The sequence below is a fragment of the Culex quinquefasciatus genome, chromosome 2 (genome assembly GCF_015732765.1).
Source record: "Culex quinquefasciatus strain JHB chromosome 2, VPISU_Cqui_1.0_pri_paternal, whole genome shotgun sequence".
Lineage (NCBI taxonomy): Eukaryota > Metazoa > Arthropoda > Insecta > Diptera > Culicidae > Culex > Culex quinquefasciatus.
In genome coordinates this window covers 43068541-43139642 of record NC_051862.1, presented here as the reverse complement: position 1 = coordinate 43139642, position 71102 = coordinate 43068541, and the positions used below count along the sequence as shown (strand labels likewise).

At 36.5% G+C, this 71102-nt stretch overlaps 10 protein-coding genes and 1 pseudogene across 11 annotated transcripts; 9 read left to right on the top strand and 2 right to left on the bottom strand.

The window, feature by feature from the left end:
- The first annotated feature begins 12672 nt into the window (after nt 1-12672).
- LOC6049650 (elongator complex protein 4) lies at nt 12673-14057 on the top strand. Its single transcript, XM_038257743.1, has 3 exons — nt 12673-12930; nt 12997-13112; nt 13171-14057. Exons 1-3 carry the CDS (start codon nt 12780-12782, stop codon nt 14017-14019), a joined length of 1116 nt encoding a protein of 371 aa, XP_038113671.1. The 5' UTR covers nt 12673-12779; the 3' UTR covers nt 14020-14057.
- Nucleotides 14058-16036: 1979 nt separating this feature from the next.
- On the top strand, nt 16037-16991 carry LOC119767210. The gene has a single exon (XM_038255264.1). The coding sequence runs from the start codon at nt 16229-16231 to the stop codon at nt 16748-16750; it is 522 nt and encodes a 173-aa protein (XP_038111192.1). The 5' UTR covers nt 16037-16228; the 3' UTR covers nt 16751-16991.
- A 3978-nt stretch (nt 16992-20969) lies between these two features.
- LOC119767189 lies at nt 20970-21561 on the top strand. Its single transcript, XM_038255158.1, has one exon. It carries the CDS (start codon nt 21007-21009, stop codon nt 21475-21477), a length of 471 nt encoding a protein of 156 aa, XP_038111086.1. The 5' UTR covers nt 20970-21006; the 3' UTR covers nt 21478-21561.
- Nucleotides 21562-26377: 4816 nt separating this feature from the next.
- LOC119767556 lies at nt 26378-26916 on the top strand (annotated as a pseudogene). The gene has a single exon (XR_005277590.1). The product of XR_005277590.1 is annotated as an uncharacterized LOC119767556 (transcript).
- Nucleotides 26917-32241: 5325 nt separating this feature from the next.
- On the top strand, nt 32242-32821 carry LOC119767429. The gene has a single exon (XM_038256016.1). The coding sequence runs from the start codon at nt 32256-32258 to the stop codon at nt 32733-32735; it is 480 nt and encodes a 159-aa protein (XP_038111944.1). The 5' UTR covers nt 32242-32255; the 3' UTR covers nt 32736-32821.
- Nucleotides 32822-35130: 2309 nt separating this feature from the next.
- LOC6053300 (serine-aspartate repeat-containing protein D) lies at nt 35131-36111 on the top strand. The gene is made up of 2 exons (XM_001869373.2): nt 35131-35610; nt 35665-36111. The coding sequence occupies exons 1-2, from the start codon at nt 35131-35133 to the stop codon at nt 36109-36111; spliced, it is 927 nt and encodes a 308-aa protein (XP_001869408.2).
- A 134-nt stretch (nt 36112-36245) lies between these two features.
- Nucleotides 36246-36833, top strand: LOC6053294. Its single transcript, XM_001869374.2, has one exon. It carries the CDS (start codon nt 36279-36281, stop codon nt 36741-36743), a length of 465 nt encoding a protein of 154 aa, XP_001869409.2. The 5' UTR covers nt 36246-36278; the 3' UTR covers nt 36744-36833.
- Nucleotides 36834-44482: 7649 nt separating this feature from the next.
- Nucleotides 44483-45103, bottom strand: LOC119767581. Its single transcript, XM_038256486.1, has one exon. The coding sequence runs from the start codon at nt 45082-45084 to the stop codon at nt 44578-44580; it is 507 nt and encodes a 168-aa protein (XP_038112414.1). The 5' UTR covers nt 45085-45103; the 3' UTR covers nt 44483-44577.
- Nucleotides 45104-47968: 2865 nt separating this feature from the next.
- Nucleotides 47969-48566, top strand: LOC119767669. Its single transcript, XM_038256783.1, has one exon. The coding sequence runs from the start codon at nt 47993-47995 to the stop codon at nt 48470-48472; it is 480 nt and encodes a 159-aa protein (XP_038112711.1). The 5' UTR covers nt 47969-47992; the 3' UTR covers nt 48473-48566.
- Nucleotides 48567-48643: 77 nt separating this feature from the next.
- Nucleotides 48644-49124, top strand: LOC119767710. The gene has a single exon (XM_038256983.1). It carries the CDS (start codon nt 48644-48646, stop codon nt 49112-49114), a length of 471 nt encoding a protein of 156 aa, XP_038112911.1. The 3' UTR covers nt 49115-49124.
- A 21335-nt stretch (nt 49125-70459) lies between these two features.
- LOC119765975 lies at nt 70460-70998 on the bottom strand. Its single transcript, XM_038250282.1, has one exon. The coding sequence runs from the start codon at nt 70996-70998 to the stop codon at nt 70480-70482; it is 519 nt and encodes a 172-aa protein (XP_038106210.1). The 3' UTR covers nt 70460-70479.
- Between the last annotated feature and the right edge of the window lie 104 nt (nt 70999-71102).

Genomic DNA, 71102 nt, shown 5'->3' with positions numbered 1-71102 from the left:
CAATAAATAACTCGAATAAAGTGAAAAGCAAACACAATTTTGCTTTGTTTGGTATCCATATTGCAAATGATGAAAATTTGGGTACTCTCGAAAAAATACATTTTTTGTGAACAATTTTTAGTATTTATACTTTAAAACTTACCTACTACATTTTCAAAACATATATTCTTAGTGAAAGCATTGAAAATTTAACATGATAGGTATGATTGAATTAATCGATTTAAAAAAGATTTAAAAATTTAGCTATCGTTCGTTAAGAATCATTTTTAGCTTGTTTTGGTTGTTTTGAAAATCTTTTGAATTTTCGAAGTTTATTATCGCAAAAACAAATTTTCGTCAAAATTATTGTTTTCGACATCTTTTTTTTTTTTTGAAAACGACTGAACTATGTATTGCGCGTATTCCCGAAAAAGAAACGCGGCATACCAGCCTCAAAACGACGCGTCGCTCTTTCGGCAAATGCGCGCTGTCAAATCTTACACTGCGCGTTTTGTTTTTGTTTATTTTCTTCTTGAAATCGGTTGCCATTGTTGCCAGGTATGTTTTTTATTGCACTAAGAGTGCAGAAAATTGCTGGCAACAATGTTTAAGGCACATTCTGAAATGCCGCGCGGCGTGTATCTTTGAAAGAAACGGATAATAAAATGCATTTTAAAACACTTTTTCCATGGAAATGTTAAAACTATGGCTTGTTTGTTCAATATTCATATATTTTTTTAAATTAGATGATTTGATTAGATAATCCACGTGAAAACTGAAAATTTAAAATCATTAAGCAAAGATGCTTAAATTTACGGTGAGATACGTTTTATTTCAAAACCACTGATAATATCAGGGCAGTAGATGACCATACTGCTAGCAATAAATGAATTAACAACAACAACTAAGAATAACATAATGTTATTGAACATGTTTGACAACAATTCGCCATTATGGCGAACTGTCACAAGTTTTATAGCGACATGACAGATCCACAACCACCGACGCCACCCTAGCGGGTTGTGCCCGCCGTGGTTCTGTTTCACACGTTGCTGTCGCCAAAGAACGTGCGTGGCCTGGAATCATACCGCACAAAACCAACACCGTAGTAGGCGCTGGAATTACGCACACACCAACCCATCGGTTCTTAAGAAGGAAAGTATTAAGCTTGCGGGACATGTGTATTATTTTTGCTTGCTCGCCGCACAATGCGGCCTACTTTGTGAGGTGTTAGCTAGGACACCTCGGGGCTCAAGAACCTCCATGTTTTCTTTTGAAAGGATTCATCTGTTTACACCTAATGCAATAGGGATCAGTTATAAAGAGCTTACCGGCTCTCCTTTTTTCGTGTGCGGCTCCCTTGAAGGACCGATCCCCCCGTTTTAATCCTTTTCCCAGCTCCTTGGACCGAAATCGGGATAAGACTACTCCGAGTTTGCGGACCGCTTTGTTTGACAGCTTCAATCGCAGCAACCTGAGAAGGTATTTGTTTTAAAAATTGCTCGCAAAACATTGTTACTGCTGTGTTTACCTTACCAATCTAGCTCATCTTGGGCCGTAATCGGCTCCCGGACAATAGGTGTGAGATGTCACACGTTCCGACCAGTCGATAATCCCCTGCGAAAAAAATGGTTCGGTCCAGTGATCCAGGAGGTATCACTTTTGACACGTGTTTATCCTGCCGACGTCGTCCGGCCATCGCCCGGTCTGATCTATATCGGAGATTTATTTTTGCGCACCAGCCTTCGACCCTCATTAGCCAACTGAGGCGAATTTTTTGCATAGAATCTTCCAGCTTCTCCGAGTCTAAATGGGGACAGTTTTCTGGTTTTCCGGGAAGCCAAGCTTCCAGATTAGCGTCCATGCGTAACGGTTTTGTCTCAACCTTCTTGTAGATTCTCTTGTTGTTGTTGTTGTACTCCGCAATCCAGCCGCTTCCTGCCATCTGCCGCGCGCAATTCCAACCTCATTTGTTTTTTAGTGTCTTTTTACCCCCGGCCTAAAGTATCCTTTTCCAGGGACTTATCCCACCTCTTTTTTTTTGTGCCGCGACACTTTGGTTTACGATCCTTTTCCTTCCCAAGTGTTCAAGCCGGCAGCAAAAACGCGTAACCGTTAAGAGTTTTTTCCGTCCCTCTTGTAAGCAAATAACTGTAGAGTCCCGACAAAAAAGGATAGTTCAAAAGGCGGAAACCATACGCGCGAAGGTCAACCCTAAGGTTACCCGCTAATGTGACACATGTGTTACCTTATCGTAGCGCGCCTTGCGCACGTTTGACACGAACGCCATAATGGCGTTTGCTATAATCGTTTGATTCAACGCACGTGATTATTCCAAAATGGCGTCCCCCCTTTCTCAACCCTTTTCCCCCTTTTCGATTGACGAAATCAATAAAAGGGTTGCGTCGAAAGCCCTGCCCCTTCTCAGCGTTTGCCATAAAAACAAAATGGCGCCCAGTAACCTTGAGTTACGAAACCCCGTCCGAAACGGCCCAACTACCTAACTAGATCGATGTCCCCGTCTTCCAAGAAACGATACACTTTTGCATCACTTCAGAAGCCATAAAGTGCGAGCAAAGCCAAGCGGTTGACAATCGCCTTTTTATGGTTCTTGGGAAAGGTCGAGAACGCAAAAAAAGTGCGCACTCTCTTGGAGACAAAAAGCCAACGTGCGAATTTTAAAACTAGACTGAAAAGATGCGCTCTAATTGGTTAATTGCAAAGGGACACACACGGCTCAAGTTACGTGACCTGAATGTCATAAATTTTGTATGGATGAGTGACGAAAAATGCAAAAATGGTTGTGTAAAAAATGACCATAAAACCGTAGGCCGAAGGTCAGTGCCGATTTTTTATGGTTGTCAGCAGGGTCAAAAAGAATGGGAGCAACGATTGGAGAAAGCGATTACCTTTTTGAAGCAAGGTAGAGCCAGGATGTTTTAATTTGAATTGACGAAAGAAATTTTGTCCATGCAATCCGTATGTAAAAAGGAGCCATTTTGCATAATAAGTTTTTTTTTTCATTCATGGTTCCATACAATATTAAGAGATCATACAAAATGGTCATAAGAATATTCGAAAATATTTATTTTCGATTTTTTTAGGAACTTAAACAGGCATCTTCTGTGCTATAATAAAGGTTGGTCCCAAATCTCGTACCGGAGATCAGGGCTGCGGAGTCGGGTCATATTTCAAGCAACTCCGACTCCGACTCCGGCTTTCTGGGATTAGCCGACTCCGACTCCGACTCCGGCTCCGGCTTTCAGATCCAACCGACTCCGACTCCGACTCCAACTCCGGCCCACCAACTCTAGCCGACTCCGACTCCGACTCCGACTCAAGCTTTCAAAAAATGCTTGACTCCGACTCCGACTCCAACTCCACATATTTTAAAATATTTCAAAAGTTAGTTTACTATTACTTCGAAAACATTGATGAATAGAATTATTTAAAAATTCTTTAAGTGAAAAAACCGGGAAAAAGTTTCTAGTTTTACAAGTTTTAGACGTTATTGAAACAGAAATAAAAATAACGCCAGTTTTGAAGGCATTTTCAGGAAAACAGTTTGGTAAGTAAATTTGGATTTATTTACTTAACCTCAAATTTTCATTAAATTGTTTAGAGCTAAAATATTAAATTGTTATTTTTTAATGATCCTTAATGATTGATTTAACAAATAAATTCAATTTGCTCACTTTAAAGTTGACATTTATAAGAAGCACAGTGACTATCACAGTCACCTTGTATTTGTAAATAACAATTTTAAACGAAACTATTTTTTAAAGCACAATTGAAATTTTTAAGACGTCAAGGCTGAAGAAGTTTATTATTACAAATCAATGTATCTAAAAAAAATCTTCGTGTTAAGAACGCTTAAGGGGTCCTTTTCAAATATCCGTGACCTAGAAAATATTTTACCTCGGAATTTAGGATTTATTTGAATTTTTATTTTTTTTTATATATTTAAAGGAAGCGTGCAATACTTCTTGCATCTTCACCTTAAACGAAGCTTTATGAATGGTCGTGCGCCTCCATGAAAATTTATGAACAAACTTAGAATTAAATAAAAAACAAAAATCCACAGGATAAATATTTTCTAGGTCACGGATATTTTTTTATCTTGAAATCCTGTCCTATCCTGAAATCTTGAGATTTGTTCAACGATAATTTGCAACAATATCAAAATAGTTTTCCTAAGGATCAACATTCTCAGACACTTTTATTTTTTTGTACAAAAACATAAACAAAATGCGCATGTTGAGTTCCAAGTAATAGATTGTTATAATCATTGAATATTTGTTGGAAGAGTCATCCTGTCAGTGATTTTTTTTTCGATTTCCAAAAATAGTGATTATTATTAATATTTTTTGATGAACCTCGTAACATTTTTCCTGAACATTGATTTACTTAAAACCACCAAGACATTCGTTATCGGGGTATAAGATGACTGTGTGTGTACTTTTTTCAGAAAGAACTTGATTAAATTTGGTCAAATTTGAGTTTAAAGGGTACATAAATATTGGCAAAAGGATGCAGTCACTTATCAATTAAATATTTCTCACTACAAAACCAATATTGTTTTTTTTTTTGAGTTATGATGAAACTACATACTTGAGTACCGTAAACTGGGGTCAATCGGGACACATGGGGCGAATTGGGACAGCAGTTTTAACCATGTTGGAGCACAATGTTTTGATTTTTCTGGTTGGTTTCGGTTAGAACAGACTCAGGCCAACAAAATGTGTACATCAATTTCCAAATTTAAATGCTTTAAGTGCTCTAAAAACTGCTGTCCCTATTCAGACTGTAGTCCCGATTCACCCCAGATTACGGTAAGAGCTGATTAACAGGTTATCATTTAGTGACCTCTTAAAAAAAATAAAAATGGCAACGCAGTGCATGCAACTTGAATAAAAAAATCAAAATATAAGAAGTTTTGTAAATTATCTGTTTTATAGCAAATACTAAAAAATAAGCATCATTTTTGTAGAATTTAAGATAACTCCGACTCCAACTCCAGGTAATCAGATTTTTTCGGCTCCGACTCCGACTCCGACTCCAGCTAATAAAACCAGCTGCTCGAGATTTTACGACTCCGACTCCGACTCCGACTCCAGGCTTCTCAAAAAGACCCGACTCCACCGACTCCGGCTCCGACTTCGACTCCACAGCCCTGCCGGAGATAAAAACTATTGAAAAAATAATATTTTTGAAAAAGTGAAAGCCCCCCCCCAAAAAAAAAAGATTTTCAAAGAGCTGAGAAAATTTTCTACATTTTTTCTATTAAACTTGTTTGATTATACTGCTGGTTAATTAGATAAACTTATTTTTTTTGCGAAATTAATTTTTCTCAGTGTCATCCAACTAGCCTTCATTTTCATCCTGCGATGTCTCGAAAACTATTGATTCGAAGTTCAGTGATAAAATGTTACATTTTTGGGAATCTTACAGTTATTTTCATTAAAAATTACACTAAAATATTAAAAATCCAGCCCATTATGTAAGTGTATCTACCGAAATATTGTACTTGATTATAAAATTAATTAAATTGAGCAAACAATTTGAAATAAGTTAAATTTGTAAACATTGAAAAGTGAACCGATAGTTTCCGAGATATCGCAAAAAAATATTTAAACAAAATATTTACGAGACTGAAAAATCAAGTATGTTTTATAGAAATTGACCAAAACCACCAAAACGTTTAGCACTTTTCAAAAACACAGTTTTAGTATATGATTTTTGATTTTTTTTTTTTTTTTTTTGAGAGACGTACCATCCTTCATTTTTTGTGAGTCTTTTTGTATCACATAAGGTTATTTCCTCAAAAAATCTGAACGAAAAAAAATCGTGACATCATCTTAAAATATAACTTTCAAACTAAAAAATTGAAAAATCTCATAGAAGCGGCGTGTTTTTTTCTTGCAGTGTATGTTTTTCAGAACGCAGGTCTAATTTCCTTCCAGTTTGTCCTCGACTATTTTTTGATACGATGCAACGGCTTCGAGGTACAGAAATTTTTCAATTACCAAATTAAAAAAAAATGTACTTACGCCCTTCTCAAATGTTACTCTCGAGTACAATAAGCTTCATATACACAAAAATGGCTTATATATGCCTAGGATAACATGTCTACAATGTTTCAAAGGGTAAAAAAGTACCAGAAAAATTGAGCCGATTTGAGCTAGAATTGCTCCATAGCAATTTTAATGAAAAAATTTCTTTTTTCCGTTACCTTAAATGTTTTTTATTTGTTATGTAAAATTTTTCGTGGGATTCGATAAAAATATTTTGAGATACAGATATTGATATCGAGAAGATCGACAGCCAGAGAGTCAACTGTAACAATTTTTTTTTAAATACTCAAAATTTTCTCAAAACTACGTATTTTTGAAAAAATTACCCAAAATTTCAGTTTTTACAATAAGGGTATTAAACGATCAGAATTTTTGCATACATTTCAAATGTAATAAATTTTTTTTAAATACTCAAAATTTTCACAAAACTACGTATTTTCGAAAAAATTGTCAAAATTTCAGTTTTTACAATATGGGTATCAAAAGATCAGCATTTTTTCAAACATTTCGAATGTAATAACATCATTTTCTGAAAATACTTAAAATTTTCACAAAACTACGTATTTTTGAAAAAATACTCAGAATTTCAGTTTTAACAATATGGGCATCAAACGATCGGGATTTTTTTCATATATTTGTAAGTAGTTTTGTGAAAATTTTGAGTATAAAAATGTTGTTATTACATTCGAAATGCATGAAAAATTCCCGATCGTTTAATACCCACTCTGTAAAAACTTCAATTTTGAGCATTTTTTCGAAAAAACGTAGTTTTGTGAAATTTTTTAGTGTTTTCAATAACGATGTCATTACATTCGAAATGTAGGAAAAAATCCTGATCATTTGATACCCATATTGTAAAATCTGAAATTTTGAGTATTTTTTTGAGAAACATTGCATTTTCAAAATACAGGAAAAATACGTATTTTTGTGAAAATTTTCATGAAATTATAATTTTAATGGATAGCTGACATCATCCCGACTCCAAAACACTATAATTTTTTGATGTTTGCATGATTTTTCATACGTTTAAAGCTAATGTTTCCCATATAGCCAAAATCCCATAAGCTCTGTGCTTCAGTTAAGCAGCCAGTTGCTTAACCGAGGCAGCTGCACGAATCAAAACCGGGGCAGTGCAAAACCGAGGCGTGCAAAACCGGGGCATGGCTGTATAGGTTTTTTGAACAACACACGGTCGCCATTTTTAGTTTTCATACGACTGTTACTAATGTTAGGCAAAATTTTCGAGAATCTTTACTATTTTAGTATAACTTTTCGGCATTTGTTTTGAATAGTGATTCCAATGGATTCGGTTACTTTTAGAATCGATCGTTCGATCGTTAATGAAAAGAAAAGTAAGTAGTGTCACGAAGGAATTGCAAAAGTATTCATTTTGTTTGGTAACATTTTTCAAAAAATCAGAACTCCGCACCATTTTATCCGATTTTAGCTGTTTTGGACTCAAAAGAAAGGTGTTGGTTTGGCTATTTGGGAAAAATAGTAAGAAGTTTCAAATATCTAACCCTAACATTTGAAAAGGTCAAATTAAAACTTGAAATGCTGTTTTGAAGGTCTTGGGACCAAAGAGTCTATGTCTGAAAATATTTTTACCTGATTGGCAAAAAATCAACTTTTATCACTAAACCTGCGATAACTTAAAAATTTCAGCGGTGACCTATGTTGTAGTTGAACTGTTGTAATTTGTAATTGATATACGCATATTTTTTTGTACCTAAACATGTCTAGGTCATCGCTAAAATTTTCATGTTATCGCAGTTTTTGTGAAAAAAGTCGATTTTTTGCCGTTTTCGTCATTTTTCCATTTATGCGCGCGACGCGTTTTTATTTTCAAAAAAACTTATCTCGGAGTTTTGAAAACATAACTTCACCATTTTTGAAATACTTTGTAAAATTTTCCGAGGAATCAGGTTAAAAATATTTTCAGACATTGGCTCTTTGGTCCCATGACCTTCAAAACAGCATTTTAAGTTTTAATTTAACCTTTTCAAATGTAAGGCTAGATATTTGAAACTTCTTACTATTTTTTTCAAAATAGCCTAACTAATCACCTTTCTTTTGCGTCTGAACAGCTATAATCGGATTGAATGGCGCGGAGATAAGATTTTTTGAAAAAAGTGGTTTTTGCGAAAAATTACGAAAATGGCCATTTTTTGGACCAACCTAACATGGTGTAGGTGTCACGCTAATGGTCAAACAAAAAAATACGGGTCTAATTATTTTGGCCAAGGGACCCCCAGAAAACTTTTGAGCCCGATCGGAGAACTTTTTTTTCAAATCCCGCTGTTTTCGTGGGGAATTGATGAGGGTTAGTAAATAGTTTTACATAGCTTACCTACTTTATTGATTTATCACTTTCTAATTTCAACAACAAGCCACAGCCACAATTAAACCAATTTCCATCAACAACTTTCCCGAACAAGGTGTCACTTTAAACCCACTTTACCAAACCATTACTCTCTGAGCCGAGTCTTCCCCCTTGCGCCAAACGAACCAAATAATTAGATTTACTACTCGACTCAACTTCCCCCTTTTTCCCCCGTTCAAAAGTTCAAAAGGAAAAATCTTTCCACTCGGCGCACGAAACCGGAAAATTTCCTTCCTCCTTCAAATTAGAAAAAAAAACCCCTCAAAATCAAACCAATCGATGACACTCACTCACCGCCAAGATACGTTTTCTTGAAACTGCGCGAGGGCCGTAAATTAACAATCCTTCTTGGCGACGCTTCCGGCCTCGGGCGAGAAACTGCACTGCACGTGTTGCACGTGTGGTGACCTCCAATTTCCGGAGGACAAACCCGACAAGACGCGCCTGAGGGCAAGCCGTTAGGGGAACATTTTCTGGGGATTTTCTTTACAATTTTCAATTTTAAAAATATGAATTTTTAATTATTATTTTTCAAATGATTTCAAATTTTCAATTTATCACTTATTGAAAAGATCTTCTTTTCCAAAAAAACCTCAATTTTCTCTCAAGACATTTTCCCAAACAGCAGTCAGTGCGCGGTGGCGACACCGTGACGTTTCGCTTGGTTGGAAAACTCTATTACTATAGGGTATGTTTTTCTCACACATCGTCGTCGTCGTCATAGCCTGCTGCATCCGAAAATGACACCATCCGTAATCGCGGGCAGGCCGGCAACCAGCAACCAACACTTTACACCTCGTTGGCTTCCCGTTGGTCCTCTTCCAGGAGACGACCCCGTTGGGACAACCCCGGATTTCAAGGAAGTTGTTTACTTGTGAAATTAAGGATAGGACAGGAAGGAGGTAAAAATGTACTTGCTGCTTTGCGGGTTCGGCCAAAATTGGTCATGGGAACTTTTGGTTTCAGGAGGACATGTGCAAAGCAACTTTGATCACATGCTTTTAAATCTTTGTTCCAGCAAACAGTTTTTAGTATGTGTAGTGTGAATAGAAATCGAGTAAAAACATTAACCCATTAAAAATACAAGTTTAATTCAAAGTTAGAAATAAATTGTTTTTATTTAACCTACCAAATTTGTTAAAACAAATCACTCAGAAACACAAAACGCAAAAATATAATTTGTCCAATTTAATTATTGTCATCTACTTCAAATGAAAAATTCAACAAAAAATAAGTCTTGCACAAAACCCCAACTTTCATTTCCTGTTGTCACTAAGGTAAAAACAAAACTTCAAAAATTCAAACAATTAAAAAGTTAATTAAAACAAAGTACATCTTCCCCTCCGACGACGACGTTCGCAGTAGGCGCCAGCTTGGTGGCAAGTTGACACCAGCTTCCTTTGATTTGGCTGCGGCCTCCGCTCATAAGGCGACTTCCTTTTGAGGGGGTTGAATTGTCAAGTTTTGGGTTGAAAAATGTTCAAAAGTAATCAATCATGTTCAGTAGACCAAAGTCGGAAAAAGGGAGCTGACGTCAGAAAAAGTGTGTTTGTTTTTGTGAAAGTTTTGTTTTGATTGAAAATTTGAATAAGATGACATATGATGCTCTTTTGGTATTAATATTATGTATTTTTCATTTCTTTTTTGTAACCACTCCGCTCTCAAAATCAAGGCAAAAATCATGTTCATGTCATTCAGTTTGCGTTTCCCTTTTTTCAATTGGATTGTTATTACATTTTATATACTTTATGAACTTTTTTCAAATTTAGAATAAGATAAGCAAAAAAAAAGGATTTCGAAATGTTTAAGACAAAATGCACGAATTTCATGTTTTACTCCAGATTTGATTAACCGCGAGTCCTTGATTATTTAAAATTTGATTTTTATTTTTGTTACGTATTTTGATTTTTTTTATTTTTTTATTTTTCAAACCTTTTTCTCTTATTCACCTTTTCAGTGATAAGTCACATATTAAGATTTTTATAATTGCCTGTTTTAAAACTTTGTATAACACTGTAAATTATAACTCAACAAGATTACAAAAAAAATAACACGAAATATTAAAATGAACAAATTTGATATAAGTGAGAAAAATACCCAAATTTCCCATACAATATGTAAAAACCTTTTTTTGATTTTTTTTCGATGTAAAATAGTTTTTCAGGAATTTTGAGTACGACGAGCGTCCAATTTTACATAAAAGACCCTAAATTTTCAAACCATTACCATTTCAGGCTGAAAATTATTGAAAACACGTCTTTTTTTCGAATGTTCAAAAATGGAAGAGGTCGTACCGCCTCTCCGTAACAAAATATCGGAAAGTGGAGCTCGAATTCGTGATCAAGGGCAAAATTTGTCTCTAAGGACAAAGTTTAACGTATATCGAAGAGGGGTCGGAGCAACCTTTCAGATTTCGTGTGAGTAAGCAGATAATTACCCGAGTAAAGAGTAAAGAGTAAAGAGTAAAGAGTAAAGAGTAAAGAGTAAAGAGTAAAGAGTAAAGAGTAAAGAGTAAAGAGTAAAGAGTAAAGAGTAAAGAGTAAAGAGTAAAGTAAGAGTAAGAGTAAAGAGTAAAGAGTAAAGTAAAGAGTAAAGAGTAAAGAGTAAAGAGTAAAGAGTAAAGAGTAAAGAGTAAAGAGTAAAGAGTAAAGAGTAAAGAGTAAAGAGTAAAGAGTAAAGAGTAAAGAGTAAAGAGTAAAGAGTAAAGAGTAAAGAGTAAAGTAAAGTAAAGAGTAAGTAAAGTAAAGTAAGAGTAAAGAGTAAAGAGTAAAGAATAAAGTAAAGAGTAAAGAGTAAAGAGTAAAGTAAAGTAAAGAGTAAAGAGTAAAGAGTAAAGAGTAAAGAGTAAAGAGTAAAGTAAAGAGTAAAGAGTAAAGAGTAAAGAGTAAAGTAAAGAGTAAAGAGTAAAGAGTAAGAGTAAAGTAAAGAGTAAAGAGGAGTAAAGAGTAAAGAGTAAAAGTAAAGAGTAAAGAGTAAAGAGTAAAGAGTAAGAGTAAAGAGTAAAGAGTAAAGAGTAAAGAGTAAAGAGTAAAGAGTAAAGAGTAAAGAGTAAAGAGTAAAGAGTAAAGAGTAAAGAGTAAAGAGTAAAGAGTTAAATGTTAAATGTTAAATGTTAAATGTTAAATGTTAAATGTTAAATGTTAAATGTTAAATGTTAAATGTTGCAATTATAAGTTTCCAGGTTACAAATTGCGAGTTGCAAGTTGAAAGTAACAAGTAACAATTAGTCAAGTTACAAGTTGATAGCCGGTAGACCTCGTTAGACCAATTTACGACTTGAGCTGGAAAAGTGTTCTTTTTTGTAATTTGTTTCATAAGTTATTATTTTCGTGAAGTCTACGATGTTCCGAACATGGCCTCTAAAACCAATAAAACAACAAATTACAAATTACAAAAACAAAATTTCTGGAGTTTTTTTTTTGAAAAGGTCCAATAAACCAAATTTTCAATTTTTGCTTTTTGGGTGTTTTTAGAACCGCCTTGAGTCAGGAGTATTCAAAAACACCCAAAAAGCAAAAAATGAAAATTTGGTTTATAGGACCTTTTCAAAAAAAAAACTCCAGATTTGTAAAAATACTAAAAGTGCTCAATTTTTGATAGAACAAAAATGTGATAAAAAACAACTTCACTCGTACTCTAGAAATCTAATTTGAAAACAGTTTTCCAATATAATCCAATTAGAAAAATAGTTCACAGTACATGACGAACCATACCTAGGTTTGTGTCCATGCTGTATGGGTTCAAGTATTTGATGTCGATTTCAGTCACTTCACAGTTTACTGCTGTCTTTTTATGTTGATGCCTTCACATCTTAATTCACACTCAAGTTCTCAACGATTTAGTGAGAAAAGAATGAGAAAGGGGCTGTTTACATATAACGCAACTAAATTTTTAATGAAATTTGACTGAATTCATTTGTAATGATTTTTTTAATGTTTGGACAAATTTGTTACAAAATATCTGGAGTTTTTTTTGAAAAGGTCCAATAAACCAAATTTCCAGTTTTTGCTTTTTGGGTGTTTTTAGAACCGCCTTGAGTCAGGGGTATTGAAAAACACCCAAAAATCAAAAACTGAAAATTTGGTTTATTGGTCCTTTTTAAAAAAAACTCCAGATATGTATTTTTCACTTACTCGAAGTGCGTCACGTATTTTCTAAACATTCTTTAGTTGAATTATTTAAGAACAAAACATTGAGAACTGTCAAACTCTTGCGCTAGTGTCATTATGAACATTATGATTTGTTTTTGTTTTCATTTAAAACGTTGTGTTTTTTGTTGGATTTAGCTATTTTGTCAAAGGGTTTATTTCAGTTAAATAAATTTCCTTATTCAGAAATTCGAAATGTCCAGCTTCGTGAAGCGCCGTGGCGCAATTTCCATCAAGGGGACGCGAGCGTCGCTGCACAGCGGTCAGACGATTCTGTCCTCGGGAAACCCTTCGTTGGACCACGTTTTCGGTGGAGGTTTCCCAATCGGGTCGGTTATTGCTATTGGTAAGTTTGTAATAAATGAGGGCGAGCAAGATGCACTGAATGTTTACAAATCTTAATCACCTTTAGAGGAAGACAAATATGCCAACTATTCTCGAGTTCTTACTAAGTACTTTCTGGCTGAAGGCTTAGTAAATAACCATTCGATCTTTACGGCAAGTTTAGAGGAAGATCCTGTTCAACTAGTAAGAATCAATCTAGTTACAAAACATTATCATAGCCCAAAAAATTGATTATTTTTAGATGAAGAAACTTCCAACCCCGGTTAACGACACCGAACAGGACAAACCTCAAAAAGCACAAACTCCTGACGAGATGCGGATTGCCTTTCGGTACAACAACCTGTCGGTAGTCGATCTGGAGCAGAAGCCAAGCACCCAAATTGGCCACTTTTTCGATCTTTCCAAGCAGATTGACGAGCCCGAACTGTCCAAGCACGACATTACCTATTGGGACGGTTCTGAGGTCCTATCAGAACCATCAAAAACCTTCACAAATCCTTGCTATCAAACGTTGCTCAGTGCAATTCACACCAAATCCCGCAAACCTCAGTTCGACCCCGCCAACACCGACGTCAAGGAGAAGAACCTGCTCCGAATCTGTCTCAACTCCATCGGCTCTCCCCTCTGGTACGACCAGAACTTCCCCCAAGACCTCATCCGCTTCCTGACCATCCTCAAAGCGATCGTCCGCAACACCCTGTCCTGCTGTCTCGTCACCCTGCCGACGCACCTCTTCCAACATCTGGCCGCCACTCCATCCCGCCTGTACGAGCGCCTCCTCGACCAGACCGACTTCTGCGTCCGGCTGGAGTCGTTTGCCGGGTCGGACCGCGAGACGAACCCCGCCTTCAAGGAGTACCACGGCCTGCTGGACATTGGCAAGATTTCCGCGCTCAATTCGCTGGCCGCGTTCGTGCCGGAAACGCGCGATCTGGCGTTCAAACTGCGCCGCCGGAAGTTTGTCATCGAGAAGCTGCACCTGCCGCCGGAACTGGGCGAGGAGCGGGATGAGCGGGGAGCGGGCGGGAAGGCGGCCACGATGAGTTGTTCCAGTGGGGGAGGAGGGGGGATGGGAAAGTTGGATTTTTAAAGGTTTAGTTGGAATAAATGGATGTTAATTGATGAAAAGGATTTTTTTCGGTCCGTTTACAGTACATTTAATTCAATGTGAAGGAGAGCAATTCTATGAGATTTCGCTCATTCGACTTTTTTGGTGCCTTCGGTTTAACCGGGACCTTGGGTCGGTCGGCTTGGGTTTGATCCCAGACGGTGGCATCCCAGTCCCGGTAAAAATTTTCGAGACGAGATTTGTCTGACCACGCCTTCCGTCGGATGGGGAAGTAAATGTTGGCCCCGGTCTAACCTAGAGGGTTAGGTCGATTGCTCAGTCCAGGTGTAGGAGTCGTCTCCCTGGGTCCTGCTTCGGTGGAGTCGCTGGTAGGCAGTTGGACTCACAATCCAAAGGTCATCAGTTCGAATCCCGGGGTGGATGGAAGCTTAGTCTAATCTAATCTAATCAGACCCTAGCGCAGCCAATCTTTCGAAGGGATCCTGGAGAGTGCCTTAGGTTAGATGACGCCTAGCACCCTTCTTGTCATTTATTAACATTTGTAGTGCGCCATTGCATTGAAAATGCATTGAAACATCACAAGCGTTAAAGCGGCCAGGCCTACTGCGTAAAGCCGTATCGCAGAGATGACTCGTAATTGGGTTGAGTTTGAGCACCGAGTGTTCGAACAACAACACAATTCTGAATCGACAGGGGAGGAAGAAGCGTGGGGACACACCACCATACGCTCCGAGATTTGGTTGTATTCGTTGGGAGCACCATGCTAAGAAGGTTTTGGTACCTGGGACCTTCTGGGATGGGACATTGTATTTCCACGAATGCCCTGGACACTATTTGCCGTGGTTATAGCGCCACAACTCGCTCAAAATCCCGGGGTGGATGGAAGCTTAGGTGTAAAAAGAGGTTTCATGGTTAAAGTTGATAAATTTTTGCGACCAATACTTAGACTTTTTGCCTTCCTCACCTCACTGAGGCAAGGATATAAAATCACTCGAAAAATGAACTTCTTAAATATGACTCCTAGATATACCTTCACGTATACCTATCGACTCAAAATTCTGAACAAATGTCTGTGGGCATGTGTGTAAAAAATGATTTTTTTTCCACGCGAATATCTCAGAACTGGCTGTACTGATTTTGACCGGATCCACCTTATTCTGTTCGTTTTGGGGTCCCCTAAGACCCTATTAAATTTTATTCTGTTTAGTGAAGTAATTTTAAAGTTCTGCCAAGAAAAAGTTTTTTTTAGCTACAAAAAAGGGTGATTTTTGCATAACCTCAAAGGCCGGGTCTTTTTGCTTTTTTGACTTTTTGACCACGCGGGGGATTGGCAGCCACACCCCCTTGCATGCGTATCGCCCGGTTGCCGCATCGCAGTGTCTGCGTCTCTTCTGGAAAAAATCTGTATTAATTATGTTGCTGCATTATTTTGTCTCGACAAAGATTTACACGAACTTTTTACTGAAATATATAACTCATGAGATTTTTCACCTTTATTTTGAAGAGTTGGTAAAAAAAAGAATTGAAAATTGCTGTTCAAGTAAAATCAATAATTAAAAAAAAACAAATGAAAAAAAATTAAGAAAAAAAATAAACTATTAAATTAATTTGTAAAAACCACCTAAAATACAACATGAATGCGAGGAAGGCCTACCTTAAGGTGGATTAAGTAACGTTTTTTTGAAAAAATCAGTATCTATTGATTCAAAAAATCATAACTCGGTTAAAGATTTTTTTATCCGTTTTTATCCGAAATGTCTGAAAAGATGGCTTTTGATGTCCCCTAAAACATATCAGAAAATGAAAAAAATAAAGTGACAAAAAGTGAAATTAAAAATCACATTTTTTTTTACCGTGTATAATTTTTTCAGTGTCGTCCATATCCATACCTACAACTTCAACTTTGTCGAAGACACCAAATCGATCAAAAAATTCCTTCAAAAGATACAGATTTTTGAATTTTCAGGTATCATTTTTGTATGTTCACCTGCCAAATTTGTATGGAAAAGTATATGGTATGGACAAACTAATGATGCAAAATGGCTTCTTTGGGCATACTGAAGGCACTTAAAAAGTTTGAGCCCGATTAAATAACACAAAAAAAATATTTTTTTTATCGGTTCCAAGAATTTATTACTTCATGACATATGGTACCAAAGGCTCTGACAATATTTATGAACATTTCTCAACAATGTAAATGGCAAATATCCAAGAGAAGAGTATAAAATAAATGCTGCAACAACTAAAGATCCATTCTAACATCAAGTGTAATCAATCAATAACAATGAAAGCCGTTCTTGCTTTATTTCTGGCGCTTGCCCCCTTCGTCCTGGCAGACGTCCCCACCGGCTGTGTAACTCTTTGGCACAGGCGCTTTGGAAATTACCTGGCCTCGTCAACGCAGTACGACCCAAAACACCGACACGTCACTGACAGGGAGAGCCCGGAGCGGTGGAAAATCTTCCGAAGTGATTACAACTACCGGATCATGCACGTGGACCACAACGAGTACCTGTTCGCTTCGGATTGGATGACCTATTCGGGGAATAACAATTACGTGTACACCTGGATTCCCCGAACGAATGAGGAATCCGACAAGTGGCAAATCGAACGGGTGGATGGCAAGTATTATTCGATTCGCAATGTCAAACACGGGAGCTGCCTGTTTGTAGGTTCTATAAGATGGATTTATGCGAAAAAAGCAACGATGTGTACGAACGAATTGTTTCATTGGAACATTGAACGTTGTTAGATCCATGTGAAAAGTGAAAAAGGTGACAAATTTTGAAATAAACGTTGCATTGTGCTTTACATGGAAAGTAATAGTCATGGGTAATTCCACCCATGTGTATTAGACCTCGAAATCAACTTTTTATGATCAACAAAAAAATAGACAAAAATATTACTTTATTTACAAAATTGCACTAACATGCAGTCAAAATGTTACAAGAAGTAATTGGAGAATAAATCGGAAATAAATTGTGGCTCTATTCCATTCTTCAGAATTCCATTTCACAGAATCCCACTTCCCAGGATGGCCCATTCTCCAGAATGACACCCTTTACAGAAATACCTTGAAGAACATGTTTTATTTCCCGTTTGTCATAATGCCAGTTAGTGTAACGCCGTTTGGCATAATTGCTTATAATTCAAGCAAAACAATGTAAAAGGACAAATCCGCAGTGTAAACAAACAGTATGTCCTGCTTACGTCAGTGGATGTTAGGAACAAAAGGAACGAGCAGGACATACTCTTTGTTTACACTTCGACTTTCGCCCAGTTACATTGTTTTGTTTGAATTTGCTCAATGATATTAAATTTTCTACATTAAATCAATATTGGAATCGCTTAAAAAACTTGTGATAACTGCTGACACTAATTGATTTTTTCCTCCTTTGACTTTTTGGAAGTTATCACAGTAAAACCGAAATCTAAACACTTCACACTTTAAAACTGATCAATTTAGGATTTAAAGTACATTACGAGTTCAAGAAAGAACTTTTCTGGGGAATGGCCAAACCGTCTTTTTTTTATTATAGACATTTTACCACTTTTGAGGCATTCATGTCTTAGAAAAATGGTTCAAATTTTGTTGTACAAACCCGAGCAGACGGAAATAACTTGGGAAGGTCAGTTTTTGATATTGTGAGAAGATCGAAATTGTTATTGGGATGATCGGATTAGTTGTTAAAATAACAAAAATCAAAAACAAAGATTTGTTCGAAGAACAACTTAAACTGTTATTATGTTGTTATTGCAATAACAAACCAATAACACAGAAGGAATCATGAAGGAATAACAAGATTTGTTATTTTGTGCGGAGAGGTGGAGCAGCATAATAACAAAAAATGTTTTTGAACTGGTATGTCTCCATAACAAAAAAAGTTATTGTTGTGGTTTATTTGTAATTTGCAAATAACCCTGCAGTTGCCATAACTCCTCTGAACTAGTCAGGGCTGCAGAGTCAAGTACCTCCAAGCAACTTTGAATCCATACTTTGAAGACAACTCCGACTCTGGATGCAGGATATGACGTTAACGACGACTTCAGCTCTCCAAAAATACCCGACTTCAGAGATTCCGACTCCAAGTAAAAGTTGCTGAAAATTTGCTGAATCCGATGCAGTCTCCGAGGTCTCACTCCAGTTCGAACTTCAACGTCAGCTCCGACTTCCTGGCTCTGTGAAAATAATAACAGATTTTTCTATTCACACTTCAAAAATTCTCAATAGATAAATCAATTCCGTTAGGGAATATAACAAAATTTTAAAAATGAACTCTCCAAGTTAATTTTATTGGATTAATTTTAGCTTGAAACCCCATTTCATGGTGAAATAAATGACCCCGATGAAATTGGTCAAAATTATTTCATAGTTCTAGCCAATTTTAGTTAAATCCCTTAGGGGGTATATCAAAAAATTTAAAAAAATCAACTTTCAAAATTTCAACTTTTCAGAATAATTTTAGCTTAAGGACCCCATTTCATGGCCAAAATAATGATCCCGACGAAATTGGTCAAAATTATCCCATAGTTCTAGCCAATTTTAGCAAAGTCCCTTAGGGGGTATATCAAATAATTAAAAAAATCAACTTTCAAAATTTCAACTTTTCAGAATAATTTTAGTTTAAGGACCCCATTTCATTGCCAAATAATGACCCCGACGAAATCAGACAAAATTATCCCACAGTTCTAACCATTTAAAAAAAAAGTCCTTTAGCCAATTTTAGCAAAGTCCCTTAGGGGGCATATCAAATAATTAAAAAAAATCAACTTCCAAAATTTCAACTTTTTAAAATCATTTTAGCTTAAGGACCCCATTTCATGGCCAAAATAATGACCCCGACGAAATTAGACAAAATTATCCCAAAGATCTAAACATATTTAACAAAAGAAAAATTAATAACAGATTGTGTTATGGACACTTAGAATTTTTTTCCATTTGTGCGATTTGTGGTATTTTTTTTCTTAGTCAGTATAACGAACGAATAACAAATTTTGTTATTAGGAGAGTTTTTGAAATGTATAACATTCATGGATTTATGCGAAAAAAGCAACGATATGTACATCCGATATGTTTCAATGGAAAATTGAACGTTGTTGAAGCCATATCGTCACCGTCGTGCTAACTTGACGTACGTGCATTTTGGGCCAAAGTGAGTGAAGAACGCCATTGTATGCCCAAGTAACATTTTTTCCAGGAGTTCTACAAGAGCTCTTCAAGACAGCTACAGCATAGCAGTTTGGACCGCGGTAGGATAAAATTCTCTTCAAAACTTCTTCAGGAGTTTGGAAGAGTTCTTGAAGAGAGTTTTATCTTACTGCGGTTCGAACTGCTATGCTGCAGCTATCTTGAAGAGCTCTTCTAGAACTCCAGGAAAAAATGTTACTTGGGTGCAGCTCACTATGCCTCCCCCTTTGACCTTCACAGATCCCCAAAATTCGATTTCTATCCTGATCACTTTACATATGAAAGTTGTTTCAATCTTGTCGTGCTATCTTGTCACTCCCTGAAAATTGATGTTGGTGCGACAACTGGCCAAAGGGATTTCAGTTCAGAACACGTTTGACGCACGTACAAGTTAGACTACCGTAATCATTTGTAATTATAACTCGGGACTCCAGCAACCAACTTCAACCAAACTTCGGGACAATGCACAGAATGGTCAGCCAATCAAAACGTGTTTGTTATTGTTTTCATTGCGTGCTTTCGTGTTTGCTTATTCAAGGTCAAACATTAAAACCCGTTTATCTCGGAACGTCAAAATGGCGGTTGCGACAAGATAGCACGACGTCGTCGATATGTAGAAGACAAAATAAGTGTCAAATTTTGAAATAAAGGACTTTTGTTTTCGTGTTTATTTATTTATTTTCTTGCTTATAGCATCAAATTCTGCTACCCCAAAACAAATCATCCACTTTAACAACCCCCAGTTTTTTTTTCAACCCCCAGACCACCCCGAACAGACGGTAATAACTAAATTCATGTCATTTCAATAACAAATACTGTTAAAATAACAGAAAGTGTTATGGAATATTCTTGCAAAATCCATTTTTGCATAAGAGTTGTCATAACAAAATTTGTTATCGGTCTGATATTGATTGAAAGCCAGAAAAACTTGGGAATAACATTTTTTGTTATGGAAGAATACCTAAAACTGTTATTGGGATGATCGGATTAGTTGTTAAAATAACAAAAAATAATAACAAAGATTTGTTCGAAAAATATTTTTTTTTTTTGAATGTTATTAGTCTGTTATTACAATAACAATCTATTAACAAAAAAATCATAACGGCGAATAACAAATCTTGTTATAAATAACATAAAGTGTTGTTGGCCTAGTATTTTCAAATATCAAAAAATGTTATTCCCAAGTTATTTCCGTCTGCTCGGGAAATTGCAAGTTTCTGCTTGAACCTACATTTAAAAAAAGATGGTAATAAAATAAGATTTTTTTATTAGATTTTGGTGAATTTTCATCATGATCGCCTATATGACATATATAATATTCAACCCCAACAACAATTAAATCCCCATCCGACGGAAGGCTCGAGCAGATGGGGATTGAACCCATGATCATTCGCTTACAAAGCGGACAGCGTAACCATTCGGCCACGCCTGTCACGAACCCATCACTTTCCGCTAACAAGGTGAAACCCTTAACCTCACGGCCTCAGTAGCTAAACTTGGTATAAGAGTATTAAAATTTAATTTTATTTAAATGAAAAAAATCAGCGATGGGTCCATTTTCTAGACTAGTCTCATTAAATACCAAAGTGTTCTAACTAAACTTTGTAACAACATTGCCTTTTGAAGTCACAATAAGTAAGTTTGCTCAATGAACAAATAGAATCTTGATTGCGGTAGTCAAGTTGAATTGACAGTCATGTCATCAAATCTGTTCACATCTAGAAGTAAACATCGTTCGATAGTTTCCGTTGGAGGTGGTATAAATGTTTCTAACGGGCTAAGCTATCGTCAATTGTAATTTATTATCACTTGAAGGCACCATGAAGGTACTACTTATTGTGTGCTTAGTGCTCGTTCCAGCCATTTTCGGCCAATCGAAGACCGGCTGTGTAACTCTTAAACACCTTAACTTCGGCGGCTACCTGACATCTTCCACGAAGAATGACGACAAAACGCGAAACGTCGCGGCCAAGGAGGACGACCCGGAAAAGTGGGACATCCAGGACGCTGGCGATGGCACGTACACCATTATGAACAAAGAGTTTGACGAATACCTGGTCGCATCGAGCTCAAAGATGGCCCACAACCATTACGTGTACCTGTGGATTCCGGGAAAGAGTGGACTTTCGGGACATAAGTGGAAAATCACCAAGGATGGAAAGTACAGCGTTATAGAAAATGTCCAACGGCCGAGTTGCCTGATTCAGGGCTCTGGCACCTGGGTTTATTCGCAGGTAGTTACTCGGTGTGATGTAGCAAAAATTTTCAAATGGCGCATCGAGAGCTGTTAAAAATAAGCTAGGGTAATAGCAGAATAATTGTATAGAATTAACAACTGGTGAAGGATTAATGAATATTTGGGAGCATTAGAGAGATTTTTTTGTTTTATTCAAGTCAATCCGAATATCATAGAATCACATATGTGGAACTTTAGGTTCAAAAACAGGGACAGTACAGGTGCTGCCTCTCGCGGTGGAGAGCTGCAACTTTTCTACCAGTTTTTATGGCAGTTTTGCACCGATGGGTCGTCCATAGTGCGTGTAGAAATAATATTTTGAATTTCAGTAAATTATTTAAAGTAGCAAATTATGTATTATATGTTTTGGATAACAGCATGTATTTCCATCCAGCACATAATGTTGACTTAACGGCACTTCGGCGTGCAATTTAACTTCATCATTTTTGGCTGAACTCTTGTAATAAAACTCGGAAACTTTTGAAGGGCCAAAAATGACCGCATAAAATCACGCTAAAATTGGCAAAAAATAACCCCCCTCCCTCCTACGTCACACTTTGTCACGCTGGCTCCAACGTACGTCAGATTTTGTTGATTTTTTGAACAATTTTGGCATGATATATAAAAAGGTTCATTAGCTAGTTTTAAATTGTTACAGGTTGTATATGGATTTTTATTTTTATTTTGTTGAGTGATAGAAATCAGATTATTTTTTAAAAGAAAATCTGATGATTTAAGCATATTAAATCTATCATCAAAAACTCTGTTTCTTAAAGCCTTGTGTCGTGTTTGATTTGTGAGTGAAGTTTAACAAACATTAAACTTTTTCTAGATATATTCTTAGACTGAATTTTCAGTATTCAAGAAATAGTCTAGCGTGCCGTCACGGTCTTACAGACCCCCCTCCCCCTCTTGTCATACTTTGTCACGCTTGTGACAACCCCCCTCCCCACTATAGCGTGATGTAGTTTATGGATGACGCCTTGCCGTGATTGCAAACAAGGTTTCCAGGCAGTAATTTCAGAGCGACGTTCCGCCAAACCTGGTTATGTTTTTCTTGTACTGATAACCGATTACAATGGTGGATTTTAATGTGCCTTTTGTGCCTTGGACAATCTGTTACAAGGTATCATTGTCAAGTAGATTCTAATAATTGCCAGTAGATGTAACTAATTAGTAAGCCTTATTTTAATTGGAACCGTTCTCACTTGTTGATCATAATTTTGCTGTAATGAAATCTCATAATAACACTCATATACTGCTAAACATATTTGTTTCTAACTTAAGATGTTTTTAATAATGATACTGTAACAATATGTAACCTATGTGTTTTTTCTTTTACTACTTACTTACTTAAAACAATATTTTAGTTTTCTAGTAAGTTTCCCTATATTCAACATTTTCAACATCCTATTTTTCGTTCAATTTTTAAAATAATATTTTTTTACAAAATTTTAATTGATTTCCGGAGTTTTTTTTTTTGAAAAGGACCAATAAACCAAATTTCCAGTTTTTTGCTTTTTGGGTGTTTTTTAATACCCCTGACTCAAGGCGGTTTCAAAAACACCCAAAAAGCAAAAACTGGAAATTTGGTTTATTGGACCTTTTAAAACAAAACTCCAGATTTGTATAATGTCATTTAATCGTAAACAGATACCGGCTACATGAAATATGCATTGACCCCTCATCCGATCAAAACTGGTATACTGAGAAGATGCCTCAAGTAAACAAAATCGTAGCATGCCATGATTTGAATTTTCATTTTTCTTCTCGCGCGCCTCCCGTGTCAGCCGTTTGTTTTTGCAATTTATCTACTTTTCATGGTCCAAAATGCCGGAAAAATCTGTGCAGTTAAAAATTTCATGTTCAATAATCATTCTATTCCTTTGGGAACAGGTATTTAGCTAGTGCTGATAAAATGGCTTGAATTCTGTGACATCGAACAAAAATAAGGGAGGCGTCTTCCTCCAATCACCCATTCGCAACATCAAAATCTGCTCCTTTTTGAAACCACGATTTTATCAACCCATCAGTGAAATAACGAGGGTGAGCAAGCTTTAACTGTTGAGACGAGCATGCAAAATGAAGGGTTGGCAAAGAAATCGCGCAGAATTGGTAGATAAAACAAAAACAAGGTCTGTCTGTCAATCTGCGAGTGGTATAAGAGATTCAAATTTTTTTTCTGAGTAGGCTGTGACTAGGTTGGACAAATTTACACTATACCAGCGACAGAGCTCAACAATCGTCCCACTTTTTGGGCTAAAAGGATGTATGGAGTTCCAACCATGTGATAGAATGCTTTTGAGTACATAGTGTGATTTTTTTATTTGGGTAATTTTCTCGATTTACATGAAACTGTGTCCAAAGGCATAACTTTTGTTCCTGATCACGAATCCGAGGTCCGTTTTTTGATATCACGTGACGGAGGGGTGGTCCAACCCCTTCCATGTTTGACCATGCGAAAAAAGAGGTGTTTTACAATAATTTGCTGGCTTAAACGGTGATGAGATAGAAATTTGGTATCAAAGGGACTTTATGTAAAATTAGACGCCCGATTTGATGGCGTACTTAGAATTCCGAAAAAAACGTGCTTTTCATCGAAAAAAACATTAACATTTTTTTTAGAACCCTGCCATTGTCTGACACTTAACCGTAAATTTTTTTGGAACATCTACATTGACCCAGAAGTGTAATTTATTCATTTGGAATAAAAAATTTCATTTAAAAATGTTGTGTTTTTTTCTATTTTTAAGAGTGTAACAATTTTCTACAAAATTGTAGACCAGACAATTACAAAAATTTTGATAGATAAGGGGTTTGCTTGTATCAATCATGAGTTATCGCGATTTTACGAAAAAAAAGGTTTGAAAAAGTTGGTCTTCGTTGATCTTTGGAAATCTTATGGGAAATTGAACGATCTTTCCGGTAAAAAAATAGGAGACAAAGAAATCAATTCTGTCATATAGGAATTGCCAAAAAAACACAAAAAACCTTTTTTCACATTTTTATTTTTAAATCCGCTGCAGCGCGCTGTATCTTCACAAGGTTTGGACATGGTCACTTTGGAGACTTTTATGTAAAACTGTCTTAGAATTCGATTCACTCTACCGGTTTTTAAAAACTTTGACGTTTAGACCACTTTTCAAAAGAACAGTTTTAGTAAATGATTTTGGTATTCTTGAGTCTTTTTGTAACATTTTAGACTATTTCCTCAAAAATATTGAAGAAAAAAATCGTGACATCACCTTCAAATTTAACTTTTAAATTTTAAACGTAAAAATCAAAATCATCACATTGTGGTGGTTTTTTATTTGAATTTATTTTCTCCTGGAAGCCCATCAAATTTCCTACAAGTTTGTTTTGACCACTTTTTGATACGATGCAACGGCTTCGAGATACAGTGATTTTTAAATTACAAAATTCAAAAATATTTATATAACTTATACGTCCTTCTCAAATGTTATTTTCGAGTACAATTGGCTTAAATAGGTCTAGGATAACATGTCTACAAAGTTTCACTGAAATTGGAGAGGGTCGGGTGCAAAAGTACCAGAAACATTCACGATTTGAGCTGGAATTGCTCTATTGTAATACTACGTTTTTCAATTTTAAACATATGAATTTTACATTTCCAACCTTCGTTGAAGCAATATATTTTTAAATATGATATTTATATGCGAAAATTTAATGTGTGAATTCCTCAGGATTTCGCGAAAATTGTGCAATTTCACAAATCTTACACCCAAAGGAAAAATATATCTCAAAATCTGCAACATTGGATTTGCTGCAGAAAATGTCACATTTTATAACATTTTTTGCAGCAAGCCCGTAGATCATTTTTGCCCGCTTGTAAAAAATTCAGCGATCTGCAGTTCTCACCAACACATATAATGCTGGCCCGTCCCCGAGCAACACTCCAAAGAGAAGCATATGTTGGTGCTCTTCCACTCTCTTTTCATCCAGCGTCCATGGCGCGGTGGCAGCGTGTCGGATCAATAATCTAGAAGTTGGTGGTTCAATCCTCGTTCTACTGAGTGTTTTTTTTTGTGAAATACAACCAAAAAGCCGTCGGTAATGTCGATAATTGTCGGTAACGGGCAAAAATGTCATACTCCTATATTGCAAAAAATGCATGAGGACAGATTTCATGCAGATTCTGATATACTTTCATGCCGCCATGCATCACAATCATGCGACTGCCAGTTGGGTGTACGCTGTCCGCGACATCATGAAATTTCACCAACCTTAATCATGACATCTGAATTAGATTTTGCACCATCACAAATCAAAGTACAAATTTTGACTTTTGTTCGCTAAATCATCTCGAAAATAAAAAAAAAAGTATTTTCTTGAATTTAACTTCAAGTGATAGAAAAATCCACTAGCTCCAAATTTTCCAGAGACACCAAATCGAAAAGAAATACGTTTCTCAAGATAATTTAATCTAATCTCATCTAACACAGAAGCAGCCAGTCCGATGGAAGCATGCTGGAAAGTCTTGTGATTTCACAGAATCTACAGGGGAGGAAGGATGCGTGGACATACCGTGCCAAACGCTCTGGAAAAAAAAGTTTGTTTTTAAAACACTTGCATACCCATTATGAACTTCCAGCTCTCTTTGAAAAAGAAACTTTTTCTTCATAATTTAGGCCGGCAAAGTTGTAAAACTAAAACGTTGAGAATAACTCGAATCTTTAGGAAAAGATATCAATTATAAAAAATGCAAACAATACAGGTTCAAGCGTGGTAGATAAGGTGTTTAAACAAGCAGCAAACGCTCTGTTGTTAAAACAAATGAATGTTTCGCAATCCTGCAATCCCGCAATTGTGCTGTTTATCACCACAAGTGCACGACCATTTTGCAATCAGATATGATAATAAAAAATGACTGGTTTGAAGAAAATCTATAAAAGTGAGATCAATAAGAAACTGTGCAAACTTGAACAGCCAGTGCGATGAAAATCTTCATTTATCTCAGTCTGGTGATCATCCCATCTATTCTGGCAGACGTTCCAACAGGTTGTGCCACGATCAAGAGTGTAGAATCTGGAAAATACCTTGCTGCTGACACCAAAACGCAAGGAGAGAAACTTAAATTTATCGTTGGCAAAAATGATGGCCAGGAACAGTGGGAAATTGGTAAAGGTGACGAGGGTTACACTGTGATGCATAAAAAGAGTGGCGAATTCATGATGGCATTTGGAGCCGATTTTGATTCTTTAAGGTCTGTGTTTTCCGTTAAACCTGAGACAACGGTTCATACGAAAAATTGGAAGATTGAGCCAGTGGGAGAGCATTACAGTATAAGCAACGTTAAACATCCAGGATGTCTGCACATTGGAGAGTACGATAATGCTTACACCAAGGATAAGGGAAACTGTTCAGAGGATCAGTACCAAGTGGGAAATAAAGTCGTGCTGATTGCTTTTTATTTAAACTTGTTAGATTCTGCAGCTATCCATTGATAATTATGATGAATACGAAATAAATTCATCTGTGGAATCAAGAAAATTAAATTAAAAACTTTTTTATTTTGACTTCGGAAAAAAACGAATCCATTCATCAATTAAAGAAATGTAATATTTATTTCTCCTCAACACTTTTCAATGGTCCACTGATAAAGTTCACCTGTACAATTCTGACCCTCCCTGGAATGTGCATTTCCAAACGACCCAAAGAACAAACAACCTGGATGCTTCTCGTTGCTGATAGTAAAACCCTGGTCACCCTTTTTCTCGATTTTCCACTTGTCCACATTGTTGACCTCCGCAGATCCTGGCTTTGCTGTATAAACTGAGCGTTCCGAGTGCAAGGGTCGTTTCGCGACCACCAAATATTCCTTAAACTGACTGTTTTGTATTTTGTAATTTTCGTCAAATTTCTCGATACTCCAGCGGTCTTTGGTTTCATTGCCACGAGCCATTCGAAGGTTTGCTTGTGAAATATTGGTTGAGGTTAGGAATTTTCCTGTGTTCACATTTTTAAATGTAACACATCCTGTGGGAACTTGCGCCAAAATAGCTGGTACGAGCACTAGATAAAGAATTGTAAACATTTTGGAATGGAATGAAAATATACATACAGCTCTGTTGGGTTTTTATATCACATTAAGTTTACATAAAAGGAACATACTTGGCTTATGGCAACGACGGTTTTGTGCAATGTTTGAGTAATTCATTTTCAAACAGAATAGTCAAGTGCTATAAGTACAGCAGATTCATCGTAACAGCCTTTATTCAAAATTCAAAGCTGAACCATGCTACTCCTTCTGTTACTAGCCCTTATTTCAACTATCCTGGCTCAGATTCCCACCGGATGTGTTTATTTCTTGAGCGTCAAACCGGTGGTCTACCTCGTGCCAGCCAAGAACTCCCAATCAAAGCTTCGTTTTGTCCGATTGGGACTGCCGGAAATGTGGACTGTTGAAAAAAGTGGACCGTATTATAGAATTCTCAATCAAGCATGGAACGAATACATGATGATTTTGGACGCGCCAATGGATCCGGATCATACCGTGTTTACCGTCAAACAAGGGACCACAGCTAGGACTGATGAGTGGAAGATTGAAAAGGAGGGAAAGTATTACATCATTGAAAATGTTAAATATCCTGAATGTCTGTACATTTCAAAGGAAAAGTATGTCCATTCTAAGGTGCCTAAGAATGCAAAAGATTGTGCGAAATGGGAAATAAGGCCATGTAAATAAAACTCATAATACCCAGAATGGGACAACTAGTGTTTTCCCTCTACTTAGCAATTGTTTTAGCACACTCAAAAAAATCCACACGTAGATGCTACGTGAAAAATCACGTAGCTCCGAAATTTTTCAAAGAGTGCTGCAGACAGTTAGTAAAAATGGGTTTAAATAGTTTTATTAGAATTACCGTTTTTTCTTTTTTTTTTTTTGCAAATCTTTAGAAGCCTCATCTTCTTTCCCGGTGGCCTTTGTAATTCTGGCCGATGCGATCATTAGCGATGACCACAAGAATCCCTCGAAGGCAATTCCAGGCGCAATCCCGATCCAAGTAATTTTGATGTATTGTTTGAGGTCAATCACTTAAATAGTTTGCCAAAACAAAACAATACACTCAACCCCCGGTTGTTGGTCACTTTTTCGTTTGACACTTTTTTAGTTTGTACCCCGTTGGTTGGTCAAAGTCAAACTAAAAAGTGACGAACTGTCACTTTTTACACGGCGCTCACGCACCCTATCAAAACAAACGTTTGGTAGTATGTGTGAACTCCGTGTAAAAGGGGTGTCAAACTAAAAAGTGACCCCGTTCGTTTGACAACAGTTGTTGTCAAACCAACGGGGTTTGAGTGTAGATGTGTTTGAACTTGCTGATAAAAACATGTATTTTCATCTCCAAATTTTTGCCTTCCTCACCTTACTGAGGAAAGGCTATAAAATCACTCGAAAACTGAACTTCTCAATTAGACCTCCTAGACCCACCTTCATGTATACCTATCGACTCAGAATCGAATTCTGAGCAAATGTCTGTGTGTGTGTGTGTAGGGATGTGGGTCTGTGCAGCAAAAAATATGCACTCGATTATCTCAGCACTGGCTTAACCGATTTGGACCGTTTTGGTCTCATTCGATTCGTCTTGGGGTCCCATAAGTCCCTATTGAAAATTATGAAGTTTAGTAAAGTACTTCAAAAGTTATGCTAAAAAAACAATTTCGACTAAAGTCCGGAAGATTGTAAAAAGGGTGGTTTTTGTAAGAAACCCCAGCATGTTATACATTTTTAGAAAGGTATTTAAAAGACCTTTCCAACGCGACCAATATATTGAAGTTCTGACAACCCTATCAAAAGTTATTAGCAATTAAGTGTTATTTATGCACTTTTTGGAAGCCGGATCTCAGATATCACGATGAAAACGTTGTCCGGATCTATCATGCAACCCGTCGTTGAACAGGTAATCAAAAGACCTTTCCAACGCGTCCAAAACATTGATGATCTGACAACCCTATCAAAAGTTATAAGCACTTAAGAGTTATTTATACACTTTTTGGAGGCTAGTTCTCAGATATTTAGATGAAACGTATTCCAAATATATTATGCGACCTATCTTTGGATAGGTAATTTAAAGACCTTCCCACGAGCGTGTCTATTTTGGATAGCATTACCCTTTGAATGAGAGGAAGGCACCAACCACCTAAGGGTGGATTAAGTAACGTTTTTTTTATATGTTTTAAAACATGATTATGAGTTTGAGTTAAGTGTAATAAAGAATAGTTTTGATAAATTTCAATACTTCTTCTAACCGTTTTGCAAAATAAACGTAAATGTTTATGACGAAAATAACATGATTAAAAAAAAAATTGTCCGATCGGACTTCCTTGGCCGAAAAATAGGACCCGTTTTTTTTTTTTGTTTGGCCATTAGAATGACATACGCCGTGTTAGGGTGACCCGCAAAATTGCCATTTTCGTTGAATTCCTCGAAAAAATTTACGTAAAATATCAAAAAATGGTAATGTTATGTTTTCGATACATCGACATATGATTTTTTGAAAATAAAAACCGTGTTGTTTGACGCGCTGCGCACAAACACGAGAAAATGACGGAAACGAGAAAAAATGAGCTATGGGTACCAACAATTTTGTGAGTGAAAGTCGCAACTTATGGTAGCCAAACATTCATAGGTCATCGCTTGAATTTCAAAGTTATCGCAGTTTTAGTAAAAAAGTCGTTTTTTCCCGTTTTCGCCATTTTCCCGTTTTTGCGTCGAAGATCATGGTTTTTATTTTCAAAAAATCGTATGTAGAAATATTAAAAACATAACTTCACCATTTTTTGATATTTTATGCAATTTTTTTTCGAGGAATCCGATGAAAATATTTTTAGACATAGGCTCTTTGGTCACGCGACCTTCAAAACAGCATTTTCAGTTGTAATTCGACATTTTCAGGCAAGATATTTGAAACTTGTAACTATTTTCCTTAAAAGTCTATCTTTAACCCTTTCGTTTTTTTTCTCAACTTATTTTTATTAGGTCCTTTTAGGTGCTGTGACCAGGTTGGGACCGAGGATCAGTAAAACAATGTAAAATAACAAAAAAAAAAAACTCCTTAAATTCCATACTTGGAGATCATGTAACTGACGAGGGTTACTTGGTCCAAGCGGGTCTTGAAGGTCTTGAGCTTTTTCAGATTGGTGTATCCCTTGGGGAAGACCACAATGTACGGAGTTTCGTCCACGGTGGACTTTTCCTTCCGCTTGATGATATGCACCTCCAGCGCGTTCAGCTTGAGATCCCTCTTCAGCAGGTACTTGACCTCGTCCGGTTTCAGTTCATCAGGTAAACCACGAAGAACTACCCGATGATTTCGTTCGCTCCGCCGTTCGTGGGTGTAGAATTCCACTTTCTTCTTCTTGAAGAGCTCTTGCAACTTGTCAAAATCTTTGACAGAGAAGCAGGTCACCTTGGTTCCAAATCGGGTTAGTTTGTAAATCGGGTTGAAACCAAATTTACAACTTTCCACTATTGCCGCGAGCTTGTAAAAATCCGTGGTGCTCTTCACCACCAAAGGTGGTTGCTTTTGTTTACCTGCCGACTGGCCGGGTGGTGGGACCGCCGGGGCGTCCCCTCCTCCTGCTGGGCTGGCATTGTTGTTGTTTTCGTTTTCCGCTAGCGGGCTGAACTTGTTGTTATTGAGCACGTTCTGCTCCACTTTTCCTTCTCCGACGACTGCTCCGGTGATCTCAGGGGTCTTCTTCCGCTTCCGATTTCCGGGGATGAGTTGAAAATCATCCGTCTCGGAGGTCTCTTCCACCTCCATCCGTCAAACAACCCGAGGCACGATGCCTTTAGCACTCACGTCACACACGTCTACACTCTCGGAGCTGTCAGAGCCAAGTGAACCCTTTCGTTAAAATCGGTTGAAATGTGTTTGTTTTTGCGAATATCGACGAAAATGGCAATTTTTCGGGTCACCCTAACACGGCGTAGGTCATTTTCCCAGTCAAATCAATCCGAATTCCGTTTCCGTTAGATTCTGTTTCAGAATTCGGATTGATTTGACTGGGTTAATGGCCACAAAAATGTTGAGTCCGATCGGACAGCTTTTTTTTTTCGAATCATGTTGTTTTCGACATAAATATTTACGTTTATTTTGCAAAACGGTTAGAAGAAGTATTGAAATTTATCAAAACTATTCTATTACACTTAACTCAAACTCATTGTCACATGTACTATTTAAGTGATTGACCTGAAAAAATACATCAAAATTACTTTTTTTTATGTTTACAGCGATTTTTGACACGTTTTCTTTTTTGGAAAAAATGTGTTTCAAAGTCCGTTAGGTCTTTTTAATGTTTTAAGCCATATTTGGTAACAAATCTAATATTTTGACAATAAAAAGCAAAAGCCTTCTTTTATTTATCTTCATTAGACTCACACCATGCATCAAAACAACAAAAATCGGTTGAATTTGATAAAACAGGCAAAAACAACTTTTTATCAAAAGATTATTTTTCTGCCATAAAAGCAATTAATTGATGACAAAAAAAGTTAGAGCTGTTCAAAAGTCTTCAGATTCCATGGTTCTGTACAAAGAGTTACGAAATAGGGTTAACTTACGAAAAATGCTCGTTGGCAGCATCGAAGTTGCCAGCGGATTTGCCCGTTCTCATATTGATGTAAGAATATGATTTTGCAATCTAAAGCGATGAACGTATTCTTGTTCCCCTTGAGACAAAATGAAGAAACATCGATAAAGATGTTTACTTTTTTTTTGCGAAACGGTTAGCAGAAGTTTTGAAATTTTCATGGTATAAATACAACCGTACGACCATGTTCCATTCATTCAAGTGAGTAGCTTCAAAATGATAAACATTCTACTGTTGGGCCTAGCGATCGTTCCAGCAATTTTGGCGGATGTTCCAACGGGATGTGTGACGCTGAAATTTGTGAACAACGCAAAGCATATCAATATGTGGGACAAAACCGTCCTGCACTACCGGAAGCTCTACGGTGGTGATGAAAAGGAAGAGTGGGTGATCGAGAAAAGTGGCAATGACTACAAAATAAGGCCCAGAATTTATACGGAGTATTTGTATGCCGAGAGCAAAACGGACGACCCTGGCCGAGCGGTGAAAACCCTCAAAGAGGGAACTACTGATGCGAATGTTTGGAAAGTTGAGCAAAAAATGGCACTTTACTGGATCAGCAATGTCAAGTACCAGGAATGTCTGGTGATTAGTGGATCCGATCATGTGGTTACCAAGAAAATGGATAGCTGTGGCGATGATTTGTGGGAAATCCAGCCTGTTTCAAACTGTTTGATCGTTGGAAAAAAGAACTAATTCCAAGCAATTCTTGCTTGAAATATCACGTTTATCAACTAAACAATAACTACGTTTAATAAATAAAGAAACTTAACACCAGAAAATTATCAAGTCATCAGTCAGTCAATTACTAGAAGTTAACTGTCAAGTAATAAACGCTTTTGGAAACCCTTTTTTGATACGTAGAAAATGTCCAAATTTAAGAACGCTTGTAAATATTTCGAAATAGTCTTTTTTCTCTTCAGAAAAAATTGAAAAAAAATAAAACAGCAGCCAATTGCAGATTACAGATTATTACAAAAATGTTTTTAAGCTTTATTAGGTTATGGGGAAAAAACCCTTTCTAATCAAACACCATATGGAGAGTGTGATGCTCGATGAAAACTCCAAAAACACTGTTTAGGCTATAAACTTACCAGCAACAACATCGCCTTGAGTAAGCACGCAAATGTATGCCACGTACTGGCCAAAAATATCAAAATTTATGCACTTTTGATCATAATTTCTATTTCACGAAACCATTTTTCATCATTCTGTTGGCACACACACATCCATTGCTTCCAACTACCGGCAACATGTTCTTTTGAACATTAGTTAGTCACTCACTTGAAAAATAATCCCGAAACATGTAAATAATTAGCAAGCACCTCAAAAAAACAAACGTGCTTAGTCTTTTGACGCTTGATTTTTGACGTCCCATTCCAATCGAAGGCTGAAGAAATCCGAGCGAGAAGCGAAGGCAAATAAAGAACAAAGGGTGGCCGCCAACACCATCAGCAGCGCCTATAAGAGTGAGCCAGTGATGCCAGGAAACTTTATCTATAATTGTTATTTTTTGTAAGTGTTCGCTTAAAATTTCATCCATTTTGGCAGCACTAAGCAGACCCAAAAGAACGCTGGAAGAAAAAAGAACTACGCTGAAAATAGAAAAATGGACGTTGCCCAATGCATTCTCATTTGATTAGAATACATTTGGGAATTTTTTTTTTAGATGCTTGTGAATGGAATAGAATAATTTTAAGTAAAAATGAAAATAAACAAAAATGTTCACAAAAAGTTGCTCTACTTGTTGGTGTACTTGGTTTTAGTAAATCTTAAGAAAGACTCCAGATTATTCAACATTTTTCGAACACGACCGCTTATTATTAGGTTTAAAATGGGTTTATTTTCCCTATTCAACATGGCTGAATTTCCCACAAATCATCATCGCAACTTTCGAGTTTCTTAGCAACCACTACATTGTTACCAGCCATCGATAAACACTCTACGAACTTGACATTTCTAACACTGTAAAGTGTTCCCTTTTTCGATTCAATTTTCCACCTGTCCGAGTCGACACTTCCCGAGTTGAGAATCCTCACGAAACGTTCCGAGCCGTCGGATTCGCTGTGGGCGTACATGTACTCTCCGTACTGCTTGTGCTTTATCTTAATGTCTTCGTTGCTTTTCTCGATTAACCATTGTTGCTTCTCGTCCTTGCCTGTCAGCATGCGAAAGTTCAGAATTTTAAATTCGGGCGTGGGATATTTGGCCGTTTTCACAAATTTAATCGTCACACATCCTGTTGGAACTTCCGCTAGAATTGCTTGAACTGATAGCAAGCACAACAGTAGAATGTTGATCATTTCTGAAATAGTGGATCTCATTTAGAACTGTTTTATCGTATTTATACAGTTTACCAGCAATAACTCAAACAACGAATCATCACCCACTTTTCTACACAGCTAAAAATCCGATGGTAAAATCGCATGCAAAAGCATGCACATCACCTTCGTCAAAATAAACACTTAATATTACACACTGCATGTACAATTTTTGACAACACAAAAAAAAGTTGCAACCGACGGGATTCAAACCCAGCACCAACAGTAAGGACTGGCGCCTTAGCCCACTCGGCCATCAGACCGATGAAAAACTGTAAGGATAAACGCATATATGAGCTTGACATTTCGGTCAAGTAGGTTTCCCATACTGATGGGCTACATATTTCAGGGTGTAAAATCACATCAAATTGCATAAAATAATGCAATATTTATTTTACACCCAGGCCTTTTACACGCAGCAGGATTACTACTTTTTTAGCTGTGATACTCAAAAATTAAATACGGCCGAGTTGGATAAATATGACGGGTGCTGAAAAAATCAAGCGTTCCAAAAAGACACCTTGATTTTTTAAATGTATTTCTCTGGAGTTTCATTTCATGATTCTTTTTTGTTTCCTGGTAAAACTTTCTACGTCGTGAAGGGTTGAAAATGATGAAAATTTTGCAATTCAATCTTGCAAAATCGCACAGATGCAGTGGTAACACATGTGTTGATCAGTGGTTACAACAATCAGCATTTCAATTCCTTCTCAAGTTGTATAAATTAAACGTTAGAAAAATATAGTATCATTCCATTTCAAAACGCAAAAATGCAAAGTGTAATTCTACTATTCCTCCTAATTGGTCCAGCTTTACTGACAAAAGTTCCCATCGGGTGTGTGACGATCAAAAACGTAGAATCGGGAAAGTATCTTGCCGGGGATTTCAAGCAGAAAAACAACTTTCGCTACATCGGTGGAAGGGAGAACGAAAGCGAAAAAGAGTTTTGGAAGGTCGAGAAATGTGACGGCGATTACACGCTGTTCAACACCAATATCAGCCAGTTTATGATGACGGAAGCAGTGGAAATCGGCGGGGAGCGTGCTGTCTACACCGTCGGGGCGGATGTTTATGTGCACACGAAAAAGTGGAAAATTATACCCCAAGGAGAGCATTTCTGCATCAGCAATGTGAAGAACCCGGGTTGTTTGTTTTTGGGATCATTTAGCCATACCTATTCAAAGGAAAATTGTCAGGACTGCAAGGAGGATCAGTACAAGTGGGAGCTTGCGTCGTGTGAACCGGTTGAAGTAGCTTCTAAGTGAAAACTTTATCAACAAAGTTGTACATTAATAGAATAAAAGTACACGCAAAACTGCCCTGCCTATTTTTACTCTGACTCTGACTCTGACTGTGACTGTGACTGTGACTGTGACTGTGATTGTGACTCGGACTCGGACTCGGACTCGGACTCGGACTCGGACTCGGACTCGGACTCGGACTCGGACTCGGACTCGGACTCGGACTCGGACTCGGACTCGGACTCGGACTCGGACTCGGACTCGGACTCGGACTCGGACTCGGACTCGGACTCGGACTCAGACTCGGACTCGGACTCGGACTCGGACTCGGACTCGGACTCGGACTCGGACTCGGACTCGGACTCGGACTCGGACTCGGACTCGGACTCGGACTCGGACTCGGACTCGAACTCGGACTCGGACTCGGACTCGGACTCGGACTCGGACTCGGACTCTGGCTTTGACTTTGAAACGCCCTTTGAAAACAAACATAGAAACAAGTGTTGCTAGTAATATGATAAATATCACCACATTATTTTATTAGACAACTGTCTTCGTTTGCAAAATGATAAATGAGACAGCTCTTGATTAAACAAGATGTGAAAGTATAAAAACAACATTTTCTTCCGAGACAATTCAACTCAACTATATTTCCATTTGAGAAAAATCGCAAAACTATGCAAGTCTTTCTTATAATTTGTCTAGTTTTCATTCCTTTTGTTCAAGCCCAAATCAAAACTGGTTGCGTCAAAATAAAACACATCAGAGACGGAATCTATCTGACCTCTCCGGTGAAGAATGACGCAAAAACACGGCGCGTTTCGATTAAGCAAGGTGACGGGAAGCAGTGGGATGTTGCTGCCGTCGGAGCAGGTCTCTTCACCATCAGAAGCAAAGAATTCAATCAGTTTTTGTACGCCTCGGATTTGACCTACAGCAGCAACTACCACGTGTACCTGTGGATTCCCAAGGCTGGACTGACGGCGGAAAAGTGGAAAATTGAGAGCGGTGGAAATGGATTGATAATTCGAAATGAAAAGCGTCCAAGCTGCCTGTTTGTGGGGTCTTCCAGCTGGGTTTACGCAAAAATGGGTACGACGTGTAAGGGAAAGCAATTTGAGTGGAGCTTTGAGAGTTGTTAAAGTCGGTAAGGGGTGAAGATTGTCAAAAACAATCTTGATAATTTAAAAAATCATGTGTTCCATATTCAGTATAAAACATGAACAGAAAAGGCAAATATTTGTTGTGAAATTTCTATTCGCTACTTAGTTTCTATTATTGTTGAGAAAACCCAAATAATTTTAAAGTCACAATGGTCAATTGCAACACATTTTCAAAAACAATTTTGAAGCACACACAATAATCGATTTCCGGATTTTGATAAGCTTCGAACCAAATCAACGTCGTAAATGATTTTTTTTTGTTCATCTAATTTCTAAGTTTTATCTTAAAAATTTGAGATTTGTAACCTTTGTATTTTCTCTACAATTTATTACCGCCATTTTGGTCGCCATCTTGAATTCATAATCTCCAAATCACTTCCGAGCATTTGAACTCATTGATTCAAAACAAGACAACGTTTTTTTCATGGTTCGATTATCGAAAGTGATTTTTTTTTTAGGAACTTCGGATAATCGAGTCTGGACTGTAGTATTGCAGTTTCAGCCCAAAACAGATGAATTTCATGTACTTTTTCAACCGATCCTCTCTGACATCAATGAATTTTGTTGTGCATATGGATCCAGTTGCACTTAAGAAGGGCGTCAGTAACTTGTAGGTAATTTAAATTTAAAAAAAAATACTCGCCACTTCTATGGGGTTTTATTATTTTTAGGTTTAAAAGTCAAATTTAAAAGATTTTTTTTCGATAATATGTTTTTGTGGTAAAAGCTTCATAGAGCCTTAAAAAATGCACGATGTAGTAACTTTTCGAAACAAAAAATTTAATGAAGCTGTTTTTTAAGTGCTCTAGTGTCAAAATGATCAAAAACCAAGAACGGGAATTGATTCTTCAGACAATTTTACATACATGCCTTCATATAGACAATTTACCTTAATCCAATTCGGTGAAGATATAATAGTGGATTGCATAAAAAAAATTAATTCATCATCCCGGTACGAGAACCGAACTCACGACCTCTGGATTGGAAATGCAGCACGCCGCTAGTAGAAAGCCATCCCCTACCGGTCAGTATTCTCAGACTTTGCCGAACCAGACAGGAATCGAACCTATCACCTTCCGCTTACAGACCAAACTCGTAACCACACGGCCACAGTAGCTCGGCTGACAAAAAATACAAATAATTTGGTAATTTATTGTTGTTTTTCAGCAATTTCTATATGTGAGAATTGATTTTTCAGTCTTAAAATTTTTTTCACCGAAAAACTCGTCCAATATCTTATAAGTTTGCCTTTGACAGAATTATTATTCGAATAATTGTAATTATTTCAAGTTTTTTGTTTTAATTTTGAAATGTATTGAAATTGTTTTAAGAACAATTGGTATTAAAAGTATTTAAGTATTTAAATTATTTGATTTGTTTCTTGAATTCAAATAGTTAAATTATTTGAATAATTTCTTAAATGCAAATATTATTTTTTTCATACATTCAAGTATTTTAATCGTTTTAAGTATTTTAAGTATTTAAGTATTTATATTATTTCAAATCTTTTAAATATTTTAAATATAAAGTACTTAATAGTAGTTTATGCAACAAGTTGCAAAAAGGGGATTTTTTCACCACGAGTCGTACATTTATCCAACGAGGTTCACCGAGTTGGATAAATACGAAGAGTGCTGAAAAAATCAAGTTTTGCAACGAGTTCCATACAACATTTTTTGCAATTTCGAAAAACACCCATTGAGTGAAATTTTAAGTCGAATTTTCATGTATTTTGTCAATGAATCGTTTAAATCAAAAAAATGTTGAAAAGTGTTACTTTTCAAAACAAGTGCTGAAAAGTTCAACTTTTCAGCACCCATTTGAGTGCTGAAAAGTAGAACTTTTCAGCATTTATTTTGAAAAGTGTTGCTATTCGATTCTGTTATTTTTGGTACAGAAAAGTAGGCTATTTCGTTGTTCAAGAATGACAGGAAAAATAAGTAGTTTCACGACGGAATTGCAAAAAATATTTTAAGTATTTTAAGTATTTTAAGTTTTTTAAGTTTTTTTTAATATTTTAAGTATTTTAAGTTTTTTAAGTATTTTAAGTTTTTTAAGTATTTTAAATATTTTAAGTATTTCAAGTATTTCAAGTATTTCAAGTATTTTAAGTATTTCAAGTGTTTTAAGTACTTTAAGAATTTTAAGTATCTGAAGTTTTTTAAGTGTTTTAAGTATGTTAAGCATTTTAAGTATTTTTAGTATTTTAGTATTTTAAGTTTTTTAAGCATTTTAAGTATTTTAATTATTTTAAGTTATTCTAGTATTTTTAACACCAAAGTATCAAGATTTTTGAGCGAAGATGGCGTTACGAATGGTGCACGCCCGAAATGTCAAAATCAAGCTGTGTTACCAACATTAAGAAAAAATGTGCCATGACATTGCAGCCACACTTTTTTTCTAATGTTGGTACCACTTAGCGATTTTGACATTTCGGGCGTGTACCATTCGTAACACTATCTTCACTTAAAAATCTGTATATAAATATTTGAAGCATTTTTGAGTAGTAGTACTTAACATTTATATGTTTTTGAGTTTTCAAGGATATTAGATATTAAGTATTTTAAGCATATTGGAGTATGATAACTGTTTTAAAATAGAACAAATAAATATTTGGATAAAAATAGAATCTAAATATTTATAAAAAAAAAATCATAGATTATTTGAATCCCTGAATGTTGGACTAACGCTAGTTTTTCTTGTTGTGTTTTTGTTCAACCCTAATAATATTTACGTTTTGCGATAATTGAGAAAAACAACATAAAAGGTGAACAAAATCGAATTTCATGAGCAATTTTCTTTTTCCAGTAAACCTACTCGAGCCACAATGGAAACAAGCATTCTTTCCCTCCTTCTTCTGCTAGTTCCAGCTATTGTAAGCGCCCAAGTTCCCACCGGTTGCGTCGAGATAAAAAATGCCAACATCAAAAAGTACCTGGTCGTATCGCACAAGGAAAGCCACGACGCGGATCGTCGCCACGTGACCTACAGCAGAGTGCCCGAACAGTGGCTGATTTACCACGACCAGGGCCACTACCGGATTCTGCACCAGCGGCTGCTGGAGGACCTGTTCGTGTCGGCCCAGGCCTGGCGGGGGCGGTACGTGTTCACCTGGATGCCCGGAGAACGGATCACTAACGGCCTGTGGGACATACTGCCCACCGGAGGGGGCAACTTTATCTTCCAAAACGCATACTACCGGGACTGTTTGCACACCAAGGGTTCGTTCGGGTGGGTTCAAGCGCTGCCGGAGTGCCAGGGAAGGGATTTTGAGTGGGAAATTCGTCTGGCTGATTGTTGACGGACGCGGTGAACTGTCGAATAAATTATTTATGAATTTGTAATTTAGTTAAAATGAAATTTTATCCTTGTTTCTGTATGTAAATAATGGAGTAGAATTTTTGTGCAAGACCTACGCCACCTGCTGCCAAAATTATTTTTCCTCATATATTTTTGCGAATTTTCTCATGCAAACTTCATCGAGCAATAGCGACTCCTAATCATAAACCAATCAGACACTAATAAGGTTAATTTTCCAGACCTTAATTTAAAATGGGTATGAGAGTGGTCCAACTAGGGCTATCTTATTCCCTTCCCCTTGACAATTGTATTCAAAAAAGCAAAAAAAGGAATAAAATAAAAATCGAACATTTATAAACCTAACATTTCAAAAGGACTAAACATTCAATATTACGATCTTTTTACAGGTCAAACTTGATTTGAAATATGGTTTTCGTAAAGATCGGAAAATTTCACGAATGTTTCATTTTTTAACATTGAAAATCGGACCATTAGTTGCTGAGATATCGACATTAGAAGATGGAGGGTTGATTTGGTGAGACTTAAAAAAACGTCACATTTCCTGTAACTGTTACTTTCTTAGACAAAGTAAATTTTCTGAACTCTTGAAAAAAATATTTTTAGAAATGGACACTGCTTGTCACTATTGTAAAAAATCGAATAACTGTAAATATTTCGCTGGAATCAAACATTCGGTGGCTATATCTTGAAAATGGGGCCATAACTCAAAAAATCTGTAAAAAAAAATTTGGAATTTATTTGACAGATTTTTCAAAAATTCATAACTTTGTGGCAACATTTTTGACCTGTGACTCAAAAGTTGCGGGTTTTGGTCCCATGAAACATATAAAAAATCTTTAAAATAAAAAAAGTTGGGAAAACCAATTTTTCGACAACAAAATGGTAATAAAATTCCTTCAAAAGTTACAGATTTTCGAATATTTTCGTACCATTTTTGCATGGACAGCTGCAAAAAGGTATGGAGACTTGTATGGGTGAGCCAATGACACAATATTACTTTAACATTTGGTCATTAAGAAGGCCCCCACAAAGTTTGAGCCAAATAAAAAATCCATAAAACAAAAAAAAAGTCAATGGTCAAAACTGACAAAAACCAAAACTAGCGCGTCTAATTTCCCGGGGTTACAAACTTCCCGGGAAATTTTCTACAAATTGCCGGGAAATGAAATTTAAAAAAAATATTCTGACCCTGTTTCTGATTAATATTTAGCAACAAAATTGTATAGAACACCATATTTATTGTTCAAACTGCGTGTAAGGATCAATTGATGGCGTGAATGCTTGTAAAAAAATCATACAACTTTGCGAAAAAATTAAAAAAAAATCTTATTTTTTAATCTGTCTTTCAAATCGTACCAAATAAAAAATATATTGTTTGTATTTTTTGTATTTTTTAAATCAATTTTTTGTATTTTTTAAATCAAATTGTTTGGACAGTGAAAATCTATACTCAACAACAATAAAATTGCTTTTAAATTTGTCCCAGTGACCATAACAGTGAAATGAAAGAAAAAATCATGCAGAAATAATGTTTTTCATAGCAAATTACTTATTTTAGAACAAATATTTTCAACTTGTGAATAAATAGATAATCATTGAATTGGCCTTCTAATTCTAATGTCTAGCGCTATTTAACTTGAAAACATGATTTTTCAAGGTTCCATTTATGGTATGATTTGAGTTATATAATCATATGGCCTAATAAATTAATTACATTTAAATAATTTTCATAGTGTAAAAGTGGTTGAATTTGAACAAAACATTTTATGTTTGAAATTTATAATTTCAAACATTTATTTCTCGTATATTTTTAAACCAATTCTTCTCGAACGACCCTTTTCGAAAAATTTAATTATATTCATCCAATTTTGTCATGGTAAACAACAATGGTGAATATGGGTCATTCCATCTGAAGCGGAACATCATTTGAAAATTACCCTCTCCGATCCTGCTCAAATTTGGCAGGGCTGTTGATACTATCAAAACATGCAAGAATCCCGAATTTCATCCAAATCGGACCACCCCCTCCATTTTTGTACCTCCCCAAAAAATCGACTTTTTGGCGATTTTTGGCCAAACCTCCTAGTTTCAAACGACGATAACTCAGGAACCACAAATCTTAGAGGGTCGGTCTCATACTCAATTTTGAAGGAAATTGGACGTAGAATCCATTTCCGTGATCAAAATTTTGATTAATTTATTTCGTCTACCTGTATTGCGCAATTGAAAACTTTGAACGGCCGTATCTCAAAACACCCCAACTTATTTTTTTTATTTGACCTCACCATCGTGTTCCCCGGCCAATTTTATATAAGAATCACTTATCGACAGAAATGAATTTGTTTCGTTCCAGAGATATTGAATTTTAAAGTTTTGTGTTTTCGAGATTACCTACATCAGCTTCATTCGCCGCATCTGCTAGAAGCACACAGGCGGGCTGATCAATAACTGTTACCTGGCCATTTATTGAAGTAATATTTCATCATAAATAATCTTTATCAAATTGGGCAAAAATTAACTATGTAACACTGTAGGAAACTGGAGTTTAATCGCGAATGTTTATCTGTTCAAAAAAATGAATGAAATGAATTTCTGTGCTAACCCACAGGGCAGAGCAATAACGACACACAGTAAAGGGCAGAATTGGATTCCGACGGAGCGAGCAGGAAAATGCAATTAATCTTGTTAGTAACACTGAACAATAAGTGCACGATACATTACTGAGTAAGAAATATGAACTAAAATTAATAAAATTTGTTGATACATTTTACTCTAGTGAAGGACGATCACAAGGAGTAGGAAAATGATTTCTGGAAAGTGTAAAACTGAAAAATTTAAGAAAATCACAAAGTTTGATCTGCTGAAAAGCGGTTAATTCCCCAAATTTAGTTGCGATGATTTCGACACCGTCCGAACAACAGTATTTTTTTCTTACATCATTCTTGGATTCTTTGAATCAAATGGAGCTGGCTCACAATATAAAAATTGATTTCTTTTAAACCATAAATCGGATTTGCCAAATTATGGTAAAGTGTCAATAATTAACTATAATAATAATAATAATAATAATAATAAAGCAGGTTTTGGGGTTTTTGCTGAATGGCACTATTTTGCTACCGCCCATGATGAAGGCCCTAGTCATATGGCCTCGGAGGTACTTTAAAACGGTTAGCAACACGTAAAATAACCCAATTAATATTCCTTTCACACAAATAGATTGATCAAGGTAGGGGAACAGCATCTAATTCCAGCATTTCTCTAATGTTACCATATCAGCGCTTTGGCATTCAATTACAGCTGATTAAAAGCGTTTTCAACTGAAATCGAGTGATGAATAGCTCAATAAGAAGTGAACAAGCAAATTTCTATCAAAAGTTTTGCAAAATTTGTTGTTTGAATAGTGAAAATGAGCAAATTGGATGAAACTAGGAGCGAGGACTTAACCTGCCAAACATACCAGAATTTCCCCTATTAGCCATTTGAATAAATATTTGCGTAAAATTATAAAAATATAAATTAAATTAATCATCTCCCAGAACAACAGGTAGCAGTTATTGATCAGCCCGCCTGTGTGCTTCTAGCAGATGCGGCGAATGAAGCTGATGTAGGTAATCTCGGAAACACATAGCTTTAAAATTCGATATTTCTGGAACGAAACATATTCATTTCTGTCGATAAGTGATTCTTATATAAAATTGGCCGGGGAACACGATGGTGAGGTCAAATAAAAAAAATAAGTTGGGGTGTTTTGAGATGCGGCCGTTTAAAGTTTTCAATTGCGCAATACAGGTAGACAAAATAAATTAATCAAAATTTTGATCACGGAAATGGATTCTACGTCCAATTTCCTTTAAAATTGAGTCTAAGACCGACCCTCTAAGATTAGTGGTTCCTGAGTTATCGTTGTTTGAAACTAGGAGGTTTGGTCAAAAATCGCCAAAAAGTCGATTTTTTGGGGAGGTACAAAAATGGAGGGGGTGGTCCGATTTGGATGAAATTCGGGATTCTTGCATGTTTTGATAGTATCAACAGCCCTGCCAAATTTGAGCAGGATCGGAGAGGGTAATTTTCAAATTTGCACTTTTTCGTGCACAGTTGAGATGGAATGACCCATATCTTATTTTCAAATGACATAAAAAAAATGTTAGAATAGGTTGTAGAAAATAAAATAAGCAATATTCATTCCATAATACCGTAATTTTTGTTGCCCAATACACAAGCAACCATCATTCCTAGTTGGGAATGCTTCAGGAATTAATATTATCTGAATTAAACCTTGACATGAAATTTACAGACAAGCTGATAAGTTCACTATGATCAGTTGATTGAAATGAGTAAAACCAAATAAGGTTCTCTAATTATTATTTTTTGTATGATTTCAAAACATTGGTGTCAAAAAGTTAGGAAAATGTTAATTTCGTTTGTATTTCGGGAATTTCCGGGAAATTTACAAAAAGAAACGGGGCATTACAAAACTCCTTCATACTCTTCATTATCCTTTGTTTGCTGAGCATGGATAGACAAAAAGTTTCCACAAATAATCATTATTGTCACACGCTTCAAAGGCACTTATTTTACTTTCGGCTTGCCACAAGCAGTTGTTAAACTTTTTATTTTTGAGCTTGTAATTTCCGTTGCCGGCCCGCATGATGTTCCACGAAGCACCCCCATCGTTGATCAGCGTTTTCGGCACCCAGGTGAATATGTAGTTGCCATGGTAGTTCTGTTCAGACTCGAACAGTTCTTCGCCGTTATCTCTGTGTTTGATTTTGTAATGGTCGGCATATCTTTCGTCCTTTGTAACGATCCAATAATCGCCGGCACCGCCAACAGTACCGGCATAGCGCCGATCCCTGTCATGTTTCGAGTCCAAAGCGGCCAATCGCTTACCGTTGTTCAAACTATAGAACTGCACACACTTTCCCGGCTGGGCCCATTCGTGGGCCAGAGCAACGGAAATTACGCTGAATATTAGGAATGCTGCAAGTGTAGCTTTCATTTTTAACAGGTTTTCCCGACTGGATTAAATTTGCCAGAGCTTGGTTTATATAAGTATAAAGTGGTTTATCCAGTTGTTACTTAATAATATTTGTTCTGTATCTTATTCTAATGATCTTTTTTTATATTGTATGCTCAAATCATCGACTTTGTGTTACTTGGTTGCAATCGACATTGAGTTACATTGTTATAAAACATTTGAAAGTTTTCTATGTTGCATGGAGTAGTGCAATGTCCTGAGCATTATTGTGTTCGCATTTCTATTAATTCTTGGTTAAAAAGGTGTGGTTTCAATTAAAAAAAAAACAAACCTTTTTTGCTAGATTTCTATTAAAAAACAAAAAAGGAGTTTTGAGTGTCATTTTGTAGCCCAGGGTAATATTTAAATGAAAGCGGTTTAGAGCTGACAATTCTCAAAAGTCATCGGACAAAAAGGGGTTTAAAGATACCTGATTTATAAATTATACCTTGCAAATGGTACATCAGAAAAATACCCAGTCTCTCACCCAGTCGGCTTGGGTTCGATCCCAGACGGTCCCGGTGGCATTTTTCACCACACCTTCCGCCGGACGGGGAAGTAAATGTAGGCCCCGGTCTAACCCACAGGGTAAGGTCAATAGCTCAGTCCAGGTGTAGGAGTCATCTCCCCAGGTCCTGTCTCGGTAGAGTCGCTTGTAGGCAGTTGGACTGCCTACAAGCGACTCTAATCCAAAGGTCGTCAGTTTGAATCCCGGGGTGTCATGAGCCTTTCTCTTCGAAACAGGTCTTTTTTTTAATTTGTTGGCTTCCTCTCCGAGGAATGTCTTATAAAATCACTTGAAAATTGGCCAAAAAATGTCACTACAATTTCTCGAAAATGGCTGAACGGATTTGGACACTTCCGGTTGCATCCGATCCCTCTTAGCTTGCGATAAGTCGCGATTGAAAATCTTCCCGGTAGCCCTTTCCTGCCAAAGATATAAACGACAAACGATTTGCAAACCTAAAACCAAAAAAAAAACAAAAAACGGTGAAAATTTTCCAAATTTGCTTCATTTTTGCATTACTAGGTAGTCTGAAATGTCCTCCATCCCTGGATGAATTCTGACAAAAAACTATTGAAAAAGTTACAACCACTTTAAGAAAACTGTTTTTATTCAGGCGCCTTCAAATCGACTAAAAATAGGCCAAAATTAACCAAAATTTTGGCATGTTGCACAATTTTGTAAAACTGTTTTAATACCCAATCAACTGGGATACATATCTCGACGAATTATTAATCTTAGGCGTTAATATCTGCACTAAACTGCTATTTTTGAGGATACCAATGCATTATCACTTGCTGGTTCGCTCATCCGGCTAAAACCCCAGAGATATTATAGGGTATTTGCACCTGTTTTGGGCCTAGTACCTATTTTGGGTCTACCAAACTTAATTCAACGAAATTGAGCATTTCACCAAATCTGGCAGGAATCTGCCACTTGATAATGATACGGGCAGTCATTATCTTCATTTTGGTGGGCAAAAAAGTCACCTAAATATGGATTTAACTTGAAAACGGTGCACTTTATCAAAATTTCACTAAAGTACTTTTTGATTGCAAATTTAATCACATCGAAAAATGAAGTTGAAATTTTGAAATTTTTCGATTTTTTGAAAAAATCAGTATTGATTCAAAAATTCATAACTCGCTCAAAGATTTTTTGCACAACTTGGAAATTTCTGAAAAGTTGGCATTTGATGTCCTCTAAAACATATATAAAAAATAAAAAAATAAAAATAGTGTTTTTTTTGCAAATCAAGTTTTAGTGACAAAAAGTTCAATAAAAAATCACCAATTTTTTTTTTTACCGTGTATCATTTTTTTTGGTGTAGTCCATATCCATACCTACAACTTTGCCGAAGACACCAAATCGATGGAAAAAATCCTTCAAAAGATACAGATTTTTTAATTTTCATACATCATTTTTGTATAGCCAGCTGCCAAATTTGTATGGAAAATTATATGGACAAACTAATGATGCAAAATGGCATTTTTTGTTGGTAGAATGACGTCACTTTGCGCTAAACACAAACACATAAGTGTAGGAAAAACTGTGTTCACCTATGTACACGCTGTTGGTTTGTTTACATTTTGTATCTGCATCGTACTGTCAAATAAAAGGCACACTTCTGTTTTGCTCTCGGAGTAAAAACCCGTTTTTCCCTTTTTCCCACGCTCTAGTAAGATTCCTGTGGCCACTTTGCTGCGTAATCTGGCCGGTGGCCAATATTTTTGGGCATACCGAAGTCACCAAAAAAGCTTCAGTCGGAATAAAAAATACAAAAAAAAAATCGAATAACCGAAATCTGAGAGAACTGCTCTATTACAGAAATTTTTTATTTCTGTAATAGTATTTGTTATATAACTTTTTATAGAAATCATCTTTTTAGGAGCTTTTTATAGCAAAATGTTCGGCATCAGTTTCTGAACAAAACTTAGTACTAGGTTTCTGTCCAACTTTAAATTGTTTACATGTTTCATCACAAATTGTGCATAGTGCTCAAGGGGTGTAAATAATTGTTTTACTTACTGTAAGAAAAACTATCTTTTCAAAATATAAACAGTCCAAATTCCAGATGGCATGCAGAAAAAAATCCATGAACTAAAGTTCAAAAAAAATATATATTCTCCCAAAGCTTTTTTTATTAAAGATTTTCGAACATGGTTTTCATACTTTTAACTCATTCTCGTATTAAATAATCTGGTTTACATTTCTGTCTATCAATCGTTTAAAAAAATAAAAACCCGTCGGCTAACAGAGGGAAAATCCGGGCAAATATTAATTCAATCATCAATCTTAGAAATCTCAAAGCCTTGAAATCATATATAAAAGCAAAACGAGTGTACTCTAAGTTCCACGTAAGGTAATTTTAGTGTTCAACTTCCAATGTCAACGTCAATTTTGGTTGGTTTTACGCTGGTTCTGGTCCCAGCAATTCTGGCCCACAAACTCGTTCCAACGGGATGTGTCACCATAGAAAATCGCAGAGTGGAAAGATATCTGGTCAGCTCAACCGACTACGACGTCGACCGGCGCCACGTGGAGTACGAGAGAGACGCAGAAACGTGGATCGTCACGCGGGAGGGAAATTACTACAGAATTACGCACGCAAAGTTGGGGGAAGATTTTTACGAGTCGGAATATTATCGTAATGGAAATTATTTGTTCACGTGGAAACCAAAAACTAGGATTACCGATGGAGGAGCGTCGTGGATTATCACGCCGACAGATCCGGGATTTTTCCAGATAAAGAATGTTAAATTTGGTCATTGTTTGTATACGAACGAAATGAATAGTTGGATCTGTGCCTACAAGGATTGTGACAACTCAAGGTACGAGTGGAAAATAAGTTCTGTAAAGTGTTAAGAAGAAAAAATGTTGATCTTATTTAATGAACAAACTATTTGTTCTTGTAAACTAACCCTTTGACACAGTTTACTTGAATTCAATAGTGTTACAATAAATATTGAAATAGTAGAGATGCTGTATAAAATCCCTGAGTTTTTATTCTAGTCGTGTCTAGTCTGTCTAACAACAATGAAGAGTGCACTATTCCTACTTCTAGCACTAGCCCTGACTTCTACGGTTTGGGCAGCCGTTCCAACGGGATGCGTCCAGCTGAAAAATCGTTACGTCAGCAAGTATTTGGCCTCCTCGTCGGGTCATGACGCCGATCGTCGCAACGTGGAGCACAGCTCGAGCCCACACACATGGGTGATAACGCACGCGACCGGCGAGTGGTACAGGATCAAGCACAAAAAGCTGAACGAAGAACTGTTCGAGTCCGTTCAGCACCACAAGGTGTTCACCTGGATCAAGAAAGCCGTCATCAACGATGGTGGGGCTGACTGGAAAATCTACGATTCGGGAACCTGGGATCACTATTACATCAGAAATAAGAAATTTGACCATTGTCTGTACACCGATGAGTGGAGAACGGCGGTTACGAGTTATGGAGGCTGTACGGAGTTCAGCTACGAATGGGAAATTAAATCTGTTAGTTGCTGAAAAAACGGAAATACCTACTCGTGTATGCAACAAGTTGAAAAAAGAAGATATTTTCAGCACGAGTCAGGCATTTATCCAACGAGTTTCACTGAATTAAATAAACAGGTGCTGAAAAAATAGAGATTTGCTACTAGCAATTCCGAAAAAAAACACCCTTTGCATGAAATATTATGTCAAATGTCGACATGTTTGTGACAGTTAACATGAGCTCTTTTGTTTTCGTTACGCCCGCCTGAATTTTATACCCTGCTCTCGCTCACACACACACACATCCGAACGAATGAACGCAACGCAAAGTCAATCACTCGGTCCATGACTGCGTTCAAATGATTGCTGTCACCACACCTACCCTCACAATCAAGAAAGAGATAGGAAAAGAGGAAAAGAGAAAGTGGAGCATGTGTCGTCGTATCGCCCGGCTGTTTGAGTGTTGAGCTCACGGTATTCTCACGGCTCTACTTCGTGTGTATCGACTGACGTTAGCATCCAAATGACGATCATGACCCGTCGCTGTGAACATTCAACGATATAGATTCATGTTTTACTGTCAAACAATTAAGTTCACGTTATTATTTTTATTTCGAATTTTCCGATCTTTCCGATGAAAATATTATATAAAAAAAATGCCAGCACAAATTTCAATCTTGAAGGTGAGAGTGATAATTTTTTATTGAATTCTTGGACATTTTCAAACAAAATAAAAAAAACAATGTTCGCATCAAGCCTCCTTTAACATTACAGAGATTATTGATAAAAATTGTAAATTTGGGATAAAAGCTGAGTAATTCTAAAGAATTTCGCATTTTTAATTTTTTTTTTAAATTTTGCAGTATTTTATTTTGATTAAATATTGTCCATGTTATTTGCTGTTTTGAATCATAAATTATTCCATTCATGTCTCAAAACAATTTTGTGGGCTGATCATTCAAAATGAGTTTTTTCATAAGCTTTTTATTGAGTCCTTTTCGGGGCTGAGACCTGGTTTGAACCGAGTCGGCATTCCCAATAAAAAATTTCTCATAGCTAATAGTAAATACAGAGAATAAATTCACGGGATTTTTTCAAAACCAGGAATTCCTGAATCCAGGGAATTTTTATATTTTGTCCCGGGAATTCCCGAAACTGAATTGAATTGGTCTAAAAATGCAGATTTGGTTGTGGAAATAGATGAACAAGCGAATACTTAGTCATCGATAAGCATTATAAAGCATTCCCAAGTACCATTCCCAAGTAACATTTTTTCCAGGAGTCCTACAAGAGCTCTTCAAGATAGCAGTTTGGACCGCGGTAGGATAAAATTCTCTTCAAAACTTCTTCAGGAGTTTGGAAGAGTACTTGAAGAGAGTTTTATCGTACCGCGGTCCAAACTGCTATGCTGTAGCTATCTTGAAGAGCTCTTGTAGAACTCCTGGAAAAATGTTACTTGGGATTTTTAAACCAACCAGTCACCACCTAGGTTTATTGCAGTTTTATGGTAGCATCTTGATTGCTTTATTGTTTTATTTGGGCATTCACCATAACCAATAATCATGAGCTAATTAGTAGATTCTAACAAGGTTTTATACCTCGGATTTAAAACCTTGTGACAATAAAAGCTTAATGGCTTTCAATAAGGTTTTATGAAAGTTTTAAGAGAGTCTTGAAAACTCTATGGCAATGTCATGCCAAACGGTTTTATTGCATTTTTTGCCTTCCTCACCTTACTGAGGAAAGGCTATAAAATCACTCGAAAAATGAACTTCTTAATTTGACCTCGTAGACCTTCACGTGAATCAAATTCTGAGCAAATGTCTGTGTGTGTGTGTGTGTGTGTGTGTGTGTGTGTGTGTGTGTGTGTGTGTGTGTGTGTGTGTGTGTGTGTAGGGATGTGGGTCTGTGCACCAAAAAATATATATGCGCTCGATTATCTCAGCACTGGCTTAACCGATTTGGACCGTTTTGGTCTCATTCGATTCGTCTTGGGGTCCCATAAGTCCCTATTGAAAATTATGAAGTTTAGTAAAGTACTTCAAAAGTTATGCTAAAAACGATTTTGGCGTATGTCCGGAAGATTGTAAAAGGGTGGTTTTTGAAACCCTGTCATGTTATACATTTTCAGAAAGGTATTAAAAGACCTTTCCAATGAGCCTAAAACATCAAGGATTTGACAATCCTATCAAAAGTTATTAGCACTTAAGTGTTATTTATACACTTTTTGGAGGCCGGATCTCAGATATTTCAATGACAATGATGTCCGGGTCCATCATGCGACCCATCGTTAGTTAGATAATTGAAAGACCTTTCAAATGAGCCTAAAACATCAAGGATCTGACAATCCTATCAAAAGTTATTTACACTTAAGTGTTATTTATACACTTTTTGGAGGCCGGATCTCAGATATTTCAGTAAAAATGATGTCCGGGTCCATCATGCGACCCATCGTTAGTTAGATAATCGAAAGACCTTTCAAATGAGCCTAAAACATCAAGGATCTGACAATCCTATCAAAAGTTATTGGCACTTAAGTGTTATTTATACACTTTTTGGAGGCCGGATCTCAGATATTTCAGTAAAAATGATGTCCGGGTCTATCATGCGACCCATCGTTAGTTAGATAATCGAAAGACCTTTCAAATGAGCCTAAAACATCAAGGATCTGACAATCCTATTAAAAGTTATTGGCACTTAAGTGTTATTTATACACTTTTTAGAGGTTTGATTTCAGATATTGTGATAAAAATATTGTCTGAATCTTCCATGCGAACTATCGTTGGATAGGTTTTTTTTATCAGACCTTGCCGATGAGCCAGAAATATTGATGGTCTGCGAACCATATCAAAAGAAATGAGTAATAAAGTTGATTTGTTAAACATGTTAAGGGGGAATGTTGCTATTTTTACTGAATGTATTGACTTTATGAATATGAGGAAGGCACCAACCACCTAAAGGTGGATTAAGTAACGTTTTTTTTAACGAAGGGTGTTTTAGCTGTCAAGTGCCATTAGGCATGCAAAAAGCTTAATGAAAACCACAAGCTCCTGAAAAAGCTTTTAACGCGGCCAATTAGCAATGCATGAATATGGCGCTAAACGCGTGTTCTGATTGAATGTGATTGACCGCCACCATGGTTGAATGAAATAGAGAACACTCATTTATGATAAATTTCTGATATAATTAATGTAACGATAGATGTTTATAAGCAATATAAACTTTTTTTTTTCAGAGAATTGCAATAAAATATTTTTTAACATTTAAAACTATGATTACAGATAATGATTTTTTATTAAACGAGTTGATTTTTTTCGCTCTATCGCGAGAAATAAGCGTTCAAATAATTTTGATTACCTCCAATATCTATCATTGCCATTTTTGCAAACCATTTCCATTTTATCATTTGGCAAGACAAAGACAAAGACTTTGCCAAAATAAAACCTATTTGGCATATCGTCGCCATCGTGCTAACTTGTCGTAAGTGCATTTTGGGCCAAATGAGTTAAGAACGCCATTTTGTGAAGCTCACAATGCCTCACCTTTTGACCTTCACAGATCCCCAAAATTCGATTTCAATCCTGAGATATTCAACAAAAACCGAAAAAACTCCGTGCATTTTTGTCACTTTACATATGAAATTAGTTTCAATCTTGTCGTGCTATCTTGTCACTCCATGAAAATTAATGTAAGTGCGACAAAAGGCCAAAGGGATTTCAGGCCAGGAAAGTCAGGATGCGTTTGTCGCACGTACAAGCTAGACTACCGTAAACATTTGTGATTATAACTCGGGACTCCAGCAACTTCAACCAAACTTTGGGACAATGCACAGAATGGTGAGCCAAACAAAACGTGTTTGTTATTGTTTGCATTGCGTGCTCTCGTTTTTGAATATTCAAGGTCAAACATTAAAACGCGTTTTTCTCGGAACGTCAAAATGGCGGGTGCGACAAGATAGCACGACGACGTCGATATGACGTTTGAAGACGTATAAAACGTCAATTTTTCTTAACTCCTGACTAGGATAACAATGGGTTTATCGGGATTCTGGGGAGGCTGTTACGACTTAGTGGTTTTAATGATGATTTTGGCTGATAGGTTTTATAGCGGTTGTGACAGCTTTGATAAAGCCTAAAATGTTACTTGGGTTTAAATATGTATTTGGCATATAAGGGCATTTATTTGGCATAGTAGGGAAAGTTGAAAAAAAAAGTTTATGGACTCGTAAAATTCCTAACGTATTAAATATTTTCTATATAATTGTACATATATATTTATGATTTTTAATATGATAGAAAATATCAATTTTAATGTTTTTCATAAACACCGGCATCTGGGGCAGATCAGAACAAATTTAACAAATTAAGGTAGCTGTTTAAGCCATTTTTGGCAGAATGTTTTGAAACAGGAGCATAAGAAAATAATTAGTACACCGATATACAAATTTATTGCTCTAAAATCCCGTCTCGATTTTTCCCAGTAGTGACTTACAGACAATTTATAAAATATGTTTTAATATAATACCAGTCAATGTCAACAGTTTGATATAACTGTTGACATTGACTGGTATAATTATATTTGTCGTCGTTTCATTTTTTTAGACATTATCAAAGAATTTTTTTTAGCTCTGCTAGTCATATCATATAATAAAATAATAGAAATATATTTATAACACTAATTTAATTTGAATCACATTGGATTAAAATTTGTGGTTTAAAATCCAAAGCATGACAAAGAACAAAAAACAAAACCATTTTTAATTTAAGCTATCGTAAAACTAAAGTCCTTGTTGAGATGAGCATGAGCATGAGCATGGTTGACTGCCAATGAGCTGCTACTCCGTTATTGACAGATCAGCTGAAGTTAAACAATGAATCAAAAATGATCAGTGGGAGCCAACCATCCGTTCACTGTTTAACCTCTGAAGATCCCTACTTTATTAGTCAATACCGGCGCCCTCCCAAGAAGCCTGCAGTTCAACGAAAGGGAGGAATGTTAGTCCGATAGTTGAAGTTGCAGACTCATCAAGCACACAGTTTTTCGCTATATACTTGTTGATACCGCTTGAGACCGTTGAATCCACAGCATCTCCTTCAAGCATCACGTGATTATTATTTTTTTGGGTTAGTAGGATAAGGTATTGGCTTTTCGATGCCTCCCGAGCTACGACGCTATGGGGAGGACTTTCATAACAGAACCGTCGGCGAGCCTTCCGAGCAACGATGCTATGGGAAGGTCTTTTTGGTTAACACACAAAGTCACTCACACACAATTATTTCACTCCACTATTAATTAATCCAAAATGTCAGTGCGTCTTTCGATCATTATATTGAAATGGCTTTTTCACCATAAAAAAAAACCTTATTCAAAACATTATACACAATTTACCCGACGCCGTGCCTTCCGATCAACGATGATATAGGAAGGGCTTTGAAAATCACAAAACAATTAATTAAGATCTCAAAAAAAAAAAAAATCCCAAAAACACCAATTACTCAACGAAAATTACGCTCACAACACAAATAATTCAGTAAGTCATGCTATTATTCGATTACCACAATCACTCACCCCATACGAACAGCGACACAAAAGCACACAAAAAAATTAACTTGCATAATCACGACTTTGCGTCCCCACTTCCAGCGCACCAATCTAAAGTCCTTGTTGAGATTGAAGTGTAGATTATCACCTATTAAAAGTATTGAGCTAATTCTATGATGTTAAGCTAGAAAAACTTAAAAATATAATGAAACGTAGATATCAACTGTTTCCAATTTCCAAACAACAAATTATCGGGATCCTGGGAATACCGGGGATTCAAAGAATATGTTTTCCCGTGTCCAGGGAAAATCTAAACTCGAATAAATTAGATGCCCTACAGATAATTTCAAAATAAGCTTGTGAATATTTTGAACCCTTATCATGAGGAGAAACTTTCTGATTGATTTGGTGTCTTCGGCAATGTTTTAGGTTATTAATAGGACTTTTGAATTGTTCAAATTGTTCAATCAATTTTTAATCATTTTTTTAAGTTTAAAGCTATCATAAGTGTCACATAATTAGCCTGTAATTTTCAACTGACGATATCTCGGAAAAATGGTTTGTTGTTGTTAGAAAAAAAACTATTGTGAAGAGTATCGTGTGAGCAGCAGTGCCGGGAAGATGGATTTTTGTGGTGTTTTCTTTTTGTGCTGTATTCTTGGTCGTGTTCATGTGAAATTCTGTGTGAGGTGCGAAGTAGAACATCCAATTTTCCCGGGTTTTTTATTTCCCGGGAAACGAGAAAAATATTTTTAAAATCCCGGGAATTTCCGGGTTTCCGGGAAATTTTTGAAACAGCCATAAAATCTACGTTTTAATTAAATTTGTTATGCCTTTCAAGCTAAAAATCAAAGAATTAGCTCAATACTCTTTGTTCTTTGTTCTTTGTTGTGCTTTGGATTTTTAATGAAGCAATCCAAAATCAATCAATCAAACCATCCACATTAACGACCACCGGGTCTTTTGTGGTCTCTATTGCAAGTTTCTGCTCGAACCTAGGAGTCCGAAGGCTTGAATGGGGAGAGCACCCAAACCTCTTTCTACTCCAAGGAACCTTCCACCCCAGTGTTTGAACTGACGACCTTCGGATTGCGAGTCCAATCGCCGCCAGCGATTCCACCGGAGTAGGCTTGGATTGGTGTGTTGTTTGTACTTATGGCATGGAGACGACTCCTACACCTGGAATGACTTAACGGCCTAACAACCAAGGCCGGGACCGACATTTTACTTCCTCATCCGATGGAAGGTTGCAGCAGATGGGAATCGAACCCAGAATCATCCGAAGCAATCCAATGTGTTTCAAATTATTCTATATTAATAATCTCAAGATTTTTATTTATATATTTTATTTATTTTTTTATGAAATGATTACAAAAGCTTTAAAAAATTCATTTAAACTGTGAAAAAAAGAAACGAATCCATCCAATGTAATATTTTAGAAAAGTTTGGAATTTCATGATTTATACAAAACATATTTTACAAATTATCTTTTAGTCACTTTTTAAGTATAAAATCATCTTTTAACGTAAACATTAAAAAAAAAATTAAAGAAATTTTTTATAGCGTTAATTATTTTGCGGATCCGTAAACTAAAATTTAAATAATTTTTCCTTATAAGCCAAATAAATCTTGATATATGCCGAATGCAAATTTTTTAATGCTTTTAAAACCTTATCGAATACAAAGTATTGAACTGTTAATCTGTTTCCTTATTCTTTTCCCGGGACAAATTATAAAAAAAAATCCCGGGATTCGGGAATTCCCGGTTTAGGGAAAATCCCGGGATTTTTTTTTTGTCCCGGGAACTCCCGGGATGGACGCGCCAGTGCGAAGCCGCGTATTTGGATTCTTGTGTCTCTGGTGTTTTATTTATGGTTCCATCTGGAGTATTAGTTTTTAAATTATTGTTATTTTTTACAAAAAAACGATTTTTTTTACAGCTTCCCGGAATTATTTTGAATTAAATGTCTACATGTAAATATTTCTACTCACTATATGATTTATTAAAATGTTCATATCATTCCTTGTCCTATTTCTTTTCTGTAACATACCATCTCCTCATACCATAAATGATTGAATTACTTAAATCAACGAAACTTTTTAAAACAGCGTGGGAAATATCCGGAACATTTATATTTTCTAATACCGCTATTTTTTACAGTTTCCTGGAATTATTTTGATTATATTTATCATATTTATTATATTTATTATTTATTATTATAACAAACTATATGCTTATTAGATACTACTCTACAGACTCACATTTACATTTACAAACATCCTAATCATTTAATACAATACGCATTCAACCATTTTCATCGGCCCGATGAAATTCCTCTAACCTCCATTCCGAACCTCGCAAAAATATTCTGTTCACTTTTAAAAGTCGCAAATCCCAAATCCCCACGGGACTGTATGGGCGTAGCCTTGGAGCTCAGTGTGGAAATTTACGTTCTTAGATATTTTTGGATGTACCGGGCAGCAATCAAATTGTCTAAGAATATTGAATTGACCATTGTGGCACCCCCTACAGCGTGGTGCAGACCCGCAATTCTATGCTATGCTATGCTACGCTATGCTATAAATGTTCGCGACTGATAAGAAATTGAAGAACTGAATCATCGACGCGGTTTAAACAGATGCAAAAATACTTAAACTTTATTTAACCTAGCATTTCAATTCTTGCAGTCAAATTTGTGAATCTGCCACTGAAACTCCCAACCGTAACATTCCGGATAGGCTCCGATCCAGCCCCCTACTCCTTTGGTCCACAGGCAGTGTCCAAACCGGACGTTCCTTATGATAAAATAGTTCGTCTTTGGCCCAGCCCGGTAGATTTTCCACAGCCCGTTAAACGTGTGATCTCGGGCTTTCCAGGTGAAGACATAGTTCCCATTCCACGTTTGAGCCGACTCGATCAGCTCCTCGCCCAACTTGTAGTGGATAATCCGGTAGTCGTTGCCGTCCTTTTCGATGTACCACTGCTCAGCCTTGGCGTTGTATCCGACGTGGCGCCGATCGTTGTCGTGTGGGGTGCTACTGACCAGGAATCGGTCAATGTCACGGTTTCTTATTTCGACACAACCCAGCGGAACTTCCAGGTCGGCCAGGATGGCCGGAACCAGGGCTAGGCAGAGTATCAGCAGTGTTGGTTGCATTTGAGTGAACTTGGGAAGAAACAGTATTGGAACTGTATTTATTGTAACTTATCACAGTTTTCTACCAATCGGTTGAATCTAAAGCATGATTAATGCATTTAAAATGCATGAAAATTTAGATTTTCCAATACTATTGAAATTGGATACTGAAATTGTTGGCTGAGCAATAATTGTATCTTGACCAAAATTAAATCTTTTAAATTCAAAAAAAGCAATTGAACAAACATTTTTGCCGCTATCCTTTTAATACTTATTGTAATATTGTTAAATTTCGATTACCTAAATTCATCGTAATCAGATAGTAAATGAGCTAAGTGTACCTGTGCTGATTACTTTTGCTCAGATAGCTAATAGTTAAACTAAATCAATAAACAGTATCTTCACATTGAAATAGGTGTTTAATATCACTGAAATAAATGTATAAAATCAAATCGAGATGTTAATCAGTTCAAGATTACAGTAGCCCGGGCAGAAAGTTGCATCTTGGAAAAATCTACACATGTTCGTAAAAACACGAACAAGTCAAGTTCACCCCAGGGTATGGTTAAGAGATAACCGAACATGGCCACGAACATAAATTGTTCGAGGCGTATCTGCGAAAAATCTTGTTGAGTTTATTTGACCAACAATGCCACATCAAGTTGAGTTTATAGTAGCAAACAACTGAAATCTTCCAAAAATCATATCAAGTTCATAAAGTAGATTTTGATCCCAAAATAATTGTATTGGTTTTAATGCACCCCGCCACAATTCAGACCTCCCCCTTCTTCCTCTTCACAAATATGAGTAATATTGCAGGAATATACGCACTCACATCAAAACAAGATTTTTCAAAGTTGAAAAATAATTTTACTTTAAAAACTCATTAAAAAAATTGTGGAGAAAGCGTTGAATTGCCAAAATGTCACAATCATTTTCCAAATCACGAAAAATCCAAAGTCTCTATATTCCATTTTTTTAAATTAAAAATAAAAGTTTATGAAAATATTCCTAAAATTGCATAAGTCCAAAAACCCACAGTAAAATTTCAAAAAGCCTGGTAATGTTTCTTATCAAAATAATTTTTCAAAATGTTGAAAAATATTCAACTGGCTGAAAGCAAAAATTTCGCAAAGTCCAGAAAACCTAATAAATTCTACCAAAAATCTTGTCGTGATACGGATCCCGTAAATTTTCTAAGTGCCGGTACGATTTATGTAGGGTATATCAATAATTATTAAAACCGACTTTCAATTTCAAAATTTCAATGAAGACGTTTTGTTAGGGACATTATCTTAGGAACAAACTGAGGTTTTTGCAAAAATCGGACGAAAATTTCCTGTAATTTCGACGAATTTTCCGAAATTTTAGTTCAAAGCAAAAAAAAAATCAAATATTTTATCATGTTTCCAAATTCCCAAAAAATCTAAGTCCCAATTTTTTTCGGTTTCCTCATCTCGAAAAATTTCTAAGTGTTGAAAATATTTTACTGGTCGAAAGCCAAAATTTTGCTAAGTCCAAAAATCAAATAAATTCTACCAAAATCTTGTCGTGATACGGATCCCGTAAATTTTCTAAGTGCCGGAACGATTTTGTAGGGGTATATATCAATAATTATTAAAAACCAACTTTCGAATTTCAAAATTTCAATGAAGACGTTTTGTTAGGGACATTATTTTAGGAACAAACTGATGTTTTTGTAAAAATCGGACGAAAATTTCCTGTAATTTCGACGATTTTTCCGAAATTTTGGTTCAAAGCAAAAATAAACATCAAAATAATTTATCATGTTTCCAAACTCCCAAAATTTTCTAAGTCCCAAAAATGCTTTTCTGTAAAAGTAAAGAATTAAAAATATACGCAAAATTTCAAAGTCAGCATAAATAAAATCAAACTTTAAAATATCAGCTCATGAAAATTATTCTAAGTGTTGGAAATTGAAAATTATGTCAGTGACTGCAAATTTTCTAAATCAGCATAAAAAAATAAAATTTTCGAAATTTTGCTAAGTCCAAAAAACTACCACTAACAGCTCAATATCAACTGTAGATAATGCAGTATGATCATGGAATATACTTTCCATGATACGCAGTCGGTTTCATAAGTCGTCATAACTCGAGGAGTTTACAGCAAGATGCGAATAAACAAGCCAAGATAGTTCGAAGTTATCACCACCAACTCACTTTCCGCCCGGGAGAAAAAGTTCGTTACAATGAATTATAAAATTACATTATTTCTGCTTCTCGCCCTTGTCCCCGTTATTTTCTCCCAACAAGTTCCAGTGGGTTGTGTGGAAATAAGAAACTTTAAAATTAAAAGATTTTTGGTCAAATCACGACGCGATAACAACCAGCGTCGTCACGTGTCGTACGCTGAAGTGGCCCAGCAATGGATTATCGAGAAGCAAGGAGACCATTACAAGATAAGCCACGCCGAGACGAAGGAACCGCTGTACGAGACTGATGGGAAACACGTGTACACTTTGCTGGCCAGAACGGATCAAGGAACGATGGATGATTGGATAATTACGCCCAGCGGAAAACGAGGATGTTTCTACATAAAAAATGTAAAAACTCAGCACTGTTTGCACACAAATGGGTTTTTTAATATGGTTAATGCATACGGAGACTGCCAAGGTGAAACGTACGAATGGCAAATTCGTCAATTCAAATGCAAGCATCCCGCGGAGATACTGAAAAAGTGATTTGTAACCGGTTTAATGGAAAGAAGGATGATACATTTTTATTTATTGAAAAAATAATTGATGCAAATCTGATATTTTTTGACAATAAACAATAAAACCAAAAAAATTCAAGTAAATTGCACATCTTTATACACAATTTGGTTTAGAATCACATCAGTCAATGGTAAATTGCTTAAAAACGAAGATTTTGTGACGAACAGTAGAACACGTTTTGCCTTCCTCACTGATCTTGTTCTAAAAATAATCTTTTACAAAAAGTTCGCGAACCAATATCAACAAAACTATCCAGCATGTGTCGTATTTTCAATTCCTGTTCTGTTTTGTTTTTATTTCTCTCTCCCTCGCAACACTATCAAAAATCGAGTCCACAATCATCTTAGGAATTTGTAGCGAAGATCTGTGATATTATTTCGATCGCAGACCGCCCACCAAGCTTTGCTGATCTTCCAAGTACTTTTTCTCCATCTGCAATACTTTCTCCAGTATCAGATGAAATGGCTTGAGCGCTGCTTGATGACACTTCCAAAAATATTCCTTGATAAACTGCTTTTATTTTTTCGCACTATTTGGATTTTCTAACGAGATGAATACCACCCTTAGAACGAGCTAGCCCATTTCACACTAATACTACTGCAAGCAGGGTTACCAGGTCTGAACAGAACAAAATCTGGCAAAAAATCTGGAAAAATCTGGCAAGCCACTTTTCTCAAAGTAATTAGCTATTTTGTGTTCAAAAACAGTGTATTTTCACTTTTTATACATTATAGATTTACAAAATAAACAAAATGCATCAATAAAACAATTCGAGGAAGAAATTGAAATTTTTTTTTTCAAATTGGCACTCAAAAAAACTGGCAATGCCAGATTTATCTGGCAACCTGGCACCCCTGACTGCAAGAGCGAAGCCGCCTTGATAAACCGTCAAACCCGTGACCAAGCGGAGTAGAAAACAAAAATCACGAAAAAAAAACAGTCCAAATTCCCAAAATTGCAGGAAATCTTCACTTTCCACATGAAATCTACACATTGTATAATCTTTTCACTACTTTTCACGCGATTAACTATAAAAACTACCGACAAAACAATACAAATTTCGCGGACCGCACACTGCCAGCCTCTGCTCTCGATGGCAGGGCTTCCAACTTTTCAATAAATTAAATTTATTGAACATCCATTATAACTTCAGGTCAAGAGTGGAACAACTCTGGAATTTGTTTTTTTTTTTTTGAAAAGGTCCAATAAACCAAATTTTCAGTTTTTGCGTTTTGGGTGTTTTTGAAACCGCCTTGAGTCAGGGGTGTTTAACAACACCCAAAAAGCAAAAATTCATAATTTGGATTATTGGACCTTTTCAAAAAATTCCAGAACTAAACATTAACCAAATGCGCTCAAAATTTCAGGCTAGCTTCGGGGGCTATAGTGCTTATAAAATCCTTTTGAGACACTTGAAATTCAACAATTTTGTCTTATTCAAACAACCGTGAACAACGCCCCAATGTTCATGCTTCTCTTCCCCACTGAGAATTTTGGCTCGAGCCTCGACTCAATTCAGGCTCGATCTAGAGCCAGATCGACTCGAGGCTCGAGCCAAAATTCTCAGTGGGTCGAGTTGAGCCTGCGCAGTAGTGTGTCCCAAAAAAGGACGATTTTGTGAAAAACTTTGAGCTCACCCGGATTTCGAAAGGTTTTTGCCTCAGGAACAATGTTTTCGTACAATGAAAAATTCCTAAAAAAAAAGTTTTGAAAGCGCGATTTGATATTTACTGAAAAAATGGTCTCATATTTCATATTTTGTTCTAAAACCTTGAAAATGCGTTCAAATTGTCCCCTATTTCACTTTAATTCATAGTTAGGAGTCCTACCCATAATGTGCAGAATTCATATTAGTCCAAGAAGTCGACATTTTTCATTGGGAGCATGTTAAAGTTGGAAAAATTGAAATCATTGCCTGACATTTTTGCGATTTTTGCTCAAAATCCATCTGTAAAAAAAATGATTCCAAAGCCAGGTAACAAGTTTCTGAACGATTTTGACCATTAGTTTTCGTCACTTCAGTGCTATGATATAGCCATTTTAGTAAAATAAAAATGGCGAATTTTCTAAATTTCCTATGAAAACACAATTTTATCACAAACACCATTGTTTCAGCTACTATCAACGTTTTATATGATTCCAAACCTTTTGCATTGTTTTATTACAGCAATTTACAAGCAAAATCGATAGTTTTCATTGGTTTGACTATGTAACGTAAGTGCCGCAGATATCAAGATAGCAAAAAAATATATCTATCCTCAAGCAAAGTAAAGTTAATGTAAAGAATATATTATTCTATGATGTAGCAACATAACAAACAAAGCCGCTCACGTGGTGTAAACAGTTGAAGTTACATTCCAATTGCAACACTCAAACGCTGGTAACTGGAAGTTTGATTGATTAAACTAGGTTGCAAAATTTTATATAATTTAATTTCTCAACTTATTTTACCAGCTTGACGATAGTTCCTTCAAATCAGTATAAAAACCAAACACCACTTGAGATTTTTTCATGGAATCAGTTGAAAAAAAAAAACCATGAACGGTTCCCTTCTTCTGTGGTCGGTTCTGCTGCTTGCTCCGGTGGCCTTGGCCCATGCTCCCACGGGATGTGTGACGATCAAGAATCGCCACATGGACAAGTATCTGGTGAGTTCGTCCAGCTATGACTCGGAACGGCGCCACGTTTCGTTGGATACAACCGGCAACCAGCACTGGGTCATCCGGCAAGACGGCATCAACTACAGAATCACGCATGGGTTGCTCAAGGAGGAGCTGTACGAGTCCGATAAGAGCCGAAATGGAAACTTTGTCTTCCTGTGGACGCCGAGGGACCGAGCGAGAGGCAGAGGCTGGAGAATAACCCAGTCGGAGCAGGGATTCTATCACATTAAAAATGTCAAATATGGACACTGCTTGTACGCTAAAGGTATGCTTTCGAACTGGATTGGAGCCTATGCAAACTGCGACAGTAAAAAGTATGAGTGGAAAATTGTTTCTACCTCGTGCAGGAATTAAACCAAGCAGAGTGATTGTGTCATGCACATATATTTTTTGGGTATGTCTTATAAAGAAACAATTCCTTAAATGAATAAATTTAACACAAAAAACGAATAAAATTGCATTTTCAGTTTTACGGAAAACGACTCTTTCGCCCTTTTCTAGATATAGATTTTATGACATATTTAGATAGAGAATAGTAATGGCCTAAGTATTGATCACCAGGTAATCACGGCAATGTTGACAGATATTGTGGCAGGAATTGTGTAATACAACATCTCAAAATATGTGAACTTACGTATGTTTTAAGCAATTTCACATAAATCACAGTGATGTCGAAATATCAAACTTTTAGTTCTCAGCGTTTTATTCATCATGCCTGAAATTGAATCTCCTAACTTTTTTTGCCCTTTCTCCGACATGAGATTTTTAACATCAAGAATTTCCGGTCTTTATTGCGTTTGTAAACAATGTCTTGCGACATTCTCCTTTTCTCTATCATTTCACATTCACAATCATCTCCCCTCAACAGAACGTAGACAAAAAAAGCCGCCACAAAACCGAATTTTTCAAAGCAGTTTATCGGGACGTAATACGAGGACGGTTCCCAATCCCTCTCTCGCGTTCTATCATTGCGGATTTCTGAGAATCCAAAGAAATCTTCGACGAGTGAGCGTGAGCGAGGAAAAGAGAAGGAGTGATAGAAAGAGAATGCTCTTTCAGGCAAGCACGAGATAAAAGAAAAGAACTCACAAGCTATGGTGAAGGTCGCTTTACTTTCTAATAGTTTGTAACAGAAACCATCAAATCGTCGCCGTCGTGCTAACTTGTCGCACGTCCAAAATGAGTTGAGAACGCCATATTGTGCAGCTCACCTTCACAGATCTCAAAAACTCGATTTCAGTCCTGAGATATTCAACAAAATCCGAAAAAAACTCCGTGCATTTTTGTCACTTTAAATATGAAAGCAGTTTCAATCTTGTCGTGCTATCTTGTCACTCCATGAAAATTGATGTAGGTGCGACAACTGGCCAAAGGGATTTCAGGTCAGAACGCGTTTGACGCACGTACAAGTTAGACTACCGTTAACATTTGTAATTATAACTCGGGACTCCAGCAACCAACTTCAACCAAACTTGTTTGTTATTGTTTGCGTTGCGTGCTCTAGTTTTTGTTTATTCAAGGGGAAACATTAAAACGCATTTTTTTTTCGGAATGTCGAAATGGCGGGTGCGACAAGATGGCGTCGAAATGATAATTTTTTCGATCACTTATTTACAACACTATTTTTTTTAATTGAGGTTGTGATAACTTCGAAATAGACGTAATATTCAACCATTTTTTTCCAAAATGTTCAAATAACACTTTTTTTATTGTGACGGAAATGTCATGATACGTCATCTAAATCAATCGCATTTTGATATTGAATTATTGAATTTTCTGATGTCGTTGCTTTTACAAATGATCCATTTTTCTTTTGAACATGATTCAGCATCCAACCGGTATAATTTCCCATTCATAGTTCCATTCCGAGCAGCCACCCAAAGCTTTCACTCTGTACGTGACTGACCATTCATTGGTGTACAGGCAATGATTGAGTTTTTTGTTTTTAAAGTAATAGTAGCCAGGCCTTCCAGATCCGTAGATTTTCCATTCCGCGCCACCGTCGTTGATGACAGACTTGGGAATCCAAGTGAAAACGTAATTCCCTTCGTAATTCTGCACCGACTCAAACATTTCTTCGCCCAGATCTTTGTGCTTTATCTTGTACCAATCCCCATCCTTTGAGATGGTCCACTTGTGCGGAACTTTACCGTAGCCTACGTTCCGACGATCCGCGTCATGGGTGCCCGTTACGACCAAAAATTGGCTAATATAACGATTCTTGATGTGGACACATCCTGTTGGAACCGTGGCTAAGGTCCCGGAAAACAATGCTAGAGTTAATAGCAAAAAATGTATTTTTTTCATTTTTCCTATCGTTTTTATTTCAGTTTGAAACTTTGACTGAGGTAACACACCAAGCTTCGTTATTTATATGCTGAAGCCAATGCATTTAAGTGACGAAATGACGAATAATTATTTTATTACGATAGAGAGACATTTCTTTAAATGGAGCAATAAAACAACAATTACAAGAGCAGGATTGCATAAACTGCTGTATGAAATAATTGTGTTGCTCAAAATGCAAAAAAAAAAACAAAAATACAAAAATACAAAAATACAAAAAAAAACAAAAATACAAAAATACAAAAATACAAAAATACAAAAATACAAAAATACAAAAATACAAAAATACAAAAATACAAAAATACAAAAATACAAAAATACAAAAATACAAAAATACAAAAATACAAAAATACAAAATACAAAAATACAAAAATACAAAATACAAAAATACAAAATACAAAAATACAAAATACAAAAATACAAAAATACAAAAATACAAAAATACAAAAATACAAAATACAAAAATACAAAATACAAAAATACAAAAATACAAAATACAAAATACAAAAATACAAAATACAAAATACAAAATACAAAAATACAAAATACAAAAATACAAAATACAAAAATACAAAAATACAAAAATACAAAAATACAAAAATACAAAAATACAAAAATACAAAAATACAAAAATACAAAAATACAAAAATACAAAAATACAAAAGTACAAAAATACAAAAATACAAAAATACAAAATACAAAAATACAAAAATACAATAAAAAATATCTCAAATAACGATAAAATTGCATTATGTGGTTCATGAGATTATTACAAAATCAAAATATTGCAATGCAAACATGTGGTACAAAGCTTTTGCCTTTCTTACTAAAGAAAGGTATAGGGTTTGCTTTTGGCTCCTACGCCAAATCAAGCTTCGTTCCCAAATCATTTCTCGAGAAATATTCATTCGAAAAATCTGCAAAAAATCATGGACGATCGATTTTCGACGCCCGATCGATTGACAATGACAGAATTGGTCTACCTCCAATATCCGAATTTTGGCGCTTAATTTACTGTAGAGCACGCGTGACGTCCGTGTGTGGTAAAAAGTGCTCAATTTTGTGGTAGGGGTTTCTCAGAGCCCACATTATGGATTTAAGCTCTCTTGGGCGCATTTGAAAGGGGATGTGCTGAACCTGAACCAGTTCCATACCAAATTTGAATTTATCCATTTTTTATGGGGACTCGGAGTGTGTTTTCACCAAATCAGGCGGTTTTCAAATGAAAATTCGGTCGAAAATTGAAGTATTGAAATCGTTTATTTATCCAAAAAATTGCATTTTTCCAGCCCTACATCCTCCCAAATTTTCATCCATGTCGGTAATGTGGTTCTTGATTTACAGCTTGTGGACTAATTCACTGTGAGGGGAAAACCCCTAAAAAAGGTAAAAGCCAATTTTCACCAAATGCCAAAACTATTCCTTTGGCATTTTATCTAATTTTTTTTCTCCACATCATAATCTAGACCATACTCGCTGTTCTGAAACAAATTTGACCTCATTCGGATTTACCGTTCAGATTTTAGAAAATTTCCATTTTTGCCTTTCTTACTAAAGAAAGGTATAGGGTTTGCTTTTGGCTCCGACGCCAAATCAAGCTTCGTTCCCAAATCATTTCTCGAGCAATATTCATTCGAAAAATCTGCAAATAATCATGGACGATCGATCTTCGTCGCTTCGTCGACAAGTTGTCAAGTTGAGCTTCACATGCAGACGCGAGCAATGCTGGCGCGTATAGAGTTTTGATACTAGATTACCCCATTTTAGTGCAAGGAGTCGTGTGGTGTTCGTTGGATAGAGCGGAGTGTGAATCGGCGCGCGAGAACCCGCGGGAAAGTGGTAGAAAGTTCTCGAAATCATTGAAAAATGGATCGCGTAGTAGCCAGAGAAGTTGGCCATCAGTCGTGTGGTGTTCGTTGGATCGAGCGGAGTGTGAATCGGCGCGCGAGAACCCGCGAATAGTAGTGGAAGCTTCGGGAAATCATTGAGATTTGCGTCGCCGCGTATTATATTTACATTTCATTCTGAAAGTCCATCCCATAGCATCGATGCTCGGATGGCACGCCGGCGGTAAGAAGTAAAAAATACGCGATTGATAAGTCCTTCTCATAGCGTCGTAGCTCGGAAGGCAACGATTGTTTCACTTTCTGGTCATATCATCTACCAAGATGAATCCTGACCTTCCCTTTCCTTCCCCTACTAACAATTCCCCCACTTCCCGTGATGCTTGAAGGAGATGCTGTGGATTCAACGGTCTCATGCGGTGTCAACAGGTATAGAGCGACAAACTCTGTGTCTGATGAGTCTGCAACTTCAACTATCGGACTAACATTCCTACCTTTGTTGAACTGCATCTCCTTGGGGGGGCGCCGGTATTGACTTAAAGCAGAGATCTTCAGGGGTTATACAGTGAGGATGATTAGCTCCCACTACTCATCTGTTGGTTCATTGTGTAACTTCAGCTGATCCGTCAATAACGGAGTAGCAGCTCATTGGCAGTCAACCATGCTCATGCTCATGCTCATGCTAGATTACCCCCTTTTAGTGCAAGTTGCTTTATCGATTGCTCGTTCATCACACATCGCCTATCATTATTTTCTATGCTTAGCTTAAGTGAACGCAAACTAGACGCAAGCAGCTATCTGTTCTGAAGCCTCATGCTCATTCTTTTGACTTTCTTTTTTGTTTTGCTCATTCTCTGATCGATATCTGAGCGAACGAATTTCTGGGAAGCGTCCAAGCTTCCCATGTGCCAGTGACAACGCACATCGCGGGTTTGGTTTTCTGGCTTCGGTACTAGCCTTTTTGTGTATTAGTATTTTTGTTTATCGTACCAGCGCACCAAGGTGGTTTATTCGGTACGTTTGCGTTTGTCGTAGTGAAGTCCCACCGAGCGCTCAGTCGTTGTTTGCTTCCCAATCCCAAAACGCCTAAATGCATACTCTGGCTTGCTTATTGAATGCTCACAATTTTGCCTAACGCCTAAATGACAGTTTAGTGAATTACAGTAGGCGTTTCAAAGCTTTCAAGAACATTTATGCGGCTTTACCGTTACATCGTTGTTTACAAAACGACAAATTCTCGGGTGTTGAAACACTTTCTGCCAGTCATTTTGTTACCACTTTAACGCTCTGGAGCAAGACGGAATTATTTTGTTTTCTCGTTAATTTTTAATATTTTGAAAAGTGCAAAAAAATACTCAGAGAATACGAACAATTTAGCGATATGCAGAAATCATTACGAACATCGCAAATTGTGAGCTAATTCTCTGTCGCAAAAACAATGTGTTCTGATTTAAAAAATCGAAAATGCTTGTGTGCGAGCACAGCTTACAACCGGCCATGGCAAATGGGGCAAAAACCAGCGCTTTTCAGTTATATGAAAAAATATGGTTGAGTTTCGAATTGATTAATGAATGGAACATTCTTTATTTTGCTGTTTCTTTACAAAAAATCAACTGCCGTTAACTTCCTTTTGTAAGAAAGGCTCTATCTCACCCCAGGTGGGATTAAATCGGGTTTTTTCTCTATAGTCTATATTTATATTTAAATTATCACTAATGTAGCATGTTTGCAATATATTTATTTTGAAATAAGCATTTAAAAATGTGTGAGAAATTTTAAATAAAATGTGTTCCTAAACTCATATAAATAGTTGCGTTTAGAATTAATTTTTAAAATCTTGAAATTCAAAACCACCACATTAGCATTGATATTCCATAAATTTTCCCCAGGTGAGTATAAAGTTATATTTTTTCTAGCTAAAGATTTTTCCAAGATTTTTCATGACCCTAACTAGGCATAAATGAACGCTACTTTCTTTTAGGTTTAACATGGTTGAGTCAGTGTAGTTTTGGACCAATCTATTGAGCATAATTCAGTAGAGTTTTTTTCAACGAAGAAACAGTGGCCAGCAATGAATGGCACGATTCTGTTAAGATTGGTTATGGTGCTAGTTCCAGCAGCTCTAGCCCAGATTCCCACGGGATGTGTCAAGATAAGAAGCGTTCACAGCCCAAAGTTTGTGCTGAAGTACAAGGATTCTGAGCAAAAAATAGACAACTGTCGTTGGAATATCCTGCCGGATGGCGCTTTCCACAAGATAAAGCTGGAAACGATGGACGAAGAGTTGTACGAGTCGAAAAAGAGCACAAAGTACGGCAACGTGTTTACCTACAATCCAAAGTCTGAGAAAAAGGACAAGGGCAAAGCTGCCCAGTGGATCGTCACTAAGGCGCGGGGAGATAAGTTTCACATCAAGAATGTAAAATATGACCACTGCATGATGGCCAAGGGAGGCACCGTGCTGATTGGCGATAAAGATTGTGACGGCGAGAAATACGAGTGGCTTTTGGAAGCTTGTGGTTGATTGCACATTGAAGTAGTTAAAAACAGTTTCAAGCAAAATAAATCAATAAAATTGTTTGTATCGGTACATTTCTCACTTACTTCTTCAAATCCAAGGAAGTCTAAAATATCAAAAGACTTCCTGGAATGTGTTTACCGCTGTAACAAACTTTAGCTCATATCCCTATATAGGATCAGCGAGTATGGTTGACTACTTTGCTGGTATTATAAATGGCCTTGATTATCTAAGGACTCCTTTGAGTTAAGACCTACACGGAGAAAAAAGAGTTCCCAAAATCGTGAACAAGCGTTCATGAAAATGGGAAACCTCGAACAAAGTGTTCAAATTCCATGGTACGATTTTGAAAAACGTACCATGAAATTTGAACACTTTGTTCGTGGTTCCCATTTTCATGAACGCTTGTTCACGATTTTAGGAACTCTTTTTTCTCCGTGTATAGGTATCTGGAGTCCAAAGTTCATCGACCTCTCTCCCTGACAATTGAAGTGTGTGTATTTCGATTGTAACCATATTCTCTTTTAAATGTCTAGAGGTTTAAAGGATTTTATCGGAATTATTATTTTAGCAGAGTTCCGAAAAAAAACTGTTGTTTTTTTTTTGACAGATTTACTTTCGCGATTCTCCAACTCCACACGGTAGTTTTCTTATTTTCCACTGGTACTCCTCATGGTCACAGCCTCCGTATGCACCTACCCAGTCTTCGGCCCCTTTGGTCCACAAGCAGTGTCCGAACTTTTTATTCTTGAGAAAGTAAACTCCATGGCTGACCCAGGTAATGTTCCACGAGGCACCCCCATCGTTGATGATTCTTTTCGGAATCCAGGTGAAGATGTAATTCCCGTTCCAGCTCTGAACCGACTCGAACAACACTTCGCCCAATCTGTAGTGCTTGAGCTTGTAGTAGCCCCGGTACCGCTCGTCCGGTATGATGACCCAGTTTTGGTTTTTGGTCATATGGACAACGACATGGCGCCGATCGGCGTCATGAGTGTAGTCAGAGCTAATCAAGTCCATGTCGGTGAAAACGCTTCGCAATTGCACGCACTGTCCGTCGCCTCCCCAGGGGTTGGCCAGGGCAGTGGAAACTAGCTGTAACGCCAGGGCAACTATTTGGAGACCGTTCATTTTGAATTGCCTTTTCCAACTGAATCTTTCAGTGTTTTCACGGGCAATACTGGGTCGTTTTAACACTCGTCAATTATTTGTCATTGAATGCAAATCTTGCTTTG

Coding starts and splice junctions, on each gene's coding strand:
- LOC6049650 (XM_038257743.1), top strand. CDS start 12,780: ATGTCCAGCTTCGTGAAGCGCCGTGGCGCAATTTCCATCAAGGGGACG. Junction 12,931..12,996: donor CGGGTCGGTTATTGCTATTG/GTAAGTTTGTAA, acceptor AATCACCTTTAG/AGGAAGACAAATATGCCAAC. Junction 13,113..13,170: donor AGGAAGATCCTGTTCAACTA/GTAAGAATCAAT, acceptor GATTATTTTTAG/ATGAAGAAACTTCCAACCCC.
- LOC119767210 (XM_038255264.1), top strand. CDS start 16,229: ATGCTGCAACAACTAAAGATCCATTCTAACATCAAGTGTAATCAATCA.
- LOC119767189 (XM_038255158.1), top strand. CDS start 21,007: ATGAAGGTACTACTTATTGTGTGCTTAGTGCTCGTTCCAGCCATTTTC.
- LOC119767429 (XM_038256016.1), top strand. CDS start 32,256: ATGATAAACATTCTACTGTTGGGCCTAGCGATCGTTCCAGCAATTTTG.
- LOC6053300 (XM_001869373.2), top strand. CDS start 35,131: ATGCAAAGTGTAATTCTACTATTCCTCCTAATTGGTCCAGCTTTACTG. Junction 35,611..35,664: donor CGTCGTGTGAACCGGTTGAA/GTAGCTTCTAAG, acceptor ATAGAATAAAAG/TACACGCAAAACTGCCCTGC.
- LOC6053294 (XM_001869374.2), top strand. CDS start 36,279: ATGCAAGTCTTTCTTATAATTTGTCTAGTTTTCATTCCTTTTGTTCAA.
- LOC119767581 (XM_038256486.1), bottom strand. CDS start 45,084: ATGAAAGCTACACTTGCAGCATTCCTAATATTCAGCGTAATTTCCGTT.
- LOC119767669 (XM_038256783.1), top strand. CDS start 47,993: ATGTCAACGTCAATTTTGGTTGGTTTTACGCTGGTTCTGGTCCCAGCA.
- LOC119767710 (XM_038256983.1), top strand. CDS start 48,644: ATGAAGAGTGCACTATTCCTACTTCTAGCACTAGCCCTGACTTCTACG.
- LOC119765975 (XM_038250282.1), bottom strand. CDS start 70,998: ATGAACGGTCTCCAAATAGTTGCCCTGGCGTTACAGCTAGTTTCCACT.